We start from the raw sequence: 72,089 nt of genomic DNA on the forward strand, positions 1-72,089 counted from the left end.
CCTTCTCCAGGGGATCTTCCCAACTCAGGGATTGAACCCCGATCTCCCACATTGCAGGCAGATTCTTTACCAGCCGAGCCACCAGGGAAGCCCAAGAATACTGCAGTGGGCAGCCTATCCCTTCTCCAGTGGATGTTCCTGACCCACAAATGGAACCAGGGTCTCCTGCAGCTCAGTGAAGCAGGATCTTATTCCAGTCCTCTCCTTTTGCTTCCATTAGTTTACTGGAAACCCTTGTGACTCCTTGGCTTGTAGAAGCGTCACCTTGATCTCTGTCTTCATCTTCACTTGGCATTCTCCCCGTGTGTATGTGTGTGTATCTGTGTCCATATTTCCCTTTTTAATACAGACACCAATCAAATGGGAGTAGCACCCACCATACAGACTTCATCTTCACTAATTATATCTGCCAAGATCCTATTTCCAAATCAGGTCACATTTTGAGGTACTGGGGGTTAGGATTTCAACATAAGAATGGGGGTGCATACTTCAGCCCATGGGCCTCCCAAGTGGTGTTGGTGGTAAAGAACCCATCTGCCAATGCAGGAGATGCAAGAGACATGGGTTTAATCCCTGGGTTGGGAAGATCCCCTGGAGAAGGAAATGGCAACCCACTGCACTATTCTTGCCTGGGAAATCCCACGGACAGAAGAGCCTGGTGGGCTACAGTGCATGGGGTCTCAAGTGTCAGGCACGACTGAGCGCACACAGCACAGTGGCAGCAATTCAGCACATGACAGGAATTATCTGTGGGAGGGGATGGTGAGACACTCTCAGAAGCGGCAGCCCCCACATGTCTTCTTTACACTTTCTCTTTACTGTCCGAGGTGAAGGGAACTAGGGTTTGGAGGGACTTCTTGACTCTGGGCACAGGGCTTTGCACGGTGGCCTCAGTCACGTCACAGCAAAGCCCTGCAGAGGGTGGGGAGGGGCGCTTACTTGACCTCTCCCAGACAAGAGGTCACTTGGTAGGAGTCAGGCAGTACCTCTTCTCTTTCCCTTCTCACCACCTGTCTCTCTTATCAATGGTGGCCGTAGGGGAGGGAGGGAAGTGTGCCTCATCTCAGAAGAGCATAAGGAAACAAAGTCACTAAACTCAGTGGCTAAGGACACTTCCAGTATGCAGAGGGGAGAAAGCTCTAAGAGTCACGGGAATCTCTGCAGAATAGGGATCTCTGAGAATATGTATTCAGATCGTTACAGGTATGATAAGAGTCCCCTAACAGGAACAGGAGACTATTATAGTTAGTGGTATTTTGAAAAGTCCTGGAGAGTTTGTGCTGACCCTGGTGGTGACCTAATCCAGACCTCTGCCACAGTGAGCATGTAAAGGTACTGCTGCCCGCTCCCTGGTGAGAGGTGAGAATCTCGACTCTCATCCAGCCCCTTCACCGTACATAGAAGGACGCCAAGTGACACTAAGCAAAGATTCTAGGAGGACTCAGACACACCCTTCCCAGTGCCTAAACCAGTATTCTTTTCAGTAAAATCACTGCCATGATTTTCTATTTCTAAACCTGAGTGCAGCCACTAAATGATTGTCTTCTTCCTATGTCTTCCTATATGGCATCACTTCTTCATTGTGGCCTGAAGGGAGTGAAACTTGAGCCAAGATTTATAAAGAGGAGGAACTCAATTGGATTGAATGAAGGATTTTCACATAGATGTTTAAGGATGGGATGGGCTTTGAGGTGGCTTCTGGGCTCACTTCTGAGGTGATGAAGCAGAAAATGCACAGTGAGGTGGCAGTAACTGTGACTTGTGTGGAGAGTTGAACTAAATCACTCTAAGATCCCGTTCAAGCTTGAGATTTTTCTAAGATCCCATCCCATTGAGAAACTGGTTCTGATCACGGAAAGAGTCAAGAGCATGGGTCTGTTTATGAATCTCAAAAGAGAAAAGAGCACGACCATATGAGTCTGGGGCTATTTTGTGTAGGATGAACAGCTTCTGTACCCCTGAACTGAGCTGCACTCTAGGGGTGGCCTGTGTCCCTCCTTTTTTCTTGGGGGTTCACACACAGCATTTCTTGAGAGTGGGACTACACCTCATCTCCTGCTATTCCTACCTGGAGCTCCCTATCTTTTAGTGTCATGGAGAAATGCATCGTTTTCCCAACATATCAGTCTTCAGTGTCCTTGTATATATCACAGCCTCTGCTTAGCATGTCTTCTTTTTTTCTTCTACTTTCCCTCACCCTGGGAACTCTTTAAAGACCATACATTCATGAATTTTCTTAGCCTGGAAAACCGTGAGCATCTGTATAGCTTTCTGGAATGGCAGACTGAAAGAGTGAGTATGTGATTAAGTGTTCCAGTTGGTTTTTTAGCTCTTCTGGCCCCCAGATTACGAGGCAGTTCTATTAGTGCAGTCTAGCAAATAGCCACAAGGTGGCAGGGTAGACCAAGCCGTGAAGGCCACAGGTGCCACTGGTTCCAGAGAAAGACAGTGTAAATGAGTATCTCAGTGGCAAGTCTTGTTCACCTCTCTGCGACCTCATGGACTGTAGCCTGCCGGGTGCCTGTGTCCATGGAATTTTTCAGGCAGGAATACTGGAGTGGGTTGCCATTTCCTACTCCAGGGGATCTTCCCAGAGATCAAGAGATCTTCCCAGAGACAACCATGTCTCTTGGATCTCCTGCTTTGACTGGTGGATTCTTTACCACTGTGGTACCTGGGAAGCCCCAAGATGTAAATGAGCCTGTGCAGTTTTTTTCTAATTGGCCTCTTATGCTTTGTGCTTCTTCCCTTTCTATGACCCTCCTTCCTCAGCAAAGTTATGCAACAGAATTGGCTGGTGGCCCGTGGGATGTGACTCGAGGTCCTTTGGCCCTCAAATCGCTCCTTCGGAGACCTACTTGGGAGTGTAAATTTCCACTCAGGAAGTCATTCCTTTGAGTTTAGCTTTTGCAGTTCTCCCTGGAAAGGAGGGGGGCGGGTCATAGGAGATGACACTAATAAGAATAACTAACTTTAGAGATCACCAGGAGCTCTCATTTCCAAGAGCTCACTTAATCTTCAATGCCATCTTGCCAGTCAAGAAAGAATCCATTTGGCAGATGAAGAATCTGAGGCTCAGAAAGGAGAACACATGAAGAGTAAGCGGTGGGCTGGGAGTGGAAACTTTGCCTTCCAGCTTGCAGTCGGTGGTTGCTCACATAGACAGTACCTTTGTGCTGGGTGGTGAGGTAAAGATAAATTCTGCATCATCGTGCTATCTTCATGAGCCCTAGTGCATGGCTTCTCGGTACAACACAGGCTTGGAAGAGAGTTCAGGATCTCAGAACTAGAATTCTTTTCCATTTAAAATAAAAATTTTTAAGGAAGACGGAGAGGAAACGGAGAGGCATGGCATGGAACACAGCATGACACTGCAACAGCAGCCTCATGTCACAGTGTGGCCCTGAACTTCGGGGGCCTGGCGTCAGGGGTGGACTGGCTGCCTTACTGCTCCCTTTCCATGTGGAGGTCCTGGTGAGGCACCATAAACTGTGCTCTCCTAGTCATATTCAGTGACCCTGGGTAGAGGTGTGTGTGTGTTGGTGTGGGTGTGACATCAGCCAATCCCTGCTGATGTGGACTTCACACAGTGCTATCCCAGGCAAACAAGTGCTATCCTTGGCCTTTACTCAAGGTCTTTGTTCTTGGTCAGGAAGCTTCTTCTGGTCTTCAGGTTCTGGCTCTAATTGAAAAGACAGTCCAGGATTGTCTCCCAAGCCCCTTCAAGAAACCATGACTCTGGCTTTTCCAGCCTATGTAACTGGGAGATGGGAGACAGCGGTGGGTAATTTCTCTCGCTGGGGGCGTCCTGGGACTAGAATTCAGGCATCCAGACCCCAGAGTTCTAATTGCTGGAGGCTGGTCCCTTCTCATCTGCTGCATCCAGGAGACCAACACTTACACACCCAGGCTTTGGGGCTTCCCTGCTCAAGCCTTCTTTTACTGTCACAGTTCAAGAGGGGCTTACAAAAACTCTACTTAACAGTTCCCATGGGGCTTCAAGTTCATACATAATTACAATTCATAACTGCTAAGGCATAATCTTTCTTTTAAAAATAACTTATTCCTATGTGTTTAATTTTGAAATTAATACAAGTGAAGTGCAGCAAAATTTGGAAAACAGTGATGACAATAATAATGATACTAAATAACATTTAATGAATATTCACAATATTCTAGGATCATTAAAAAAATTTTTTTTACTTTTAAATAATTATAGATTAATGGTAAAGAATCTGCCTGCAATTTGGAAAACCTGGGTTTGATCCCTGGATTGGGAAGATCCCCTGGAGAAGGGAATGGCTACCCACTCCAGTATTCTTGCCTGGAGAACTCCATGGGACAGAGGAGCCTGGTGGGCTACAGTCCATGGGGTCTCAGAGTCGGACATGACTGAGTGACTTTCACTTTCACTTCTAGGATCTTTAAAAAAAATTTTTTTTAATTTTTAAATAATTATAGATTCATAGGAAGTCACAAAAGTCGTACATAGAGGTCCTTTGTAGCCTTCTTCCAGTTTCCCCCAGTGGTAAAGTATTATGTTTCTATAAAGGTGTTAGTCTCTCAGTTGTGTTGTGACCACATGGACTGTAGCCCACCAGCCTCCTCTGTCCATGGAATTCTCTGGGCAAGAATACTGGAGTGGATAGCCATTCCCTTCTCCAGGGGATCTTTCTGACCCAGGGGCTGAATCTGGGTCTCCTGAATTGCAGGCAGATTCTTTACTGTCTGAGCCACCAGGCCTAATATCAAAGTCAGGACAGTAATTCAGCTGGTGTAATCATAGATCTTATTCATATCTTGCCAGTTTTACATGAATTGGTGCATGCACGTGTGTGTGTGTGTGGATAGCCCTGTGCAATGTTATCTCCTGTATAGATTTGTGGCCACCACAATCAAGACACACAACTGTGCCATCACCACAAAGCTCCCTCGTGCTACCCCTTCAGTTATCCTCTTTCTCTCCTCATCCCTAATCCCTGACAACTACTAATCTGTTCTCCATCTGTATAAATTCATCATTTTCAGAATGTTTCATAAATGGAACATACTAATAGTAATAAAATAGAGTGAAATAGTAATAATAAATGCCAGCTGTGGAGCATTCACCATGTGCCAGGGGCATTCACCATGTGCTTTTAGCTTTGTATAAGTATGAACTCATTGATCCTCTCAATACCATTGCAAAGTGTCCATTACTATCCCTACTTTATGGACATGGAGACAGATAATCACCCAATTGTATGCTGCCAGTAACAGGCAGAACTGAAATTAAATACAGATATGGCTCTAGAATTTGAGGTTTTAACTGTAATATTATACCATCTCTCAAAATATATTCAATACAAAATTTAAAAGCCTAAGTACAGAAAAGTACAATAAAGAAAGGGCAACAGCAGCCTCAGAAAATGTCAAAGGTTTGGTACCGTTACAGACTGCATTCTCTCAGAACAATGCAATTAAGTTAACAATCAATAACAAAATGAGAACTGGAAAAATCCCATTTATCTGTAAAAAAAAAAAATCAACAAAACCCTAAAACAATTCATGGGGCAGAGAAGAAGAGAAGGAGCTTATTCTAGCAAGAGGGCCACAGGTTCATGGATAGAATGTCATCGCAGTGAAGGTACGATTGTTTCCGGACCACAAAGGCAACTCTATGCTGCCTCAGGCTGAGTCTAGAAGGGCAGGGACTGGGTTTTGTTCACCCCAATAGCCTCAGAGCTTCACTCTGCATTGACAGGGAGTCAATCAATAACTGTCTATTTATGAATTAAAAAATAGATCTCACGGTGGACAATACCTATAGTCCCTTGAATTCATAAGACAAAGCTGGAGGAAGCTACGCTACCAGAAGCAAAAGCACACTGAAACACAGACAGAGGTCGGTAGAAACAGTGAAATTAAGGACCGGACATCTGTATTAGGGTTGGTGAGAGCACTTCGCCTTTCATGGTGCCTCTAGACACCAAAATCTCATCAGTGAACAGAGCTGGGGAGGTGAGCACTTCTGACATTTGGAAATAGAAGATAATAATGAAAGTGATCCATCTGAGGTTATCACCAATTTGAGATAAGTATCCAGGTCTCTGTCTACCCATGGAAAGATTTATGCCAAGAGTAGACCCTTCACATTGCCGGAGACTATTTGCCTGAACTTTCAAGAATCCCAAAGTCGAAAACTCAAGAAATGTATACAAAAGCTTACTGCCTTTTACTGGAATCACAGATTGCCAAAGCGTGACCTCATGTCACAAATTAACCACTTTTTTCAGCTTTTGATAGTCTATTTTTACACAGAGGCAGTATCGTAATGATGTCACAAGGTACCGTGTGGGCAGCAGCACGTGCGAGGCTCAAGGAGACGCTGCAGCTGAGGGGTTGATGGCTGGGGCCAGATGGGGTGCCTGAACACAGGCTCGGGAATAAGGCTCTGTGTTTCATCAGTCATTATATACCAAACTAGAAATATGTCAGTGCTATACAACACTTAAAACCGTTACACTCCCTTTTTAATTTAAACACACTTTATAGTCAAATAAAGTAAAATTTTTACCAATAATAACTGGACAAAATAGTGAAGGGCAGGGAGAGGTAGGGATAAGAGAATGTAGAACTTTGGCCTATTCTTTAATACATTGTTGTACTGCTTGACATTTTATAGTGAGTTTATTACTTTTAATAAATCTGGACCTAGGGACAAGCTTAAAGGATAAAATGTACATATTGGTAAGCCAGATTGTTTGGGTCCAAATCTTGGAACTGTCACTGATTAACCAAGTGCATGAGTACAAGCTCAGTCGCTACTGTCGTGTCCAACTCTTTGTGAGCCTATGGAGTAAAGCCCACCAGGCTCCTCTGCCCATGGGATTCTCCAAGCAAGAATACTGGAGTGGGTTGCCATGTCCTCCTCTAGGGGATCTTCCTAACCTAGGGATCGAACCTGAGTCTCCTGCGTCTCCTGCATTCCAGGCTGATTCTTTACAGCCGAGCCGCTGGGGAAGCCCATTAACTAAGTGACTTCCAGTATATAACCTAGACTTCTGATACTCCAATTTCCTCATATGTAATATGGGGATAATAATTAGATTATCAACCTCATAGAATTCTTGTGTGTTTAAATTAATTAACATATGTAAAGTACTGAGAAAAACTCATGATGCAAAGTAAGCACTCTGTCACTATTAACTTTTACTATAACTAAGGCTAATCAGGATTTTCCTTCCAACTAGATTTTAAGGTGAAGAAATAATCTGCTTGTTTTCTTGTTTCATTGTTTCCTTAGCTGTTTCCTGATGTCTCAATAACTGGTTTGTGACTTCTGCTGTTTCTTATATCATATAAAGTCTCTTGGAAGAATGACTTGGACTCCCATATGGAAACTGAAGCTACCCATGAGTTTGGTGTTGTACTCTGACCAGTTTACATCAATAGGTCCCCTTGGACATTGAAGCCATTCTGGATTGAAGCTTAGAGTTCCCTCACCCTCTTGGATTTGACTTAATTGTGCAGAGAGCAACACAGGTTAAATAATTATAATGCATTTTGCACCTTTGGCTACTTTATTATCACAGAACTTACTCTCCAGTATAAATTATTTTTCAAACTCTTTTTTTCCCATCCTTACTGGCGTCAGTTCACATTAAGATTTTCCTGTCCTTCTATGCGTGATGCGTGCTCAATCATGTCTGATTCTTTGCAACCCCCAAAACTGTAACCCGCCAGGCTCTTCTGTCCATGGGATTACCCCAGCAAGAATACTTGAGTGAGTTGCCATTTCCTTCTCCAGGGGAACTTCCTGATCCAGAAATCGAATCCACATCTCCTGAGACTCCTGCTTTGGCATGTGCATTTTTACCATTGAGCCACCTGGGAAGCTTTCCTGTCCTTCTATATTATCTTTTAAAAACTAAGTAGTGGACATTTCTCTCCTTCTGACATGGCCCACACTTGTCTGTGGAGTGTGTTTCCTTCTAAATAAATCTACTCCTTACCTATCACTTTGTCTCTTACGTAATTTTTTCTGTGATGAGACATCAAGAACCTGAGCTTCATAAAGTAAGACCACACACCCTAACACCACACAAAAATAAGCTCAAAATGGATTAAAGACCCAAATGTAAGGCCAAACACTGTAAAACTCTTAGAAGAAAACAGAGGCAGAACACTCTGACATAAATTTCAGTAAGACTTTTAAATCCACCTCCTGGAGTAATGAAAAAAAAAAAAAGAAAACAAATGGGCCCTAATTAAACTTAAAACCTTTTGCACAGCAAAGGAAACCATAAACAAAATGAAAACACAACCCTCCAGAATAGGAGAAAATATTTGCAAATGAAGTAACTAACAAGGGATTAATCTCCAAAATACACAAACAGCTCATGCAGCTCAATATAAAAAAAAAATCAAAAAATGTTCAGAATATCTAAATAGACATCATATGTCATTTCTCCAAAAATGACATATGATGGTTTAAAAGTACAATATCATTAATTATTAGGAAAATGCAAATCAGCTATAATAAGGTATCACTGCACACTGATCAGAATGGCCATCCTCAAAAACTCTACAAACAATAAATGGGGCAGAGGGTGTGCAGAGAAGGGAACCCTCCTACACTGTTGGTGGGAATGTAAACTAATACAGCCACTGTGGAGAACAATATACAGGTTCCTTAAAAAACTAAAAATAGAGCTACATATGATCCAGCAATCCCACTCCTAGGCGTGTAACTGAAGAAAGCCATAATTTGAAAAGATAGATGCACACCAATGTTCTCTGCAGCACAATTTACAATAGCCAAGACATGGAAATAGTCTAGATGTCCATCGTGGCAGAGGAATGAATAAAGAAGATGTATATACAATGAAATACTATTCAGCCATAAAAAAGAATGAAATTTTGCCATTTACAGCAGCATGGATGGACCTAAAGACTGTCATACTGAATGAAGTAAGTCATACAGAGAAAGAGAAATATCATGATATTGCTTATATGCAGAATCTAAAAACAGAAATAGAGTTACAGATGTAAAAAATAACCTTATGAACCCTGTAAGTCTCAATAGTTGGTTCAGATCAGTAATGGCAGTCTTTGGAAATGCTACTAAAAGAGATATTTCTTTCTAAATCGATTGTCAACTTTATTAGTTATGTTATGTTAATAAGGAAGTATAAGTTTTACCCCCCCCAAAAGATCCTGATGTCTTTCATGCTGTTCAGTCTACATGTAAGAGATAGAAAATTTAAAAATTGTCATTTTCCCCCCTCTAGAAGTTACAGTTGGAATAAAACTGAAGTCAAAGTGAAAAAAAGAAAATAAACTTACAATTAACAGTGGGTAAGGCAGGAGGGATAAGTTGGAAGAATGAGATTGACATGTACATACTACTATGTATAAAATGACAACTAGTAAGAATCTATGGCGTAGCACAGGGAACTCTACTCAATACTCTGTAATGGCCTAAATGGGAAAGGAATCAAAGAGAGTGGATATATGTAAATGTGTAACAGATTCACTTTGCTGTACACCTGAAACTAACATAATATTGTAGATCAACTCTACTCCAATAAACATTTTTTAAAAAATATGGCCACCATGCAGAGTGAAACTGCCAGTGTGTGATGTGGCCACAGCTGCATTAGTGAGCTCTTACACTGTGGCTCCAGGAGCAACCCAGTGCTCTTTGCAGACAAGTGAGGTTGCAATTGTGAGGTGTAATTTGGTTGTATCACAAGCTATTTCTTCTTGAGAGAAAACAGGACTGTGGTACAGAAGGATGACTTATATTGGTCTCTGCTTAGAGTGCTCCCACTCAAATTAAGTCTTATGCTAAGCCTAAGGGGATTGCATCATTTGAGTAAAAGCAAGCAGGTAAACCCTGACAATCCTGCCCTCTTTTTTGTTTTTTCTTCATTGTCATTTGTTCTGAGAACAATGACACAGTATTTTCAAGAGAGTAACTCCTGGCACATGGCTCTGGGCTGGGCCATGGGCTCCTCAATTCATTCAGTGCCCAGGATTCCCCGGGAACTCCCAGCCTGCCTGCCTGGTAACTGACTGTTAAGAGCACCTCCTTCGAGGAGTGAGCCACCCAGTCCTGAGCCCAGGAATTTCCTTGGCCAAATCTTTTCCATTTCTGGGCAGAAGCTGTTTTAATTCAGCGTCACTAGATTTCAGGTAAGAGATGAGGAGCTCAATGAGGAAATCAGATATTTAAAAATAAAGAGTAGCTGCCCCTCCCCCCCCCCCACAAAAAAATAAAGGGTCCCTCTAGTGCTCTCAGTCAAGGTCTTTAAGTCACAGTTTTGTCTTTCTGAGGTCTTCAGCACACAGCTGGTAGAGGACACGTCCCCCTCTGAGAGGCGTTCCAATGATGTTTCCCATGACCCTACCTGAGGTGAACAGCACTCAGGGCAAAGACCCAAGTCTGGAGTTCAACACTGAAAGCTTTCTTTCTGGCTCCTTTTAGTTCTGCATGCTCTTCACTCTGTGATCCAATTTCCTGGTTGAAGAACTGAAGGATGACTACAGCCAGTGTTCATGTGTGCTAAGTCGCTTCAGTTGTGTCTATTTGTGACCCTATGAACTGTAGCCCACCAGGCTCCGCTGTCCATGGGATTCTCCAGACAAGAATACTGGAGTGGGTTGCCATGCCCTCCTCCAAGGGATCTTCCTGACCCAGGGATCGAACCTGCATCTCTTATGTCTCCTGCATTGACAGGTGGGTTCTTTACCACTAGTTCCACTTGGGAAGCCCAGACTATAGCTGGAAAAACCCTTCTTTCACAGACTGCCCTGTGAGGTGAGAAGACTGAGCTCCACTGTGGGAAATGACAGAATTCTAAGACCATGCTGACCTTGGGGCAGAGCTGGAGTCAGCTGCCAAGTCGCCCTATCTTTTCCCTGCTGAGGCTGCCTCTCTCCAGCAACTGTGCCTTCATTTGGATTATGCAAATATGGGGCCAAGTTCCCTGCTAGTCTCAAAAGTATTTAAATTGGGCATCAGGGAGCTGTGGGTACCCTATTGCCTGCCTCTTTCAGCAGCAGCGGAGGCAGCAGTAGCCATCAGCACAGAACCAGCTTGCTCCCCCAGCAGCTGCCTGGGATTAGAAACCGAATACAAGCTCAACAATTCTATGAATTTCTGAATCTGCAATGTTATCACCATGCTTCTCACAGCATGTGAAGTTATATTCTGTCTCACCAACTGGTCTGTGAGCTCCCCAACCAAAGGAACCACAGGTCACCTCTTTTTCAATGTGTCACTTCCCTTATGTGTCAGGAGTGCAATAGTACTGCAATAAAGACCCCGATGCTGAGAAAGATTGAGAGCAGGAGGAGAAGGGGGCAACAGAGGATCAGATGGTTGGATCGCATCACTGATTCAATGGACATGAGTTTGAGCAAACTCTGGGAGACAGTTAAGGACAGGGAAGCCTGCCATGCTGCAGTTCATGAGGTCACAGAGTCCGACATGACTTAGTGACCAAACAGCAACAAAATGAACATATAGGTTTGGGTTTGGTGGAGCTGAATCTGGCTCATGGATGAGCCACTTGGAGGTGTATAAACCTCAGACTCCTGATCTGGGTGAAGCGGCGGGGGTAATCCCTGCCTTGGCCAGAGCACAGGTCAAGCAGCTAGTGCTTGGCACATGGTAAATGATGGTTCCAGCACATCAGGGGATGTGGGTGCCGTAGGCGCTGCATTTCCCAGTCCCTCGTTTCTCTGTGGTCCCCTAGGGTGTCCCAGTCACCATAGTACATGAAGTGGAGAATGCCTGGAAGACTGGTAGGGGTGAAACAGAACCACCAAATCATCCTTGCCTCCTGGAGACCTGGGAAGCCTGGGTGAGTGTGGTCTGGGGCTCAGCCCCTACCCTGCTCACTGCCCTTGCATCACTGCCCAGCCCTGCATCCCCAGCCTAGCTCAGGGCCCTGGGACTCCCCTTTGGGACTTCCCTCTTCCCCAGCCCCGGCCTCAGCTGCCATGGCAACAGGTACCAGGGTGACAAAGGAGGTTGCTGGGTCCTGCTTCCTTCTGGTCCTGACAAGGAAGCTTTTCAGGCCTCAGAGATTGCACTGCTCTGCACCCACCTGGCTGTTTTCTGCGTTCTCACTCAGGTTGAGCTCAAACTCCCAGCCCTGCCAACAGGACCATGTGTACCAGCCTGACCACTTGTGAATGGAAGAAAGTCTTCTATGAGAAGATGGAGGTGGCCAAGCCAGCTGACAGCTGGGAGCTCATCATAGACCCCAACCTCAAGCCCAACGAGCTGGCTCCTGGCTGGAAGCAGTATCTGGAGCAGCATGCCTCAGGCAGGTAAGAGGTGGGGTGTGAAGGGCTGTGGGGAGCCCTGTGGCACAGCCCTGGGGGCACCTTCCAAGAGGAGGCAGACATGCATGGAGCCCCATTCTAGGGTCAACTCAGGTTAGAGGTTAGAGGACAGAGAAGGAACTGCCAGGTGGGTCGAACCAGCTTTGATTCTAATCCCAGCTATACCACTAACTCCCTGAATGCTCCTAGCAAGTTGTATTCTGTCTCTAGGTCTGCATTTTCCATAGTAAAGAGCTGTGATTCTTCAATGCTCCTGCAGTCTCTGACATTTTAAATGTTTTCACATGTTCCTGATTTCTTAAAGATTGGTAGGAACAAAGCGGAGGCAGCCATGTGGTCCATTGGGGAAAGCCTTAGCTCTTTCTGGTCCTAGGTCTGTGCAGTCAACTCAATGAAATCAGATATGAATACAAAAGCATTTATTGTTCACCTGCTAAGCTCTAGAAACTGGCTTTGAAGCTAACAACTGTGAATTTGGGCAAATCCTTTTCCCTGTGTAGTTTCCGTTTTCACATTTGCAAAACCAGAGAGTGGGCCTGAAGTGATCAATCAAATCTCTTCCAGCTCTTTTACCTACGAGTCTATGACAAAAAGATCTTTGGGCAGGAGTTCAGTAGGTCCTCAGTGACTTCCCTGGTGGCTCAGATGGTAAAGCATCTGTCTACAATGCGGGAGACCCAGGTTCCATCCCGGGGTTGGGAAGATCTGCTGGAGAAGGAAATGGCAATCCACTCCAGTACTATTGCCTGGAAAATCCCATGGACAGAGGAGCCTGGTAGGCTACAGTCCATGGGGTCACAAAGAGTTGGACATGACTGAGTGAATTCACTTCACTTCACTTCACTTCAGTAGGTCCTCAGGGCACAGCATCGCATACGGTATAGGAGCTTCATGTCTTTCATACAGCAAGGGGTCCTTGGGTCAAGAGGACACATGCATCTGAAGTCCACTTGCCTCTCCCTCTTCTAGATCACGGTTGGGGTTGGGGCCAACAGAATGCCCTGCCCAAACTGCCTCAAGCTCATCTCCAGGGTTGATGTGGGACTCTTCCCTGGGTGGTGGCTGTGTTCTGGGGGTGTAAACAGAACCTGGACACACAGCCTGGGCTGTTCACACATGCTTGCTTGCCTGTGGAGTTCCTTGTGGCACTGGGGGTGGGACAGAAGGAGGCAGGCTATGGGTGGAGAGCTTACACTTGAACTCCTTCCCCCAAACCTGCAAATATTAGCATGATCCTGACTAGGACCAAAGACAGAGAGGCAGGGGTTGATTGGCTCATTTCAACTTAAACCCCCGCAAGACACATCTGATGGGCACCTGTTATCGGCTGCGCCCCAGCTCCATCTCTGACTAGCTGTGTGTGTGCAGAGGGCTCTCTTTCTGTGAAATGAAAGGCTGACTAGATGATCCAAAGTTTCCCTCCTCCTGGCTCCAGTACTTTGAGATATAAGACCTGAGGTCTGGCTTGAGGGAGGGGAAAGATCTCCGGATTGGCTTGATTTTAAAAGGTGCAGAAGGAGGAGACTGACAATGTGAAGCTCTGAGTTGGCAAGTGGGAGGGGTGGAAGGGCTGGAAACTCAGGTGCAGGGGCCCAGCAGGTTGGAGGCTGAGCCCCACAGGCTTGTGGCTCCTCTCACCTCAGGGCTCAGCTGGTCCTACTCCTGGCTTCCAGTTGGCCTCAGGCGGTGTTGGAGAAGCATCACCCTTGTGCATATTCTGCACAGAGACTTGCCCTACCTATAAGTGTTGGGACTCAGTAACCCTGCTGCCAAGCAGCTCTGGCCTAGCACGGGGAGGCAGGATGGAGGCGGACACTCCCTGCTGGCTCAGGGCCAATGAGGACACTCTGGCCTGCCAACCGTGCCTCAGGCTGCACTGGATCCTGTGCTGCGCTTGTGCTGTCTGTGGGCCCTAGGGTTTGGGGCCATGCTTGGCTTCATTTCCATTCCACAGTCTGGGCTGCGTGGTGCTTGGCATCACAGTAGGTGCTGTGCAGGACCTGTTGGACTGAACTGAGTTCTTCATCAGAGGTCCTTCAGGGCTATTTACAGGGGTCTTGGAGAGGGTCAGCAGTGAGGGCAGACACAACTCAGTGGACCCAAGACTGCCATACCGCCTCAGGGACAGGGCCCTGGAAGAGCTCTATCTCAGGGATGGAAGGAATTGCCACTGGTGGTAATGAGTTCTCTGTCATTGAAGGTGTGCAAGCATTGGGGAGAGCTGAGATGAAGCCTAAGCCATATGAGTCCCAGGCCACTTCCCTTGTATTTCCTGAGGCCAAAACCCAAAGGGGCCTGGTTAGACAAAGCAGCCAGTGTGTATATAAATGTGATGTGTATATGTGTGTGGAGGGCCTGTGTGTACATAAATATGCATGTGTGTATATGTGTGTGGAGGGGTATGCAAACCAGGATACACCTTCCAACCTCTGCTGCAGCCCTGGATTGGGATCTAAGGATGATCTGTCAAGGGACAGGAGAGTGCGCTTTGTGAAGGTGCATGGACCAAATCTATAGTCTTCCACCTGCTGGCTCATCTCACCCATCCGCCTGCCTGTCCTGTGAATTCTCTGTGTTCTGTGTTTGAGACAGCTAGAGGCAAGTCTTTGCCCCACAGCAGACAGGATGCATGAGTGAGATGTGTGGTCATCCCCTTTATCAGAGTCATGAGAGGGATGAGCAGAAGGATTCTTATTGGACACAATTATCCTGCATTTCACAGATGAAAACATAAGGTCCAGGCTGGCAAGAGTGACCCTGGGCAGCATCCAGACCCATGTCAGGCCAAGGGAGGGTACACAGGAGGTAGGCTGGAGAACAATGCTGGAGGCCAAATGGCTCCAGTGTCTGGCTTATGAGGATGCTGTCCTAGGCCCAGGAGTTCTCCAAGAGGAGGCGGAGACGCAGGCTCAGGCACTAATGTACCCAGGGGACTGTAAACACTCCACCTTGACTTCCAGGCCCAGGCACCCAGTGCCCTTCCTTTCCAGTCTCCTCCAGGAGGGCTGTCTGGAAGGGAGGCCCACCTTGTCCATCCCTGTCTCTCTTCCCCGCAGGTTCCACTGCACCTGGTGCTGGCACACCTGGCAGTCAGCCAACGTGGTTATCCTCTACCACATGTACCTGGACCGCGCCCAGCGGGCGGGCTCAGTGCGCATGCGCGTCTTCAAGCAGCTGTGCTACGAGTGCGGCACGGCGCGGCTGGACGAGTCGAGCATGCTGGAGGAGAACATCGAGAACCTGGTGGACAACCTCATCACCAGCCTGCGCGAGCAGTGCTACGACGAGGACGGCGGCCAGTACCGCATCCACGTGGCCAGCCGCCCGGATAGTGGGCCGCACCGCAGCGAGTTCTGTGAGGCCTGCCAGGAGGGCATTGTGCACTGGAAGCCCAGCGAGAAGCTGCTGGAGGAGGAGGCAACCTTCTCCGGTGCCTCCAAGTCAAGGGCCCAGGGGGGATCCGGCTACAACTTCTTCTCCCTTCGCTGGTGCCTCTTCTGGGCCTCCCTCTGTCTGCTCATTGTCTATCTGCAGTTCTCCTTCCGAAGATCGACCTTCCTTTAGTGCAGCTGGTTGAGGGTGGGGGAGGGCTCGTGGGGGTGAGAGTGGGGATGCAGGGGGTGCAGTTCTGTTCCTGCTTGTGCTACAGATTCAGTTTATGACGCTGGACAGCCCAGTTACCTCTCTGGACCTCAGTTTATTACCCTGCAGAATGAAAGTTGCTCCAGGAGGTATTTAATAATCCTTCCATTAAAACTCACAGTGATGGGGGCATGGGGAGAAGGGTCTAAGGTGGATTTAGAACTCTCTCCAGGTCTGGTGTTAGTACTTATCTCACAGGGGGCAGCCCCTCCCTCCACCTCCATCTCTACCCCTAATTCTGCTTCATTTCCATATTCCATATCCCCTTAGGACCCCCTTAGGTCCAGTCTTGTCCCTGCCTGATTCTCAAGGTCATCTTCAGTTGCTTCTGAGCATCCTACCATGGTTCCCTTTGGGGCGGGCTGTGGCTCCACCTGACGCATCTTCAATCAATATTCAATGTGTCTTCACCCTGTCCCTCTCCTGGAGAGCCAGTTCCCACCATTCTGAAAGACACCATTTTTTTTTTTTTTAAACTCTGATGCTAGAGCCTGCTTGGCTGGAATTATTTAGAACTGCACTGTTCAATACTGTTAGTCATTAGCCATACGTAGCTAAGGTTAAATTAATTAAAATAAAATGAAAAATTCAGTTCCTCAGTTGTACCAGCCATATATCAAGGACTTAGTGGCTAGTGGTACTGTGCAGATATAGAACATGTTCACAGAAACTTCTACTGAATAGTATTTGTCTAGAATTTGGAATTCGCATGTCAGTGTATGTGGTCTCATAAAATAAGAGGTGGGTACAGGTTTAAAGTATCTGCAGTCTGAAGCCTTCTGGGGACAGGGACAGGTGGTGGGGTACAGATACACAAATAAATATGTATCTTCTGCGCTCTGTCAGTTGACTGGAATTCTTGAATCCCAGTGTTCCCTAAATTTATTTCCTGGGAAGGAGGCCTTGTAAACGTTCACCGCAAGTGATGGCTCTGTGTGTGTGTGTGTGTGTGTGTGTGTGTTGGTTTGGACTTGGGAGAATGTATTCCTGTGCTCTGTAGTATGTGAGCTGTGGCACCGCTGTTTACATGTGATGCAGTATGATGTGTGATATTGTCATCCTGTATGGAAATACCTTGTAGAAGAGTCTATAGCTGTTCTAAATGCTGGGGACGCTGAGGGAAAGGGCAGGTGAGGCAGATCTGGGGATGTGACTCCTCCAGGTGACAGTGGGGCTGTGTACCTCCATTTAGGGCAGGCAATGACCAGGGGACACACGAACAGTGGAGACAGCACCTGTCTGCCGGCCTCTCCCCCTTGCCCAGTCCACGAGATTGCCCCCTGAGGGTGAACGCATTTGCTTTATCTGTCCTCTCAGGCATAGCTGTGACTTGGATGATTTGATTCATGATCTGGTATCAGATAACCCTCTGCTTATTATTATCTGGAATAGGAAAAGAAACACTCTGAGTAGTTTCGTGACAGTCACACCTTTCTATAGCTCACCTTTAGAGCTTCTGCCCCAAGTGGGGCCTGCAAACTGAAGATGGGAGTTCAAGGTAGGGTGTTTGTCTGGACGTGATTCCAGAGATGGGCTGCTGTGGACACAGTTGTCACCTGTACACTTATGTGCAGGCTGGCTTTACCCTTCTCTGGCTCTGGCAGAGGGCTTCCAGTGACTTGTCCAGATTCCTGCATGGACCTGCAGGAGCAGAGAGCCAGGCTGTCTGGGGAAATCGACATGTCTTCAACTGGGTGCAGTAGAGGCACAGGAAAAGTTCAGGCTGGTGCATTTGTAAACTAGCGGGCATGTGGGGTTGTATTCACCTCTTCCAGTCACAGAGGAGGCTCAGCTGGGCCTGGGCCTCTGCAGAGCATGTGCCTCAGGGGTGTTGCTCAATCGCAGACACGAGGTGGCTTCTGGGAAGATGAACATGGCAGTCCAGGAATCATGAGGTTTCCTGAGGTCTCCAACTGTTCCCAGCTCGATAAAGCAGCACCAGCAGCATCTATTACTGAAACTGTGGTGTGTGAGGTTAGGGCTAGACTGCTGAGATTGTGTCAGGGGGAATGTCAGGCCTCAGGTGGATCAACAAAGGTAGAGCCTCTGAGGTGGGCCTGGGGACTGAAGAGCCACTAAAAATGGAGTGGGGATGAGGGGAATAGAGCAGGTGGAATGAGACGAGATCTGGGGAAAATTCGAGGAGGTGAACGTCTTCTCCTTTAGCAATCCCTTCTTTTCAGTATTGTAAGTACACCTGTATCTTCTTCATATTTAACTCAAATGAAACTTCCCCAACTTCACATCCCCTCTAACTACTACCAGGTATTTTAAAAAATTCCCTCAAAGACATGTTTCTCAAAGAGTAGATTATATTTGTCCTCCTTAATTCTTGGGAGTCTCATTTCCATGTCCTTAAAACTGTCACCCTGCACCCCATTGCCAAACCATCTCTGTCTCACTGCTGCCTTTTGCTCTCCCTCCTTGAAGGTTCCAGGTCAGCATTTGCTCCTTAGTCTCCTATCTCTGTTTCCATGGCATTCTTTCTCTCAGCATCCCTTACATTCCCCGGGATTCTCTCGCTCTGCTGATTTTCTATTATATACAACCCCCATGATTTAGGTTTTCACTACATATGAACTTCTGGCTCTTATCGATTCTCTAACAATTTCTACTGAACTCCAGATCTCCAGATGAATTGACCTTTCCACCAGGAGTTGCCTCAGCATGACCAAAGCTGATCTCATCATTCTGCCATCCAAATTTGCTCCTCCTATTTTAGAAATCTGGTATTTATCTCCTGACCTCTTGTACCACCCTTCCCCACCCTGGACAAATTGGTCACCATGCCCTGTTGATTGCTCTTCCCAAGTACCTCCAGGGTTGATCTTCTTGCTTTTCTTCCTGTTTACTGCTACCTGAACTCATCATTTGTATGCCTTGCCTCTGTAGTCTCCTTCATTATCATCATGACTGGAGCCTCCCCCACAGCCCATAGCCCACCCTCCACACTACCACTATCTGGGGTAACTTTCTAATAATCTACATGGTTGAGTCATTCCCTTGCTTACCCTCTTTCCTGCTAATGGATGAAACTCTCATTAGCCAGCCACACCTCATTTCCAGATACTCATAACACATATCATTTACTGAGGAGGACTCAAGAAACACTTGCTGTTATAATCATTTGCTGTGTGTGAGGCGCTGTGCTAAGCCCCGGGAGAGGCCAGGACCTCACCCCTTGAAGCCACCTCTGCTACTGCATTTTGCATATTGTCACCATTTGCATGTGTGCCTGTCCCCCACTGTCTCTTGCTTTTCATCCCCAGGACCTGACACAAAGTCACTGCTTAATCAGGATGGTTGACTGACTAAATTCTTGTCTTGTTGCTGCAATATTCTCTACCACACCTTTGTTCCCACCGAGAGCAATCCTGTGCGTTTCATGTATTGTGATACCCCAGCTGGAAGTGAAGGGAATGCAGACTTCATGTCAGCTAGTATTTCTAATCTCCCCTTAGTAACAGCCCGTGAACTAGGCACTATGATTATCCACACTTCCAGGGGGAAAACAGGCTTAGTGAGATGTCTAGTTTGTGAGCTGGTTTGTTTGTTACAGAACCCAGGATTCCAAGAAATAAAGATCTAAATAAGCCCATTTGGCCTCAATATATTATATTTATTATATACATTGAGACTCAGCTCAGATCCTGGACAAAGACCACAGCACTTTGCCAGAGGGCAGAGGCACCCACGAACATTCGGATGACAGCCGGACCTGAAGGTGGCGGAGCGGGGGTAGGGTGGGTGGGGAGTCAGAGTCCGAGTTCTAAAACCTGGAAGCAGAAATGTCTGAAAAATGTGCAAAAATTGACTGCTAGTTTGGCTGACAAGAGGTTTAGGAGAGAACTTTCTCAGATACTTGGTGTGAAATTAACCCTGTGGGCACAGACGTTTGTCCCTGTGACGGGGAGTGGATATTTGTTCCTCATCTCTCATGAAGCCCATGTGGCCTGTCAAAAGAGGCTGTCTTCTTCTTGTTTCTTTATTAATTCTTTTATGCCTGTAACGGCATCTGTGTTATAGGTGTTGCAGGAAGTCCATGCACTATAACCCCTGTGTGTCTCTTTCTGCTATTTTCTCACCACGAAGTCAGTATATCTGGCTTTCATTAATTGCTGGTTGGCAGTTGTTTGCAGAGTATCTGATGAAGAGGACAGTGAGGCATGGAAAAAAATTTGTGCAAAGACTCAGGATCTCTAGGCACTAGTCTAACAGCACAGTGGAGTGAGTCAATGCAGACCCATTACCAACCCAGGAAAGACTGCATGGAGTATATCCTATGATTATACAACTGTTATCCTTCCATTTTCATCCATAAGTCAACATCTGTCTGCTCTGGTCTGTTTCACTCCTGGTAGTCCTAAGTTCTTGGGTCACAAAGATAATTAGACATAGTTGCTAACTTGGAGGGCTCACAACGTGTGCTAGTCAGTGCTAGGAAAGGGACAATTTTAGTCATACCTGGGGATAAGGAGTTAGGGATGGTTTCTTAGACCAGTCATGCAGGGGTATATTTTGTAGAAGTGGTCAGGGAATCAAGGGTGGATCTCAGGGAGCTAAGGGTATCCCATGCTGAGTGAACAAAAAAGAACACCCATGGACTTCCCTGGTTATTCAGTGGTTGACAATCCACCTGCCAGTGCAGGGGACACAAGTTCAATCCCTGCTCCAGGAAGATTCCACATGCCTTTGGGCAACTAAGCCCATGCATCACAACTACAAAGCCTGAACTCTAGAGCCTGTGAGCCACAGCTACTGAAGCCTAAATGCCGTAGAGCTCATGCTCCCTAACAAGAGAAGCCACCTCAGTGAGAAGCCTGCACACTGCAGCTGAAGAGTAGCCGCCACTTGCCGCAGCTAAAGAAAAGCCCGAGCGAGGCAACAAAGACCCAGCACAGCCAAAAATAAGTAAATAAATTATAAAAAGCAAAAGGGAGACCTAGAGACAGAGCTTGGAGAAGGCAATGGCACCCCACTCCAGTAGTCTTGCCTGGAAAATCCCCTGGACAGAGGGGCCTGGTAGGCTGCAGTCCATGGGGTCGCTAAGAGTCAGACACGACTGAGCGACTTCCCTTTCACTTTTCACTTTCATGCATTGGAGAAGCAAATGGCAACCCACTCCAGTGTTCTTGCCTGGAGAATCCCAGGGACGGGGGAGCCTGGTGGGCTGACGTCTCTGAGGTCGCACAGAGTTGGACACGAATGAAGTGACTTAGCAGCAGCAGCAGCAGCAAAGACAGAGCTTATTTTACCCTCAGGAAGAATAAGCAACCAGCTACCAGAAGAGGGCAGGATGGAGCCCAAGAGGAAGCTAGACACCCTGGCTAGAAAGAGGCAGAAAAGCGAGGGTTGGAGTTGGGTAAAGACAGCTCTTTTGGCTCAAGTAAGGAGTGAGAGCAAGGAGCATGAGAGACATTTTATTACCATTTTTAGAACTTGTCTTTAAAAGCAAATATAAAAAAAATAGTGCTAAACCGTAATCCTACCCTTGTGTCTTCTAGAAACATTTGAATGCCTACATATTTTATCTTAGGTGCCTCTATGTATTAAAGTAGCATTCAGTTTTCCTCCTCATTCTGATCTTTCTCCATCCATGTTTTCTTCTCACTCAAGGAGCTAGAATAGCCTCATTTCTTATCTTTAGATACAGCAATAAATGATCTCTTCAGGTGCACTGTAGGTAATGAGAATCTGGGCTGCAAGTCACAAAAGTAACAACTTTGCTCAAACAACACAGAAACCTTTGTTTATTCAATGTTGAAAACAAAGTCAATTAACTAATTTAATTATCAGTGAAAGTAGCAGTTTGTTTCTGGTCCTAATTGTTCATGTTTTTTTAATTCAGTTGAGAACAATGGAGTACAGCTGATTTTCCATTTTGCTTTTTTATTCCTTTCTGTTTGTTTCTACACTGAAGTTGAATTACCTTCTTATGATTTAAATATGCATATATCCACATTCTTTATATGCATTTAGTAGATTCATTAAATAAAAATAAATGTCCCTGATAAAATAAAATATCTAAAACTTTGCATTATGTATGCATATGTGTGTGTTCATATATCAAAGTGTTTGCATAAAAGATGAGTAAGAGAAAAACACCCCTGGGAGCCAGCCTGGCATTCACAGATGGCCCTAGTGCTCTCCTGTTGAGCATAACTCCACAGAGCAGCAGTTTCAGACTAGACTACTCTGGTATGATGCTAGATCAAGGCAAGCATAAGGGGACTTCCCTAATGGTCCAGTGGCCAAGACTTCACGCTTTCAGTGCAGGGGCCCTGGGTTCGATCCCTGGTCAGAAAACTAGATCTTGCATGTCACAACTAAGAGCCTGAACATGGCAACAAAGATTCTACAATAAAGATGCTACAACTAAGACTCAGCATGGTGAAATAAATTAAAACGACAAAAATAGAAGACCCCTCTGTAGTCTCATTTGAATATGAATAAGAGCACAAACATGGTCTAAAACACAAAAATGACTAACAACCTCCTATTCTGGCGAATGTGATATTGGCTGCTATCTTACCAGTCACAACTTCAGCCTTGTTCCTGTCTGTCTTCTCACTGTCTAGATAGGAGCCATTGAGATTTCTAATCATAAAATTTCCTCCACTTTCTGCCAACATCTAAACCAGAGCAAAGTCTTTTACGTGATCCCCCTCAACCTGACACCAGCCCCAGTGCTAGAATGTGTCCTTTGTAAACTGTCTTGCTGAGATGCTTCATGGTTGCCAAGGGCATTCTCACTCTTTGCAATTCAACTTTGTTCAGTGACACATGTGTTTCTGATGGTCTTTTGGCTGAGGAACATCAGCAAAGAGATGATATATCTCTTCTTTATCCATGGGGTAAACAGATATCTCAATGAACTTAAAAAATAAGACAAAACTGTGCAGAAAAAGATTTTTTCCTGTGAGAAACTTAACTGAGAAAATTAAACAGCTCAGTTCTGTCAGTCCAGTTGCTCAGTGGTGTCCCACTTTTTGCGACCCCATGGACTGCAGCACGCCAGGCCTCCCTGTCCATCACCAACTCCCAGAGCTTGCTCAAACTCATGTCCATTGAGTCAGTGATGCCATTGAACCACCTCATCCCCTGTCATCCCATTCTCCTCCCGCCTTCAATCTTTGCCAGCATCAGGGTCTTTTCAGATGAGTTAGCTCTTTGCATCAGGTGGCCAAAGTATTGGAGTTTCAGCTTCAGCATCAATCCTTCCAATGAACATTCAGGACTGATCTCCTTTAGAATGAACTGGTTGGATCTCCTAGCACTCCAACACCACAGTTCAAAAGCATCAATTCTTTGACACTCAACTTTCTTTATAGTCCAACTCTTACATCCATACATGACTACTGGAAAAACCATAGCCTTGACTAGATGGACTTTGTTAGCAAAGTAATATCTCTGCTTTTGAATATGCTGTCTAGGTTGGTCATAGCTTTTCTTCCAGGGAGTAAGCATCTTTCAATTTCATGGCTGCAGTCACCATCTGCAGTGATTTTGGAGCCCCAGAAACTAAAGTCTGCCACTGTTTCCCCATCTATTTGCCATGAGGTGATGGAAGCAGATGTCATGATCTTAGTTTTCTGAATGTTGAATTTTAACCCAATTTTTTCACTCTCCTCTTTCATTTTCATTAAGAGGCTCTTTAGTTCTTCTTCACTTTCTGCCATAAGGGTGGTGTCATCTACATATCTGAGGTTATTGATATTTCTCCCAGCAATCTTGATTCCAGCTTGTGCTTCATCGAGTCCAACATTTCTCATGATGTACCCTGCATATAAGTTAAACAAGCAGGGTGACAACATACAGCCTTGACGTACTCCTTTCCTGATTTGAAACCAGTCTGTTGTTCCATGTCCAGTTTTAACTGTTGCCTCTTGACCTGTATACAGATTTTTCAGGAGGCAGGTCAGGTGGTCTGATATTCCCATCTCTTGAAGAATTTTCCACAGTTTGTTGTGATCCACACAGTCAAAGACTTTGGCACAGACAATAAAACAGAAGGAGATGTATTTCTGGAACTCTCTGCTTTTTTGATGATCCAACAGATATTGCAAACTTGATCTCTGGTTCCTCTGCATTTTCTAAATCCATCTTGAACATTTGGAAGTTCACGGTTCACATATTGCTGAAGCCTGGCTTGGAGAATTTTGAGCATTACTTTACTAGCATGTGAGATGAGTGCAACTGTGCGGTAATTTGAGCATTCTTTGGCATTGCCTTTCTTTGGGATTGGGATGAAAACTGACCTTTTCCAGTCCTGTGGCCACTGCTGAGTTTTCCAAATTTGCTGGTGTATTGAGCACAACACTTTCACAGCATCATCTTTCAGGATTTGAAATAGCTCAACTGGAATTCCATCACCTCCACTAGCTTTGTTTGTAGTGATGCGTTCTAAGGCCCACTTGACTTCACATTCCAGGATGTCTGGCTCTAGGTAGTGACCATTGTGATAATCTGGGTCTTGAAGATCTTTTTTGTATAGTTTTTCTGTGTATTTTTGCTACCTCATGTTAATATCTTCTGCTTCTTTTAGGTCCATACCATTTCTGTCCTTTATTGAGCCCATCTTTGCAAGAAATGTTCCCTCGGTATCTCTAATTTTCTTGAAGAGATCTCTAGTCTTTCTTATTCTATTGTTTTCCTCTATTTCTTTGCAGTGATCACTGAGGAAGGCTTTCTTATCTCTCCTTGCTATTCTTTGGAACTCTGCATTCAAATGGGTATAATCTTTCCTTTTCTCCTTTGCCTTTTGTCTCTCTTCTTTTCACAGCTGTTTGTAAGGACTCCTCAGCAACCATTTTGCACATCTTTTTCTTGGGGATGGTCTTGATTTCTGCCTCCTGTATAATGTCACGAACCTCTGTCCATAGTTCTTCAGATACTCTATCAGATCTAATCCCTTGAATCTATTTGTTACTTCCACTGTATAATCATAAAGGATTTGATTTAGGTCTTACCTTAGTGACCTAGTGGCTTTCCCTACTTTCTTCAATTTAAGTCTGAATTTTGCAATAAGGAGTTCATGATTTGAGCCACAGTCAGCTCCTGGTCTTGTTTTTGCTGACTGTATAGAACTTCTCCATCTTTGGCTGCAAAGAATATAGTCAATCTGATTTTGGTGTTGGCCATCTGGTGATGTCCATGTGTAGAGTCTTCTCTTGTGTTGTTGGAAGAGGGTGTTTGCTATGACCAGTGCGTTCTCTTGGCAAAACTCTATTAGCCTTTGCCCTGCTTCATTCTATACTCCAAGGCCAAATTTGCCTGTTACTCCAGGTATTTGTTGACTTCCTACTTTTGCATTCCAGTCCCCTATAATGAAAAGGACATCTTTTTTGGGTGTTAGTTCTAAAAGGTCTTGTAGGTCTTCACAGAACCATTCAACTTCAGCTTCAGCATTACTGGTTGGGGCATAGACTTGGATTACTGTGATATTGAATGGTTTGCCTTGGAAATGAACAGAGCTAATTCTGTCATTTTTGAGATTGCATCCAAGTACTGCATTCTGGACTCTTGTTGACTATGATGGCTACTCCATTTCTTCTAAGGGATTCCTGCCCACAGTAGTAGACATAATGGTCATCTGAGTTAAATTCACCCATTCCAGTACATTTTAGTTCACTGATTCCTAAAATGTCATTGTTCACTCTTGCTATCTCCTGTTTGACCACTTCCAATTTGCCTTGATTCATGGACCTAGCATTCCAGGTTCCTATGCAATATTGCTCTTACAGCATTGGACTTGACTTCCATCAGCAGTCACATCCACAACTGGGTATTGTTTTTGCTTTGGCTTTGTCTCCTCATTCTTTCCGGAGTTATTTCTCTGCTGATCTCCAGTAGCATATTGGGCACCTACCGACCCAGGGAATTCATCTTTCAGTGTCCTATCTTTTTGCCTTTTCATACTGTTCATGGGGTTCTCAAGGCAAGAATACTCAAGTGGTTTGCCATTTCCTTCTCCAGTGAACCACATAAAATTTGGAAATTGAAAATGGGTGTTTCTAAGTCTTAGAATAAAAATGAAATAGAATATACTTGTAGTTTAGTTAGAAGAGCAAAACTACAAAAAGCATTTGTAGTTTAGGGAGAAACGCATCACATATAAAATATTTGTTTTATCACTTCTTAATTCTTTTTTTGGCATTTAAAAGATTTTCTTATTTAAGGGATAGTTGTTTTGCAGGGGCTTCCTTTGTGGCTCAGCAATACGGAATCCACCTGCTAATGCAGTAGATGAAGGTTCAGTTTTTGGGTCAGGAAAATCCTCTGGAGGAGGAAATAGCAACCCACTCCAGTATTGTTGCCTAGGAAGTCCCATGGACAGAGGAACTTGGTGGGATACAGTCCATGGGATTGCAAAAGAGTCAGACATGACTTAGTGACTAAACAAGAACAGCAGCAATTGCTTTACAATGTTGTGTTAGTTTCTGCTGTACAACATGAATCAGCTGTAAGTCACATATATCCCCTCCTTTTGAGCCTCCCTCCCACTTCTTAATTCTTTAAAAACTTATTTCACAGTACTGTTAAATTTTAAAAAATCATTTTCCCCTAGAAAGTTATACAACAAATGTCTATTCTTCTGAGTATATTTATATTTTTAGGAAATATTACTACATTTTCATCCACATTCTTATATCTATTTCAAGAAAGGTTCATAAGCTCTTATTTCTTTTGGTTGGTGGGGAAGAATTTCACATACCTTCTTTCCTGTTAACTTGGATTTTCAGTTTTGTTAGAATAGTCTAGTATTCTATAGCTAAATTAATAAAATAGTTTATAGCTCATACATTTTCTTTCAAGAATTATGTTAGACAAATGCATTATGTTTCATAATATTAAATGAATAAATGCAGAGTACATCATGAGAAACGCTGGGCTAGATGAAGCACAAACTGGAATCAAGATTGCTGGGAAAAATATCAATAACCTCAGATGCAGATGACACCACCCTTATGGCAGAAAGTGATGAAGAACTAAAGAGCCTCTTGATGAAAGTGAAAGAGGAGAGTGCAAAAGTTGGCTTAAAACTCAACATTCAGAAAACAAAGGTCATGGCATCTGGTCCCATCTCTTCATGGCAAATAGATGGGAAAACAGTGGAAATAGTGGCAGACTTTAGTTTTTTGGGCTCCAAAGTCACTGCAGATGGTGACTGCAGCCATGAAATAAAAAGATGCTTACTCCTTGGAAGGAAAATTATGACCAACCTAGACAGCATATTCAAAAGCAGAGACATTACTTTGCCAACAAAGGTCCATCTAGTTAAGGCTATGGTTTTTCCAGTAGTCATGTATGGATGTGAGAGTTGGACTATAAAGACAGCTGAGTGCCGAAGAATCGATGCTTTTGAACCGTGGTGTTGGAGAAGACTCTTGAGAGTCCCTTGGACTGCAGGGAGCTCCAACCAGTCCATCTTAAAGGAAATCAGTCCTGGTTGTTCATTGGAAAGACTGATATTGAAGCTGAAACTCCAATACTTTGGCCACCTGATGCAAAGAGCTGACTCACATGACAAGACCTTGATGCTGGGAAAGATTAAGGGCAGGAGGAGAAGGGGACGACAGAGGATGAGGTGGTTGGATGGCATCAGTGACTCAATGGACATGAGTTGGGGTAAACTCCAGGAGTTGGTGATGGACAGGGAGGCCTGGCGAGCTGTAGTCCATGGGGTGGCAAAGAGTTGGACACAACGGAGCCACTGAACTGAACTCTTAAATATTATAGATTTACCCCTCCTCACCATCTTTATTCTAGCCCACTGTACTTTTGAATTCTTTATTCTGATTTATTCTCTCCCTTTCTTATGTTTGTGAGTAATATTTTCAGGGAGAGAAAGAGTATGTGATTGACCTTGTATTGCTCTTATCCCCCCTAAATATATAGGTCAAGTTTTAGTTTTTATTATCACAATCTTTTATCTTTTTTTCTCTCAAAACTTGGTATGTATTTTTTCAGTGTCTTCTCGAATTTACTGAGATAGGAAAAAAACCCATTATCAACCTAATTTTCCTTCTTTTTACATTATATTATAATGTAATATAAAAAATTGATTCAATAGCCTTACAAATCTTGTAAAGACTGTAAGTTAAAGAGATTTTGCTGTGTTTATTTTATTGTTTCCTGTAGTAACTTTGTCCATAGGAGAGAGAGAGGCATTTACTCTGATTCTTTGGACTATTTTCATGTATCTCCCCATGTATCAGCCTGAAGCCAAACCCCATTCTCTCCCTATTTCACATTTATTTATGTCAATGAGGAATTTGGAATGTTTGGAAGGTTTGCAAAATAGGGGCATGGGCTGAGTTCACCATCTTGAACCTCAAGTTACTACTTTCTATGTTGCATTTTAAAAGTCTACTCTTGTAAACTACTTTGAATATTCATCAGAACAAGATTGTTGTGTAGTACGGAAGTTGTGTCGGACTCTTTTGTGACCTCATGGGCTGTAGCCTGCCAGGCTCCTCTGTCTGTGGGATACTGGACTGGGTTGACATTTCCTTCTCTAGGAGGTCTTCCTGATCCAGGGATTGAACCTGTGTCTGCATTAGAAGGCGGATTCTTTACACTTAGCCATTAGCGAAGCCTCTTAGAACAAGTTAGTTAGAAATAAATAACTGATATAGATTTGGACGAATATTAAATGATCTTTAAATCATTATGTTTTAATAATAAGTATACTCTTTGGATTTGGGCCCCACACATATAATCCAGAATGATCTCATCTTGACATCAGCAAATTTATTTATAACAGCAAAGACCTCCCCTCCTCCCCCAAATAAAGTCACAGTCACAGGATATGGGGTTAAGACGTGGACATACTTTTGGGGAGCCACCATTCAACCCATCAGTTAGTAAATACTGCTGCTTCTTTAAAAGCAGGGATATAAGTTGCTTAACAAGTATAGGCCCCTGGCTTTAAAATAGCAATGAGACCTTCTAAAACTATAGAAAACAGAAGAGAGAAGTGAACACCAACACCCCAGTGGCAGGGCCTGTGGCTTGTGCCCCACTAGGGTCTCACAGTAGAGGGAGAGATGCAGCCTGGGAATTCCAAGTCCAGGCAGAGGGCAGGCAGGTGGGCCATGGCCCAAGGCAGAGCCTGTCAAACTGGTTTATGTCTCAGTAGTGGGTCACATAGTTAATTTAATGGGTGATAACTGGCATTAAAGAAAAAAAGAATTAGGAAAGAATAGAAAATAGCAGAGTGAAAAGTACTGTTTTGAGAAACCTGTGTTCAGGTATGCACATGCACTACTGCACTGGAATGTGAAATGCATTTCTTACGTAAGATGCAGTCACAAGTTGGAAAGACATGGTGTAAGAGATGCCGGGTTGGCACTTAACAGCATCATGGGGAGAGCAGTGGACACAAGAATCATGTGTCCTTGGTTCTGGGCACAACGTTGCCAACGACCTGGGGACAAGGGAACTCTGTCCAAACACAGCAGCAACAGCGTGAACAGGAGGGAATTTTCAATGCTGGTGAGACCTCCTTGAAGGCCCCTTGCAAAGGGAGTGAGATTTCACTGCTATGAAGATTCAAAAAGTGATAAGGCCTGCTGCTGCTGCTGCTAAGTCGCTTCAGTCATGTCCGACTCTGTGAGACCCCATAGACGGCAGCCTACCAGGCTTCCCCGTCCCTGGGATTCTCCAGGCAAGAACACTGGAGTGGGCTGCCATTTCCTTCTCCAATGCAGGAAAGTGAAAAGTGAAAGTGAAGTCTCTCAGTTGTGTTCGACTCTTAGCGACCCCATGGACTGCAGCCTACCAGGCTCCTCCGTCCATGGGATTTTCCAGTCAAGAGTACTGGAGTGGGGTGCCATTGCCTTCTCCGACCATCTGTAAACTGACATCAATTATGAGTACAGGTTCATGAGATTGGAGGACATTCAGGTTATATGTTAAGAGGACAGTTTGTATTAGAAACTACAGTTTTCAAACTTTCAGCTCAGTTCAGTTCAGTTCAGTCACTCAGTCGTGTCCGACTCTTTGTGACCCCATGAATTGCAGCACGCCAGCCCTCCCTGTCCATCACCAACTCCCAGAGTTTACTCAAACTCATGTCCATTGAGTCAGTGATTCCATCCAGCCATCTCATCCTATGTCGTCCCCTTTTCCTCCTGCCTGCAATCCCTCCCAGCATCAGAGTCTTTTCCAATGAGTCAACTCTTCGCATGAGGTGGCCAAAGTATCGGAGTTTCAGCTTTAGCATCATTCCTTCCAAAGAACACCCAGGGCTGATCTCCTTTAGAATGGACTGGTTGGATCTCCTTGCAGTCCAAGGGACTCTCAAGAGTCTTCTCCAACACCACATTCAAAAGCATCAATTCTTCGGCGCTCAGCTTTCTTCACATCAAACTTTGCTTCTGCCTTAAACTTTCTGTTTCTATGAAACTTTGTTGCAGAATGCTGTTCAATGAAATAAAATTCCTGCCCCATGCCCTCTCCCACTACTTCCGGAGTCCCTGTGCCTGTGTATGGGTAGCCTAATTAGGTGTATCTAATTTGGGAAGTGGCTTGCCATTCCCTTCTCCAGTGGACCACATTCTGTCAGACCTCTCCACCATGACCAGCCTGTCGTGAGTGGCCCCACATGGCATGGCTTAGTTTCATTGAGTTAGACAAGGCTGTGGTCCCTGTGATCAGATTGGCATTTTCTGTGATTATGGTTTCAGTGTGTCTGCCCTCTGATGCCCTCTGGCAACACCTACCGTCTTACATGGGTTTCTCTTACCTTGGACGTGGGGTATCTCTTCACGGCTGCTCCTTAACTTGTATGAGTCGCCCCTTCTGACCTCGAACGTGGAGTAGCTTCTCTCGGCCCTCCTGCGCCCGCGCAGCTGCCACTCCTTAGACGTGGGGTAGCTCCTGTCGGCCGCGGCCCCTGACCTCGGATATGAGATAGCTCCTCTCGGCCATTCCTGCGCCTTCACAGCCTGGCACTCTCGGTTGCCCCTGACGCTTACTCCTTGGAAGGAAAGTTATGACCAACCTAGACAGCATATTCAAAAGCAGAGACATTACTTTGCCAACAAAGGTCCGTCTAGTCAAGGCTATAGTTTTTCCAGTGGTCACGTATGGATGTGAGAGTTGGACTATAAAGACAGCTGAGTGCCGAAGAATCGATGCTTTTGAACCGTGGTGTTGGAGAAGATGCTTGAGAGTCCCTTGGACTGCAAGGAGATCCAACCAGTCCATCCTAAAGGAGATCAGTCCTGGGTGTTCATTGGAAGGACTGATGCTGAAGCTGAAACTCCAGTACTTTGGCCACCTCATGTGAAGACTCATTGGAAAAGACCCTGATGCTGGGAGGGATTGGGGGCAGGAGAAGGGGATGACAGAGGATGAGACGGCTGGATGGCATTACTGACTCGATGGACATGAGTTTGAGTAACCTCCAGGAGTTGGTGATGGACAGGGAGGCCTGGCTGCTGCAGTCCATGGGGTCACAAAGAGTCGGACATAACTGAGCAACTGAACTGAACTGGACTGAATTTGGGAAGCCTACAGGATTAACATGGTTTGTAAAGGGTCTGGAGTTCCCTCTAGTGCTAATTGTTTGATTCTAGGTCTTAGACAATAATCTGAATAATTTACAAGATTGCAACCTCTTTTCAAAGCCAAACAATGAGTTTTGGTCATCTGAATCAGTAGCACAGTGCCTATCGCAGAGTGAGGGTTCAGGATGGGGAACACATGTATACCTGTGGCGGATTCATTTTGATATTTGGCAAAACTAATACAGTTATGTAAAGTTTAAAAATAAAATAAAATTAAAAAAAAAAAAAAAAAACAAAGAGATTCTTCTCTGAGTGCTTCTTTACAATCCTAGCACCAAGCAGAGTGTTCTCTGAATCGTGGGTGCTTTAAAAAGTTAGTGAAGGAAATAAATGAAGGAATGAATATAAAATTTTAGATAAAGTTGCCTTCTACCAGTTGAGCCAGCAGAGGGCAGGCGAGCTCAGTTTAACAACAGCTTCCTGTGCCAGAGCTGAAGCCACACTCTTCCATGGCCTTGAGGAGCAGGTTGGATCATATCATGAGATTAGGAAATGCACAATCAGAAAAGGATGGAGACACAAAGCATGAAGGCCCAACGCATTAATCCACAAAGCTTCCTCTCTAGGATAATACTCCTGACTGGAAATAACGCTTTGCTTCAGGCTGTCAGGAAGCTACATAGATAACAAGACAGGAACTGCTGGTGCAGCACGATTTTGACTGCTTGGGTGGAAGGGATTCAAAAAACTTCACAGAAAAAAACACAGAACTAAGAGAATCAGAGGATCTGACTCTAATAGTAGTTATGTGGTTTTGTGAGAGACCTTTCCTTTCTCTGGACTTCAGTTTTCCAATGTGTGAACACTGGGGAGGCACCAGATGCTTCTGAAGTCCTGCTCTGTGAACGGGTCCACTTCTGGCTCCAGTCCTGCAGTTGCCCTCAATTCTTGGGGCTGTGTCAGGAAAGTCAATGAAATAGGTGTGTTGTTCCTGATGTGGTCAAGCCAAGCCCATTGTGCTTGTGTGTCCCCAGGTCAAAGGTGGGGAAGAGGAGAAAGAAAGAACAGGACAGAATGAGATGAGTGGGGAGCAGTGGTGGGCAGCAGTTGGTGACTCCATCATTTTCTCCATCATTCTGGTTGCAGACCACAATTCAGCTCTTAAAAGATATAGGCCTAGGAGTCAGAATTTTGCAGTTGAATCCTAGGCATCTATCTGTGCTTTTAAAATGTTTTCCAGACAATCGTGGTATGAAGCCAGGGCTAAGATGAATACTAGCCACTAGTCTAGATGAATACTCATAGCTTGAGTGGGGGAAATTGGACCAGTCTGTAGGAATGCTTTCACTCCATGGGAGCATTTCTGTGTTCATATGCCCCTGTCATGCCGTTTCAAGGTGGGGATGGGGGTTATCTCAGCATCACACTGAAGAGGAACTTCACCATCTATTGTATACTGTTCCAGGGACAGGGCAACTGGTTTCTGGTCTCTCATTTCTCAGACCCAGCTTGTCAAGACATATCCTCCCCTGATGATGACACTGGGAATGCTCATGGATGATCTGAAATTTAGCACCTTGTTTTTAGGAGGAAGATAGGTAAAAAGAACTGGGAGACGTCCTCTGGGTGGCATGGCTGGGGGCAGAGCACAGCCCAGTTTCATTTCATTGGGGAGCCTTGCGCAGAAGTCATAGATGAGCAAGAGGGATGCCTCTGGGGACACTGCTGCTGCTACTGCTGCTGAGTCGCTCAGTCGTGTCTGACTCTGTGCGACCCCATAGATGGCAGTCCACCAGGCTCCCCGGTCCCTGGGATTCTCCAGGCAAGAGTACTGGAGTGGGGTGCCATTGCCTTCTCTGACTGGGGACCCTAGGGACTCACAAAAAGAAAGGAATCTGGGAGCATAATTAGGGGCAATGTGTCCTTCTTTCTCTCTCTCAAAGTGAAAGGAAATGTTGGGGTGGCAGAAAGGGCTCTGCATCAGCCCAGCCATGCATTGACTATGTAACCTGAGGCCTCCATGCCCTTATTTGGTTGATATTAACACACAATCAAACGTTAACAATAAGCAGAGGTGAGTCAGCTGTGCTACTCTCTTCTATTGTGTGCTGGGCACTTATTTCCTCTGTGATTAGTGGATGAGTCCTCTCTAAGCCTTCCAGTGAAGTCCTATGTCTTTCCAATGAGTATATTAGCACATTCATACGACAACTTCAGTTAGTTCTAAGTAGATAGGAAAAGTTACATTGAACAGCAATTAGGGTTTTTTCTTTGCTGAAGCTCAGAGATGACTAAGAAATCAATGGATATGTGTTCCTGAAAGTATTAGCTACCTAGGGTTGGGGGTCAAGTGAGATAGTCTTCAGTTACCTGAGGTTCACCTGAGGTTCGTTCCAGCTACAAAATTCACAGAGACCTCACATATAAGAAGAAGAAATCTGTCTCCCACTTAATCAACATTTTTCAGCAACTACTCTGTGCTTCACATTTTTATGGTCTCTGAGGAAAATGCAAATATGACCAAACCAGATTTCTGCCCCTGGTGAATCTCTAGGCTCATGGATGAGACATACAGACTCTCAGGGATCAGAAATACAGTGATCTAGCATGGTCTCTACTAGAGGAGAGGCACAAAAGATACACCCTTGGGTGCAGGAGGGGGCCATGTTGATTCTAAGTGAGACATTCTTGTCTTAAGCCACACGATGTTAACAGTCAGAGATGGATCCAAGGTATTCCAAGTGGTGGAGGAGCATGCGCACAGTAGTGGGTGGAGGCGACAATAGCGGGTGTACAGGGAAGAGCAGGTAGCTGGGGGCAATGGGAAGGGTGGGAGTTGAGGAGTGGCGAGGAGGGAGACTGACCGGAACAGTTAGGGTCTGAGGAAACATGACCGTAAGGCTGATGTGTTTGCATTTGAACTAATTGGCACTGGGGAATCACTGAGGGCTTCTGAGCTGGAAAGGGATGGGATAGAGACCAGATAGGAGAGTACTACAGGAGACCAGACCTGAGCTGTCACCACTCACCCACCCCTGGGTGAAATTATTTTCACCCCTGTGTGAAAAAATTTACCCTTGGGCTTCAATTAGTGACCCCTTCACTCTTCTTGTCTAATGCAATCACTTTAGGCAAGACGGTGGAAGTGTTAGTCCCTCAGTCATGTCAGAGTCTTTGCAACCCCCTGGACTGTAACCTGCCAGATTCCTCTCCAGGCAAGATACTGGAGTGGGTAGTCATTCCCTCCTCCAGGGAATCTTCCTGACCCAGGGATCAAACCCAGGTTTCCTGCATTACACTTTCTTTACCTTATGAGCTACCAGGGATGCTCCTTGTGGAAGTTCGTGAAAGCCAACTTGGCAGAAAAATCTGGCACTTCTACCACGAGCAATTTCAGGGGCACGAGCTGGGACTCTTCCAGCTGAAATCCAGCTTCACAGAAAGAGAATCACAAGTTCTCATTTTCATGCCCCATGGTGGTGAGATTGGTCTAGAAGGAAAGGTCCTTAGGGTATTCTCACCCAAACACACTTGCCCTTGGGCAAAAGGAGTCTCTGTGGTCCCTATAGCCTGCCTGCATCCCCAACAACACTTCCCAATAAGTCTGCCCTCTACAAGATGGATCATCCACTCCAAGTTGATCTCCCAGCTTTAAGTCAAAACTGTCCTTTAGGCAGCTCTAAGCAAGAAAATAATTCAACATATAAATTCACATTAAAGTGTTAATAACTGTGAAGTTTTAAGGTGCTATATCTTCAAGGAAAAGTACATGAGAGAAGAGACTATTTTCTCAGAGTCTGATACTCATAGACTAATTCTAATAGATGGATTTCAGCACCAGTCTGTTGCATTTCTTGAGAGATCTTTCTGGACCATCAGATGGGTGTCCTCAGAGGAAGGCCTGACTGTCTAGCCAGGTCAGAGCATCAGTGAGAACACTCCAGCTTTCAGAGGTTGACTTATTGAATATCACCCCTTGGCGCTGGCTGACGGCCTCCCTCTGGGCAGCAACAAAAAAACCAGGACTTTATTTTTTCATTGTGTTTTATGGATAACTAAGCACTGTCACTTACACTGTCTGACCTGGGTCTCAAATCATGTTTTAGCAAAAGCAAGGATTATCAGCCCATTTTAAGCAAGAGAAAATTGAGGACTTAAGTCTCAGACCTCAGACATCCAGGCCAGGACTTTTCCACTAGTCCATCTTGCTTCTCCCCACCACCTGTAATTCTCACTCTCTTCTGACAGAAATAAAATGGTTTTTCACTTATAAAATGCCCAAGAGGAGATTTTGTCAGAAATCCATTTCCTGTACTCTCAGGAATTTGTGGAACTTGAAAACATTTTAGGGAATGTCTGGATCACTTGTTACCAATTGTTCTCATTTCCTTAACTGGAGATGCAAACAAACCATCAATCAGCATGTCTTGTCAACTCTACTTCAAAATAAACTTCAAACCTAACCAGTGCTCAGCTCCTTCATAGCTGTCACTCTCACCCCTAACTCTTGCCTGAACTAGTCTGGGGAGTAAGGTCCCCCAAACAAGCACAAACCATCTTCCCTTCTGTGGAAAGAAGCCCTGGGAGTCGGCTACAGAAGGTTCATGTTGGAGGTATGAAATGACTTTATGCCAGGATAACTGGCTTGGGTATTTAAGAGAGAATGTGTCCCTTCCATCTTGGCTCCTCTTTTCTCTTAAATGGTTCTTAGACTCCTAAGTCATCTCCCCGACTCTGCTGTTCTATAGTTAATTCTTTACTTCAGCAGAAGGAATTACTTTAAAAAAATTCAAATTAGGTCAATCCCTTACTCAAAATCCTCCAATGGTTTTCTTACCATGATCTTCAAGGCTCTACGTGATCTGACCCCTGTCTGTCTTGTTTTAATTCTAATCAATTTGAACATATATTAATTAATTGATAAGTTTGCTGTTTGTTTTTCTCACTAGGACTTTGTCTATATAGTTCACTACTATAGTACTATACAACCTCTCAAGCAGAGCAGATTCTTGGCACTTATTTGTAGAAATAATTGGAGTGAATCAATTTTCCAGATGGAGAAACTGAGGTGCAGGTGGGAAGGGGCAGGTCAGTAGCAGAAGCAAGATGCAAGAGCTAATTTTCCTTCTTATAGGCAGTGAAATGCCCACTGCATCTGGCTTCCCCCCTCATATTACATAAAAGACAGCTGCTTTTCCAATATGAAGTTCTCAACTTGAGAAAGAAACAGCATGTTACAGTATGCTCTCGTTTGCCTCTTACTTTTCTCAGACTCAAGCTTGTTGATAGTCAGGGCTGGAAAGACTCACAAAAATTACCTAGCAACCCTTCTGTTTTGCAAATGAGGAAACTAAGGCCCAGAGAAGAAGCCCACAGCTGGACAGCAGCAGAACCGGAACCCAGGTCTCTGGACTCCAAGTACAGTAACTCTGCCTCTCTGCACTGCTTAATAATGAACATCTGAATGCTCACAGATTGTATTGTCTCTTATTAAAATGAGTTTTGCTTCTCATATTGACAGGTAGTCTCCCCCTGATTTCATTTCACAGGGAAGTGAGAAATCAGATCCTGGCTGGAGAGTAGCACATGAAAGAGGCCTGGATGCTTCCCTCAAGGTAGTTGCATCCTGGCTGCAAACTGCTCAGCCAAGTGACTCTGGCATTTCTGAGTCAGGGGAGAAGGGAATCTGTTAGAGCCATTCAACAGCCTCCCTCGACTTTGCCACTTCTTGCCTCTGTGCCTGTTTGCGAGGCACTTGTGCTCCCAGGGACTCAGTTTCCTCCTCTGTGAGATGGGGCTAGCATGCCCTGACATAATGAGTGAGAAAGTACTTTGTGAACAACAGAAGGCTGAATAAGGATGAGAGGAATCATTTCTGGTGATCAAGGAAGTGGGGTCCTCAGTACAAACACAAACAGCCTCCCTCTCCCAGCCTTTGGAACCCGAGAGTGAGGCCTTTGGGAATTTGGCTGCAAAGAGCTCAGGTTGGGGAAGTTTCAAGTGTCTTTGTGCTAAATTAAGCTTTATGCAAAATTTGGTCATGAGTGGGGGGCTTAAGGAAGAATTTGCATCTCCTTTTGTCTTGGTTCTTCTTTCTTAAGTGGCTTCTAGACTCTTGATAATTTAAGGATTATAAAACTAATCAAAACAAAAAGCCCAGAAGTCATCTTATCTACAGACTCAACACTTCAGCAAGAATATGAGAAAAGTAACCCAGACTTACTGATCCGAAAGATCATGAACATTTTTTATGAGAAAGTGCTAAGGAAAGAGGGAAAATGGTAAGAGGACCTTAAAAGAGGAAGAGATTAGAGTAATGTCTGACTCTTTGAGACTCCATGGACTGCAGCATGCCAGGCTTCCCTGTCTTTCACTCTCTCCTGGAGTTTGCTCAAACTCATGTCCATTGAGTCAGTGATGCTAACCAATGATTTCATCCTCTGTGGCCCTCTTTTACTTTTACCTTCAATTTTTCCCAGCATCAGGGTCTTTTCCAATGAGTCAGCTCTTTGAATCAGGTAGCCAAAATATTGGAGCTTCAGCTTCAGTATCAGTCCTTCCAATAAATATTCAGGGTTGTAAGAAGGCCAAACACTGCATTCAAAAGCTTATCTCCTTTTGTGAGTGACTTTTTAATGCCTCACTTATGCGCGGACTTGTCTGGACTCACCAAGCCCTGGAAGCTTTGGCACTCCTTCTCTTAGCTTGCAGACACAAAAGGAAAAGCTGACAACTAATCAAGCTATTCAGTACACCTCCCAGTCCCTTCTGCCTCTTAACGCTGTCTTGGTCTAGTATAGAGAATACATATGTGATGCCTGGCTGGAGAAAGGGTTAGTCATGTTCTCTGCTTCACTTGGTTTCTAGAGATACAGTAATTTTTTTCAGCTTTTATGAGCTTGGAGCTTATAAACTGTAAGTCCCAGAAGAGCCTGCAGGGTTCATCTGGCCCTTCCCTGATAAGGAATTATTTCATGGAGGGAAAAAAAAGGAAAAAAGCTGCCAGAACTCTGATCAGGATAGCAGACATCTAACCAGACCACAGCTAGAATTAGACCAGCATTTCTCAAACTTCCTTTTTATTTGTGAGAGGAGCGGGAGAGTACTGTCAATGCTATTTTGCACAGAAACATACAATAATGGTCACATATGTTCAGGGGGTTCCTGGACTTCTGTATGTCCAGACTGGGAGTCCCTGATCCAGAACTGCTACTAGTAGTCAGGAACCTATTAGGAAACTCAAAGTTGAGTGAAAAGAACCCTGGCCTTGAAGTGTGGAGGACTGGTCCTGGCCCCAGCTGTGCACTATGTGAGTCAGAGTATTTCATTGCCCATTTCTAGGCTCAATGACTCAAACTCTGGGGTTTAGTAGATGGTTTCTGAGATTTCTTTCTAGTTCCAAGTTTCAAGGACAAAAATTAAATCAATTTTTCTTTTTTTCCTTTAGCATTTTTTTGCAGGGGAGGGTAACGGTGGAAAGGCAGGTAGACTAAAAGTGTTTCAACTGCTGAAAAAGAGGGATGGTGGGTGAACTTAAGGTACTTCTTCTCCATTATAAGAAGTGAAGTTCTTTCAGAGCCCCATGACTTCTTATCTACAAGACTTTTCACAGAGATAATGGAGAAAGATGATTCAGTCTTTCTAAAATCCACATTCCATTTTCAAATCTGTTCTTAGAGGAACGCTCTGACATGCATTGTCACGAGGAATGCTCGTGACAGTCTCCACTTGTTACACTCTCATACTTTTGCATTGGCTTCTTCTAAAATGTTTGAGTGTGATGCTGGATAGAGTGGTCTGGTATATTTATGGGCATGCAGCTAGGTGTGCTGGTGCATTTGCTTCTGCAGAGGCTGAGTGTTTGAGTGTGTGTCATTGAATGTGCACATGTATGAGTGAGCCTATGGAATGTGTATGTGCATAGCACTGAATGAATATAAAAAATTGTGTAGATGGAGTGACATGTGTGGAATCGCGTGGGCCTGTGCATGTACAGGATTTATTTGTTTTTAATAAGCTACTTTTGATTGTGCAGCCTCCTCTCACTTCTGTGATTGATTTCACGAGGGTAATGGTGCGTAAAAGCGCTGGTGAGATCTGGGGGCGCCTCCTCGTCTGACGTCAGAGAGAGAGTTTAAAAAGGGGGAGACGGAGGAGAGCACACAAGCAGCTTTAGGAGAGGCAAGGTTCGAGCCGTCGCTGCTGCCTGCGATCAGCTCCTCGAGTTTGACCAACCGCACTCTAGCTCGGCTTCGCCGCCGCCGCCGAGATGCTGTCCTGCCGCCTCCAGTGCGCGCTGGCCGCGCTCTCCATCGTCCTGGCTCTTGGCGGTGTCACCGGCGCGCCCTCGGATCCCCGGCTCCGTCAGTTTCTGCAGAAATCCCTGGCTGCTGCCGCTGGCAAGCAGGTAAGGAGACTCCCTTGACGTCTTCTTTCCCCTCACCCGAATCCCCTAACCTTCCCTCGCCTTGCCCTTGCTCCCTTGGGTGAATTTGAGGTGCTCCTAGAGTGCCGGTGCCTTTTTGGGTCCCTTAGCCACCAAAGCTCTCGGGAAAACTTTCAAAGTCCAGAATACCTTTTTACCTTTTTTTTTTTTCTTTTCCGATCAGCGCAGTAGGTCACAGTTCAGGTGAGTTCTGTGGCATTCAAGACAATTCCAAGACCTTTGTTAACTGAGTTCGAAGGGATAATGGCATCTCTCCCGGGTACTGACCGCGGGAGGTGCTGACCCAGGTGCTGAAAGAGCGGACCTCTGAAGCGGCTAGGCAGTACCTCCCTCCCATGCAGCGGGACTAGGGGCTAAAGGGCACTGTACAGCCAGAACACAACATGTTTACGGTTGTGAAAGGTCTCATTCCCTAAAAGGTGGCTTAGTAAAAACGGTAAGAACAATTCTAGTTTGTAGCTCATGATGTGGACATTGAGTTAAACTGTTGGCTTATGTTTCACCTTTGCAAAACTAACGATCTATTTCCTTCTTTGTGTGTGTTTTAAACCTACAGAAGCAGAAAACTTGCAGAAACATTTGAGTTTTTAAAGATTCTTTGTGTAACTTGGTGGCTGTAGCAACAGCCCTTGTTTTTTTACATCCTTAACTGATTTTAAGTGTTACAAAAAGTCCACAGCTGGGAAGATTGGGGTTTGGTTGTGGTTAAACCTGTATTTCAAGCCAAGCTCTTCTGGTTTTTCTTCTTCACCATCCTCATTTTCGTCCTCTTTCCTTCTGTCTTCCTTCCACCCCATGCAGGAACTGGCCAAGTACTTCTTGGCAGAGCTGCTGTCTGAACCCAACCAGACAGAGAACGATGCCCTGGAGCCTGAAGATTTGTCCCAGGCTGCTGAGCAGGATGAAATGAGGCTGGAGCTGCAGAGATCTGCTAACTCAAACCCGGCCATGGCACCCCGAGAACGCAAAGCTGGCTGCAAGAATTTCTTCTGGAAGACTTTCACATCCTGTTAACTTTATTAATGATTGTTGCCCATATAAGACCTCTGATTCCTCTTCTCCAAACCCCTTCTCACCTCCCTAATCCCTCCAATACTCAATAAGACCCTCGTGTTAGAAATTGAAGACTGTAAATACAAAATAAAATTATGGTGAAATTATGAAAAATAAGATTTTGGTTTCTTATTGACTTAAATATTTCTGTTCAATGATATATGACTTAATTTGTGATTTCAGTCAAGTTATTTAATATACATGCTCCAAATCTCACAGATATAGTGTTTAAAATTCCCTGTGGTAATAAAGATTATGTTTTAGTTGGTAACTCTGATAATTTGGGTTATTTAAAACATAAATGATTTCAAATAATTTTATGAATTCTAATTTTAATCCAATGATAATTATTTGGAGCAGCTGCCACAAACATGTATTACATTTTAAATACACTTAAAATTATATGTAGAAATGAGTATTAGTATTAATGGGTAGGCAGGCTGAAATATCCAACTAACCACCATGCTGATATGTAAAATAAATAATATATTAAAATTGAAAGGGAAAAATCACTTAGAAGTTGGAGGAAAGAAGCTGGTTTAGATGGCTAAAATAAAGTTCTGAGCTTTTAAAATGTATTTATAATTTATGAACATTTCTCCAGAGAAAAACATTGCTTTAAAATCTTCTTTGACAATCCTCTTTGTAACTGAACAAGGTTAAATGGCTGCTTCTGTTTTAAAAGTAAGCTCCTAATTTTTTCCTCAAGGGAAATATTAGTTTAATTATAAGATTCCAACATGAAAGCTATGGGTTACAAGAAACACATGTGCTAGGTCACCTCAGTGACTGTTACACTCTTAAAGGTATTGAAGTATAATATCATAATCACAGAATAAGAGGAGAGATCTCAGATCTTCTTTTGATTTTATGAAAGTGAAAGTCAAATAAAAATGCAAATAATAAAAAATATTCCATATACACTAGCTATTATTATCAGCACTATAATAACAAACTAAGCGGGGCTTCCCGGGTGGCATAATAGCAAGGAATCTGCCTGCCAGTGCAGGAGATGCAGGTTTGATCTCTGGGTTGGGAAGATCCCCTGGGGGAGGAAATGACAACCCACTCCAGTATTCTTGCTTGGGAAATCCTATGGACAGGGGAGCCTGGTGGCCTACAGTTCATGGGGTCACAAGTATTCGGACACAACTGAGCAACTGAGCACACAACATACTAAGTGGTATTGCTCAAGACAGATAAAAACATGGCTAATTTAACTCACAGAGACCTTAAAAAGGTGTCCCTTTGAGGATGTGTGTTTTAACTACCAACTGTATTTCAAAATAACTGCTAAAATAAGAAACTAAATATAAACACATAAAGTGTAATAGTTGCTCAGTCATGTCCTGCTCTTTGTAACCCATGGACTGTAGTTTGCCTGGCTCCTCTATTCATGGAATTATCTTGGCAAGAATACTGGAGTGGATAGCCATTCCCATCTCCAGGGGATCTTCCCTACCTAGGGACTGAACTTGGGTCTCTTGCATTGCAGGCAGATTATTTACCGAAGCTCAATAAACACATAAAATCAATATAAGTCTCTGGAGTACAAACTTACTAGTGGGAGCATATAAATATCTAAGAGGAATTTCTTATTTTATAGAAAATATTTATGTTAGATAATACACATTTTTAATGTATTAATGAACATGACTTAGTGGAAGTTAATTCCTAAACAGCTGACCAAACAAGAGAAATCTAATCTAACTAGTCTCTGTGAAAACAGAACATCCTTTCAGGTACTGGTGTACCTTTTATTTACAAGACCTTGAGGAGGGAATTAAGGTGTCCACTTGGGGGGGTGGAATCTGTCTGTGTTAAATACATTATGTACGTTTGGTTACCAACCAACTCAGTTCAGTTGCTCAGTCATGTTTGACTCTTTGTGACTCCATGGACCGCAGTATGCCAGGCTTCCCTGTCCATCACCAACTCCCAGAGCTTACTCAAACTCATGTCCATCATGTCAGTGATGCCATCCAATCATCTCATCCTCTGTTGTCCCCTTCTCCTCCTGCCTTCAACCTTTCCCAGCATCAGGGTCTTTTTCAATGAGTCAGTTCTTCACATCAGGTGGCCAAAGTATTGGAATTTTAGCTTCAGCATCAGTCTTTCCAATGAATATTCAGGACTGATTTCCTTTAGGATTGATTGGGTCTCCTTGCAGTCCAAGAGATTCTCAAGAATCTTCTCCAACACCACAGTTTAAAAGCATTAATTCTTTGGCACTCAGCTTTCTTTATAGTCCAACTCTCATATTCATACATGACTACTGAAAAAACCATAGCTTTGACTAAATGAACCTTTGTTGGCAAAGTAATGTCTCTGCTTTTGAATATGCTGTCTAGGTTGGTCATAACTTTTCTTCCAAGGAGCAAGTGTCTTTTAATTTCATGGCTGCAGTCACCATCTCCAGTGATTTTAAAGTCCAAGAAGATAAAGTCTCTCACTCTTTCCACTGTTACCCCATCTATTTGCTACGAAGTGATGAGACCAGATGCCATGATATTAGTTTTCTGAAGGTTGAGTTTTAAGCCAGCTTTTTCACTCTCCTCTTTCACCTTCATCAAGAGGCTCTTTAGTTCTTCTTCACTTTCTGCCATAAGTGTGGTGTCATCTGCATATCTGAAGTTATTGATATTTCTCCCAGCAATCTTGATTCCAGCTTGTGCTTCATCCAGCCTGGCATTTCATATGTACTCTGCATATAAGTCAAATAAGCAGGGTGACAACATACAGCCTTGACGTACTCCTTTCCTGACTTGGAACCAGTCTGTTGTTCCATGTCCAGTTCTAACTGTTGCTTCTTGACCTACATACAGATTTCTCAGGAGGCAGGTCAGGTGGTCTGGTATTTCCATCTCTTTCAGAATTTTCCACAGTTTGTTGTGATCCACACAAAGGCTTTGGCATAGTCAATAAAGCAGAAGTAGATGCTTTTCTCAAACTCTCTTCCTTTTCCAATGATCCAATAGATGTTGGCAATTTGATCTCCGGTTACTCTGCCTTTTCTAAATCCAGCTTGAACATCTGGAAGTTCACGGTTCACAACTCAGTAGAGTGATATAATCACATTACTATGATTAAAGCCCAGAAGAGAATACAATTTAAGTGTTTTTTGAGCAGTGCATAGATTCTATGAGTGCCAGGAGATTTTAAGTTTTTAGTATCATCTTTAGTTGTCCGTTCCCAACAATAGTATGAAAATAATTGGCAGTAATTATATAGCTATGTGCCCACATATCTCTATTTATTCTTTATTTAAAGATTAAATTGAATAAACATTTAATCAGAGTTAGGTGTCTTTCAGTCTCAGTTTTGTCACCTGCAAAAGCAGAAAGTAGTAGGTACTTCCCTGGTGTTCTAGTGGTTGAGAATCCATCTTGCAGTGTGGGAGGCATGGATTTGATCCCTGGGCTGGGAACTAGGATCCCCTATTCCCTGAAACAACTGGGCCAGTGTGCTGCAGCCAGCGAGTCCATGCATTGTAATGAAAGATCTCACATGACACAGTGAAGACCCCACATGCCACAGCCAAACAAATAAACAAATTCTTCTTTTTTTTTTTTTAAGTAGAAGGTCATACTGGCAAAGGTACTCATATCCTTTCCAGATGTGCCTGACTTTTTGTGCTTTGATATTGACAAAAGAGTTAAGGGAGTACTGATTTTTGGTCATTTTAATCAAGATATGGAGCATAGTTTGTTTGTTTGTTTAATATATAGAAGGCTTTACATTTTACTTCCCACTTAGTTCATTGGTGTTCCTCTTAAGTTTTATTCACTGGAAAGGTCTAATATTCTAGCCTGTTTATCATCTAGCCACAATGAATCATTCAGATTATATTTTTCTTCTTCTTAACACAGCCACAGGCTTCAGCAGTCCTAAGCTATCTACTATTTCTTTTAATGGGAGAGCTTGGGCAAGGTGCTCTTGTTTTCTGGGCCTCAAGTTTCCCCATTTGAAAACAGGAATACTAATAAAACCAATCCCTTAGAGTCATGAGGATTCAGCAAGACCGTGTGTTTATAGGTCTTAGCATGTAGTAAATGCTTGGTAAGTTAGACGTCACATTGGGTGTTATTTTTATTATCACATGTGCTGTATTTTCTAGCCTCTCTTCCTTTGCTTTTGCTATTTCCTGTCATTTCTGCAGGCCTGAATCTAAGCCAGCCTTTAAGACTTGTTTTATATGCTTCTTGTTCCATAAAAGTCTTGCTTTGAGCCCTCAATTGGGATATTTCCCTTCTCTATTAATCTGCATATCTTCCAAGGTGCTTACTTATCACTTTAACGCATTGGTTATATTAATAGTTACATGAGTATATGTTAGAAAGCATTTGTGTATGACCATCCAATGACTAAATATATGTCAGATACGTATGTAAGGTGAAAGCAGTACCTCAGGCATTGCACACAGCAGGTTCTTAGCGTTCACTGAAGAATAAATGAGTGATCCAGGAGCTTGTCTCCTGTAAAACAAATCTCTATTACTAGGCAATGAAAGTTTTTCTCAAGAATGGCACAGGAAAATGGCATTTGTGGTTACTCTTTATGATGCTGGTGTGACTCCAGAAAGACACAGCACATGGTTATAATTGTGATAACCACTGAAGTATGTGACTTGCAGACTCACTCATTTTGCATGCTGAAATTAGTCCAGTTTTCTTTAACCATTTTACAGAGTTCCTCAAATAGGGTCTGCTTAACTGTCCACCAGCTATGGACTTACAGTTATAGAGAATCAGATTCATTAGCACTTTTATAACATTCACTTATTTTAGGATTATGCAAATTCACACTTGGTCCTAATACAGGACCAGTTTTTTGGCCTTGGCTCAAACTGTTCTCCAATATAGAGATAATTCTGTTTTATGATGATATAAAAATATACCTTTAATTCTGAATAGTAGACATAAGAAGAGCCCCGAGATCATCTCTTTCCCAGCATTCATTTTACTGGAGGCTGACATATGGAGATACTGCCCAGGATATGCAGTAAGTTGATGTAGAGTCTGAACAAAGTCAAAGTTCCCCCTCTTATACCTCAGGGTTATTTTGATGATTTTCCTACACTGTCGCTCAAGGAATCTGACCTTCTAGATAATTGTTATGTTCCATTAATCGTTGTGTTCCATTAGTGAATGTTGATTTTGTCCCTGGAACTTCTTCACCTTCCCCCAAATAACTGGTCTGCATCTGAGAAAAAGTGAGACAGTTGATACAAAATAGCTTCCCGTAGTTATAGAAAAAATGTTAGGAAGAAATGGAAAAGATATGGATGAAGAAAAAGGAAATTCATGGGAGACAATCTTTGACTAAATTAGACCCAAGAAACAAAGACAGACAGACCCAAGAAGCAAAGGACTTAGACAAAGTCCTTCCCCAGCAAGTGGTAGATGGAATCATAGCCAGAAGACAAGGCTGTGCCTGGGAAGGTGGTCTTCAAAGACATTATGATACACATTCATGGGACCAGGAGGAGACACCTCAGTGACCTCCTCTGCTTCTGCAGTAAGTGAGAATGAGTGCCTTAATTCCAGGTGTTCAGTTTCTTGTTACCTAGAATGTGCCTCAGGGTCAAGGACTTGCTGGACACTGGGAAAAAAGTTTGTATGGTATGCTTTCAGGGAACCGAGTCTAAGAGATAAGACATATTCCTTATAAATGAGCAAATGCTATAATGGAGGTTTGTCTAGACTGTTGGGGTTCCCTGGTGGCTCAGACAGTAAAGAATCTGCCTGCAATGTAGGAGACCCAAATTCAATCCCTAGGTCAGAAAGATCCCCCTGGAGAAGGAAATGGCAACCCACTGCAGTATTCTTGCCTGGAGAATCCCAAGGACCGAGAAGCATGTCCCGAGGAGCATGCAGTCCATGGTGCTGCAAAGAGCTGGACACGACTGAGCATGCACAAACCATCTAGAGTGTTAGGGGTAAAAAGAGGCGCCAGTAGCTTCCTCACTTTTTTCTCTATAAATTATTCTCCTCATTAGTTTTAAATTATGGTTTGAAAGTCAAAGTGATTCTACCCTTGGTGGAATGAATAAATTATAGGTATATAATGATATAATACACACTTTTGCAGTATAATCTAGGTAAGCTTGAAAAGTGTTTATATTCCTTTTATATATGAAGAGCCTGAGGAAAAGAGAGATTATATAGCTTGTCCAAGATGTCAGTAACTGGTGAGTGATGGAACTGGAAATAGGTGTCTGATTTCCAATCCAGGGCACTTTCCAGAGTATTTTAGGGGAAAGAGGTGAATTAAAGGGAACCTGTAACTTGCTGGGCAAATTAAGAGCAGATCAGCTTCAGATCATCTTAATTTGCCCTTCTATATGTACACAAATGGGCATTACTACTCTATTATTGTCAGAGGAAAAATGGATTTAGTCTCTGGGATTGGGGTTTCATTCTGTTACTTCATTAGGAGCACTATTTCCAAGGAACTCCCTGTAATCTGTTTTTCCACACGTTCCATATCATAGTCTTAGTCTTGCTAAAGGAATGAATAAACAAACAAATAAAATTAATAGCTCTAGGCTTTAAGCACATCTTTTTCCCACTCAGTCTCACACACACAAGTTTTAGTACTACCCGGGCTGTGGGCATTTTTTGCTTGAAGTAATTACAAATCCATCAGTCCTTCTTTAGTTTACAGGTCATGACATCTGCCTCACTTAACCCTGGGTAGTGACTGTACATTCTTTCCTCTGGCCTTGCAGGTATATCCTGCGAAAAGCTGGCCTGAAAGCTGGGATGTAGAGACCTGAAAATTTTCATTGAGACTTATAAATGAGACAAGCTGTTACTAAGTAGCCTTTTATACCACTGAAGCTGATACATCCCTCAAGGTCTCAGATAAATATTCTAGGTCATGTGGGTGGCCACCTCATTTCTATTAGCTTCACAGGTCTCTGGAATATGGCCCATTAAGATGGTGAAATTGTTATCTAGAGATTAAATAGTTCATTAAAATTAATAATATTTCAAGAAATTCAAGCTTTTAAAATAAGGTTCAAATAGTTAAGAAAGATAATGTGTTCCCAGTTAATGGGTGTTTAATTCTATCTTTCCTGTATAAAAAAATGTGTAAAAGTACATTTTCATTTCCAATGCTACATTGAGGTCAAATGGCACACTCTATGAAAAAAACATTAAGCTACCCTAGAATTGCTATCCCCTGGTAAGGATTTATTTGACTACAAAAGGCATATTATGAGACTCAAGATTTATGAATTTAACTAGGACTTTCTTCCTAGATCTTCTTCATTTTTCAGTCTACAATCTCCCCAAACACAAGGATGAAAGGTGATGATTTTACCAAACTAATCACCAACATCTTCATCATTCTCATTTTTATTTGTTATTATACATGTGTTAGCATGATGGACTCATAAGTAAGAGAACTCAAGTTCTGTAGCCTTCAAGAAATCTTCTGGAATCTCCTGGCTCTCATGCTCTTTTTCTTATATGATTTACAAAAACACTTATTCATGGCTCTCCTATTGTAGATGGTTTCAATGGACAGATTTCTGGTGTTGCTTCTGCCTTCTTATTCCTCCTCTTCTCAGTTCTTCTCTAACACTCATTCTTCTCTTGGAGAGCAGCACCCCGAGTTACTTTTGTAATCCACCTTCTGTGCATGCTCAGCCATGTGGAAATGGGAATGACTCCACTTCTAGTCCAGGATGGAGACTAGAATGGATTAAGCCATTCACAATATATCATCCCCTGATCGTAGCGATGGGTTGATGACTTGGGCACATGACCAATCACAGTGAAACTTAAGACTGTTTGAGGGATCATCTGGGATAAGACATTCTTATGCATACTATGTTTTGAGAATCATTATTATGTGACAATAAAGGAAAAAGCTTGGGTGGTAACAGGAAAGTGACCATGGTGAATAAGATGTTTAATTTTCAAATTTTTATATTTCATACCAAAATATTTCTCAAATAAATTCACAAATAAAGTAGAAGTCTTCTTTGATCTCATCATCAGGTATGTTCTTATTCCTCTCTCTTCTGTTAGAGCCAAGCACTCTTATGAATTTATTGTGTTTTCTTCCTGTCCATGATTTTATACTTTTACTATATATGCATGTGTATACTCAGTTGCTCAGTCATGTCCAACTCTTTGGGGCCCCATGGACTATAGCCCGCCAGCCTCCTCTGTTCATGGGGTTATCCAGGCAAGACTACTAGAGTGGGCTGCAATTTCCATGATCATAAATAATATATAGTATTGCTTTGTACTTTAACAGTCTTTATACATTGTAGCTTAGTTATAATCTTTAGTTACAATCTTAGTTATAATCTTTCATATGTTTCAGTCATTTTAATTTCTGCATAATATTTCATTATACAAATATATCCAAATTATTTATGTGTTTCTTTATTGACAAACATTTGATTTTTTTCAAATTTGTTTGGGAGAGAAGCTGTTGATGTCTTTAGAACTTCCTCAGTACTATGAGACTGAATGATCTGTCTTTACCAAAGAAGAAATCTAAAATCAAAATAATTCTGCTGGTCTCATAGTCCCTTTCTGTCAGCCAAAAGAGTTTCTTTCATGTTTCAAGGTAACTTTTGCACTGTAGCTTGCTACACTTGAAAATCCATATAATTAAGCTCATCTACTTATTGCCTCTCTGTCCTTATTCATCTCATCAAGATTTGGCCTCACTAAAATTGCTTCTTTGGAAATGGTCTATAAAGAGAATACTCTGAATCTCAGCAGGTATTTCTAAATTCCCTTTATCCCAGTTAGCATAAATTCCCATCATGTGGTTCTAAGGGAGACTGGGAGCTGAACCAATCAGACACTAGATTGAAAAACTGAAACCTGCTATTTCAATCTCTATCCGGAAGGAGCTGAATCAAGACTAACCTGGGGGCTAAGTAATATTTCATTGTATATATGTACCACCTTTTCTTTATCCCATATTGCATAGCACAGTGGAGAAGGAAATGGCACCCCACTCCAGTACTCTTGCCTCGAAAATCCCCAGGACGGAGGAGCCTGGTAGGCTGTAGTCCATGGGTTGCGAAGAGTCGGACACGACCAAGTGACTTCACTTTCACTTTTCACTTTCATGCATTAGAGAAGGAAATGGCAACCCACTCCAGTGTTCTTGCCTGGAGAATCCGAGGGACAGGGGATCCTGGTGGGCTGCCGTCTATGGGGTTGCACAGAGTTGGACACAACTGAAGCAACTTAGCAGCAGCAGCAGCATAGCACAGGGAACTCTACCTAAGGCACTGTGGTGACCTGAATGAGAAGGAATTTCAAAAAGGGGGTATGGATGATTCATTTTGCTGTACAGTAGAAACTAACACAACATTGTATAGCAACTATACTCTAATAAAATTAATTTTTTAAAAATTCAAAAAAATAAAAGAAAGACAATCAGGAAAAAAAAAAAAAAGACTAACCTGGGGGTTAACTGGCAAGGGCTTTATCTGCCTGGGTGGATCAAATCACAAAGAAAATCAATTGTTCATTGGGGCCAGGCCAGGGGCCATTACAGCCTAAAGCTGTTTAACCTGCTATAAGACTCTTTAGGAATCTGGTAAATTTGTATTTGGCGAATTTCATTACTGTAACAGTTCTGTCCAGCTCCCCCACTCAGAGGTTTGCCAATACCCTTCTGATCCAGGCCTGAGCAACATATGGTTGGACCTAAGAGAAAGAATCATAGTATTTCCTGGCTATCCGCTAACCCATGGCTCAGAACTTGAACCTGTCCCTGATACTGTGTTCTAATCCCCTATTCGATTCCTATACTTGCTGTACCGTATCCTTATCCAGGTATCTGTCACCCAGACTTAAATTTCTCTAGTGGTGGAGGACTCATTCCCTCCTGAGGTACTTTGCAGCTAGACAAAGTTTAATCACTCCTTCAGGGGAAGTCCTCCAAATATATGCAGAGAGCACCCATGCTTTGGCCCCTGACTGCCCCTACATGTTCTCTTCTTCCTCCTAGCCATCCCCAATTCTATTATTTTGCAAATGACACATATTTCAATTCTTTCACCCATTTCTGCTTGCCGTTGAGTATGTGTTCTATCTTTTGTTTTTGTCTCCTGAGAATTAAAAAAAAAAAAGAGATATATTCTAAAGGTTCAAGAAAGAAAGATTTCTAAGAAAAGGGTTATATCTACCAACTTTTCTTTTTTGGTGGACTCTGCCTCATGGTACCTTGGCTATATTGATTACATATTAGTTGAAAGCTAATTTGTGCTGGCTTTTTAATTTTGTTACTGTCACCAAACCACGGGAAAATATTTTCTCAAATACGGAGAACTCCTTTTTTGATATAGATGACAAAGGTGAGGATTAGGTAGGAAAAGTATTGTATTCAATGTTACATTCAGGGTAAAACTTAGCTCTCATAATTTTTTTTACCAATGCTCTTTATATCATCTTCCCCAAGACACTTGTAGGTATCAACTGGACATAAGTTGCTGTTGTTGCGACTCCATGGAGCACGCCAGGCTCCTGTCCTCCACTGTCTCCTGGAGTTTGTTCAAATTCATGTCCATTGAGTTGGTGGTGCTATCTAACCATCACATAAGTTAATGGTAGAATTTAAGACAATATGGTGCTTGGGGAGGTAGAGTTAGGAAGTGGTGCTTAGGAAGGTTGTGTGGTCAATTTCTACTAACCTAAGACACAATGAGTAGAACTGGGTAACTGGATTTCCCAATTCTAGCTGGGCTTAATTTTGAAACAAGTGCAGTGTCATGCAGTCTTCAAGAAGGACTGGTGAATAACATTTTCTTTCTATTTAGTTACACGAAGTACTGTTGAGTGCTGAGGCACCAACCAGATGCTATGAGTATTCAGAGACTCAGACCTTGACCTTGAGGAGCCCAGTACAGGGTGGAAGGTTGACAAGCTCAAGGGTGAGTGTAGGAAGTTCTATAGGTAAAGTGTGAAGCAGTTGTTGCCTGAGAGCAGCCAAGAGGAAAAAACGTTCCCATGCAGGGAAACTGGAAGAGCTGAGCTTTTATAGTTGGTGGACAGCTGATGCGTGTGACTGTTACTCCATACTGAGGGGACAAAGGCAAACATACAGAGTGGGAAAATGCAGGGAGCATTTCAAGAACGAAGAATTAGGTTTTTTTTAGACATTAGAAAATTATTTGTTTATTTGGCTGAGTGGGGTCTTAGTTGTGGCACATGGGATCTTTCACTGTGGCACAGAGACTGCACTCTCTGGTTGCAGTGTGAGGGCTTAGTTGCTCTGCTCTGAGGCATGTGGGACCTTAATTCCCCAACCAGGAATTGAACATGCATCCCCTACATTGTAAGGCAGATTCTTAACTACTGGATCACCAGATAAGTCCCAAGAATGATGGATCAGCTTTGAGGTGTATTACTCTGATCTAGATTTTCCTTGGCCCTCAAACAACAGTTTGAGCTGTTGCTTGTTCATAGTTGATGCAGAGTCAAGTCTTTCCCTGAGATGGATGGGGGAAGAATGAATCTCTTTTGAGATGGGGTGTGAATATTTTTCATTGTCTTTCAGAAACTAAAATGTATTTGCAGGAGTCAAAACAAAGAGGTTTTGCTATACTCTGCAGCCCCAGAACAAAAACAAAATGTTAAAATAGGTGGTCAAAATATTTTTTGACAATTCAACCTTAAAGTGACTTTAAATAAAAGATGGAGAGGCATTTTGAAGGTTGATCCATTTTCATATAGCTTTCTGTTTCTCTAAATTGGTAGCAACTTCAATATCTGGTTTTCCTCTTGTGTTTGTCTTTTTATGAAAAGTTTGTAACTTGATAATATCAATAATACATTTATATTCAGGACAAAGGATTAATCAGAATTTTAGGACAGAGGGAATCATCTAGTGATTAGAGAATAAAACCTTTGTTTTATACATGAAGATTATTGCTTTCTTTAAAAAAATTGCATCTAATGATGTGTTGCCCTTAATAGTTTTCTGAGCACTTCTAGAAGTATCAACTCATTCACTCAAGATAAATGTACTGAGTGTCTCCTGTGTGTGAAGCTCTCCTCTAGTGCTGGAACAGTAATTATGGCCTCATCTCTGCCCTGAAGGAGCTTATAGTCTCCTGGGAAAATCTGTCTTGTAAACAAAGTCATGATTAAGTATGATAGCAAATGCAATTGCAGTTCATAGGTAGGAGTAAGTGAATGTGTCTGCAGAGGAGGCCATGCTTGAGATAGGTCCTGAGGATGACTAGAAGATGAAAAGGGTTGAAGATAATTCAGTCAGAGGAAAAGCAGATACTAAGCACATTGACTTGTGACTCAGACTCATTTGTAGGCAAGTATAAGAAACCCATTTCATACTTGCTTGAATATGAATAGGAATGCATGATTGGGAACCATGGGCATGCCATAGACCCCAAGGGCAAGGTAATGTCAGGCCACATAATGGGGCTGAACAAGAACAGAAAAGGAATTCCCAGAACCATAGGTGTTTAGTTTATAGCTCTCAGTGTACATTTTTGGTAGTTGGCTCAGTTTGGGTCCAGAATCTACTCCAGCCCTACCAATAAAATGAGATTGGGAAGATCAGGTAGTACAAGCATGGTGTTCAAAGCTCTCCACTATGGGTGAAAGCTTAAAAGAAGGGATCCTGAAAGCTGAAAGGATAATCCAAAAGTTATCTGCTATAAGTAGATAGCAGTAGTTATCTGCTATAAGTAGATGTTTTTCATAAGAATTGAGAATGGTAGTAGTGCCAAAGGGTGCAGTGGTAGTGGTGGTAGTGATGGTGTGTGTGTGTGTGTGTGTGTGTGTGTTTCCACACGCATGTTAATGGAGGTAAGGTAATAGATGAAATTGGAGGGTTAGCATGAAGGACATTGTGAAAGAGTTTTACTTTTGTTTTTCAGATAATTCGGGACTTTTAAATACACTGAGAGTAAAATGATCAGAACTGTGTTTTGGGTAGTTAACTAAGATGGTGATGTGGAAAATAAATTGGAAAGGAATAAACCAGAAAATGAGAAGATAGGTTAGGGGTAGTTGACATAGTCTAGATAAGAGACAAATAGAGCCTTAACTAGACAATGAGGGTGGGTAAAATGGGATGAAATGGAAAAAAAGACTTCAGGAGAAAGACATAATTGAATATTATAGCATATACAATGTGGCTGGGCATTTAGGTGGAAACTCTTGGTTTCTACTGTTTTTTTAATTGAAGTATAGTTGATTTACAATGTTTCAGGTGTACATAAAAACTATTCATCATATATATATATATATATGTATGTATATTCTGTTTCCAGATTCTTTTCCATTATAGGTTATTACAAGATGTTGAATATAGTTTTCGGTGCTATACAGTACGTCCCTGTCATTTAGTTCCACTTCCTAAATGTAAGCGACAGAGTAGCATGGAGGGCCATTCTCCAAGACAATAGAGGAAGAGAAGGCTTAGGTGTATGGCTAGTATGTTGACTTTAGGTACCGAGGACCACCAAGGGGAATGGTGAAGAGAGACGTTACAGGAGTGAGGTCTGGGCTGAAGATGAGATTTGGGAATCATAATTCATGGATGGTAATTGAAGCTGAGGGGTGAAATTTTCCAGGAGTAGTATGCAGAGTCAATGGAGAAATGGAGGGAAGATGGAACTCTGAGGGGAGCCCCTAGTGGGAGGCAGTAGAAGAGAATAACATCAGAGAGGAGGTTGAATGGACTGGACCAGAAGAGAAAGGTGTGCTGGAAGCAAAGGATGAAGAAATTTAAAAAATGGGAAAGTTGTTAATCATCATCCTGTGCTGTAGGTCAGGTAGATATTATTTCCATTCATGGGGAGAAAATGGAAATTTGGAGACTTAAATGACTCATTCAATAATATAGGATTGATTAGTGTCAAAGGTGACTAGAACTGGGGTGTTTTGACTTTCAGCCCTAGGATCTTTCAACTCCAGAACATGACCACAGTGCCTGGGAAAAGAAATGGGGGAGCACCACCCAGCTGTCCTGGGGAGAAGGGATGGGAGTTGGGGAAGTGATGGAAGGGAAGAGCGGGTCCTGTAGTTGCTGCCTTGTTGCATCCTTCAGAGACCAGTTCAGAGCAGGTGGGTGGCCTGGTGCAAGCACCAGCCTGGAGGCCAGCGTGGTCTTTAACTGAGGCAGTGATTTCAACCAGGCTGGACTTCAGTTTCCTTCCCTATAGAATTGGAGAAACATTAAAATATAGTCTCCCACCTCTAATTCTATGAGTCATTTTTTATGATACAGCTTATTGGGTTTTTCCTCATTATGAGGGAACATATCCTCATAAACTTTTAATTCTGTTTCTATGTATGAGGGTGAGAGGGCTATGGGAGGTGGTGAGAAAGAACCACAGACATCTATCTCTATACACAGAGATAATTCAGAATTTTACCAGTTTCTATAAGACCCTGGGTGAATATGATGGGGAGTACAGAAGAGTTAGGTGATGAAGAGGCAGAGACTGATGGAGTGTGAAGATTGAAAATAAGTCAACTAGAATGATAACTAAAAAAAAAGAAAAGAAAAAACAAAAACTTAAAACCACACTAATTAAAAATAGCTGAAGCCCCAGAGATGCATTTAAAGACAATCATACTGGATTGTTCATATTAAGAATGATAAAGAAATGGCTATGCCAATTCACTTCGTATTTGGAGTGCCTTTAAAAAATAGTAATAAACTGGTATTAGAAAAAAGCTTTTTTCCTCTTGCAAATTCTCCCGTTTCAGAAAGGAAAAAAAAAAAACCAGAAAACTCTCACATCATTTTCCTTGAGTCTTTGCATGCTGAAAGGAAAGTAAAATGAAATTAAATTCTCTTTAAATGTTTTCCTTCCAGGCTGTAAAGCTGCTGGCATCATTTATCCCAGCCCTGGCACTTATATAATCTGGGTGCCACGGGAGCTCTTGCAAGTCATTAAATAAAAAGAAGACATCAAATAATAGGAAAAGAAGGCAATTAAAATGCTGGACCCAATAAGATAGTCAGAAGACTTGATTTAAATACAAGTCCAAGACCCAGAATATTGGACATTCAGGAGTGAGAGGATTCAACTGGGAAGGATAAAGGGAGTTAAAAGAGCACCTTTAGAAGTAGAAAGGGGGCCATGGCTCATTGATGTCCAGGTCATCTTTCTTTGTATAGAGTAAGAATGGACAAGTCAACCCATGAACTCTGGTATTTCTAAGACTCCCTGAAGCTTGGAAGGGAACTGGGTATTGGGCAGGGTGAATACAGAGGGTATAGATCTCTAATGTGCAGATTCATTGGGATGGGATCTGTTACATACGAGGAAGACATCTTAGTCTGGGACCTAAGACTTAGAGGTTTGCCTTCCTTTGTTTCTTTTCTGTCTGTCTCTGGGAATGAGCCCTGGGGTCTTGTGACTAAGGCTTTCTACTGGAAGGTGCACTAATTCAGACAAATGGCTCTGCAGGCCCCAGGATCCCAGATTGAGGCTTTTCCAGCCCAGATAGGGTCTGAAGTTACCCTGGGAAGCACAGGATTCCCAGACACATTTTCCAGAATGTCATCTACATGGCCCCAGCACTGAGATAGTGCACACTTATTTCAGAATCTCATGAAGCCTCTGGAACCACCTGTCACTCTGGTATCTGATCTTGGTTGATCCTGAGACATTGGCTCAAAACTGGGTGCAGGAGTGGAGGGTCCGGCATGTGTTACACCATGCTTGTTCTTTCCCATTTCCCACTCTTTCCAGGGCAGGGGCTGAAATTGTCACTGGACTTAGGATGGGCTTGAAAATCTAGCCAGAGTCTTCCAGGAAGATCATAAACCCTTATAAAATGAAGGTGAGTGGCCCTAGTGCACAGACCTTCAGGGTACCACAGAGAGGATAACAGGAAGGAAGGCAGAGGTCCCCTAGTGTCAGGAGGAAGTAATCTGCAAGTGGCAGACTTTATTTTTTTCCTCCCTTCTCTGTTGATGAAACCAGTTCTGCAACCTTTTTTTCTTTTCTCAAACCTTGGGCTGATAATGGCTCAACAAACCAATATTCATGTCAATTGTTTTATGGCCAGGGATGACACATCTTGTGCCATCCTATCTCAAAAATGCACATTGTGGGAGAGGGGCCTGGTGAAACTCCCTCAGCCTTGAGGTGTTTCTCTTATCTGATTAGAAGCTCACCAACAGACATAAAATGCTTTGCTAAAAACCAGCAAGGGACACTTTTTCTGTTCCCTTATGACGTCTATGTCAGAAGCTTTCCCTCTATCTGTTATACTTTAACAGAACTTTGCTACACAAAAGGCTCCAAGTAGCCAAGCCTCATCTCTGACCTCAGATCAAAATCCTCTCTTCCGGAGGTCACCAATTCCAGAGTAACACACGGCTCGCAGCAGCAACCTTTTACCACCACCTGCTCGAGGTCATGGCTCAAGGAATGCATTTGTCTGCCAACATGCCATTCTGGATCTCCATCTGAGTCTTGCTCCTACTGGAATAACCTTTGGAGATGTTACAAGAGATTGTGTCTGCAAACTTCCTGACCTTGAGTCATACTGCTGAGCCCTCAGGTTAATTTTACTTTGGGAGGTGTCAGATTCACCACTTTTTCTTGCTTCCTTGGATCCTCCACCCAATTCCACATCTGACAAAGTCAAGGGCACTTGTGATAGGTTGAATGAGGCCTCCTAAAGAGACCCACATCCTAACTCTTGGAATCTGTGAACGTTACCTCGTATGGCAAAAGGGACTTTGCAGATGTGATTAAGGACCTTGAGATTGAAAGGTTATCCTGAATAGTCTGCGTGGACCCTAACTGTATTCACAAGCATCCTTATATAAGAGAGAGGCAGAGAACGATTTGAGACAGAATAAGGTAAGGAGCTAAGTAAGACACGAAGATGCTGGAGGAAGGAGGTTTAGCCAAGGAATGCAGCTCTAGACACTGGAAAAGGCCAGGACCCAGATTCTCCCCTAGACCTTCTGAAAGGAGTACTCACTTTCTGAGGTCTGGGCTCTGACCCAGTGAAATTGATCTTGGACTTCTCACCTCCAGAACTGTAAGAGAATAAATGCATGTTGTTTTAAAATTCTGAGTTTGTGATAATTTGGAACAGCAGATCTAGGAACAGGATAGACAGAAAAGAATTCTTTTTAGTCCTGGGAGTTAGGCATGCAGCTTTGATTGTCTCAGTTTTTGTTCTATCATAACTTATGGCAGACACACTGTTCCTCTTTGCTTAAATACAGGTTAACATATTCCCTGACTTCCATACCAGCTTGACTCGGGATGAATTTCATTGTAATAATGTCCTGGTGCTTTTCATTAGCCTCAATGATAGCATTAAAGAGGAAGGCCTGTCATGAACCCTTCTCTTCTTCCTGCCCATGGCTCCCATTCTCTGAGCTCACATGGGCTGTCAGTTCCTTTGGTTGTCTGTATCTTCTCCTGGGAGGACCAGAGTTCTGGAGGTCAGGAAGGCTAGATTCTACTTTAAACTTTAAAAAATGAGTTCCAGGGATTCTTATGTCATTAAGCACATCTTGTCAACAAGGGAAGGAAGTGGACACTAAAGGGAAGATCACTGTCTGGACAGGAAACAAACCTTCAACCTGAGCACTTCCTGTAATTTGGTAGGAATTCTAGCCTCTAGGCATTCTGGGAGGCTTTGGCTTATAGCCTCTCATTTCAAGTAGGCAGACTGGCCCAAAGTTGGAGAGAGCCAGGATGCCTGCCTGAAACTTGATGCCTTGGCATTTGAAAGACATCCTAGATCTTGGAACTTTCCAGAGCTAATCCTTCTTATGAGGCAACACTGAGTGCAGAGTTTCTGAATTCTATGAGGCCGGTGCTCATGGAAGATAGACATCATGGTTGGTAGTGTTGACTTAGAGCAGCTCTAAGATAACCAGGTAGACTTAGAGCAGCTCTAAGATAAGTTAGTTATTATCTTTATTATCCTTACTAATAAGATGTATCCTTCAATTTTTTGAAGTTTTCAACTCTAAGCTAAACTCTCTTTCTCCCTTTCCTTCTCTCCTTGCCTCCCTTGTTCCTTTTCTTTTTCTTTCTCATAGTTCTTGCAGCATTGGAAACCTGGAGAAGATAAAATAGAAGAACATGTTGGGTGGAGGGTCTTAGGTCCTATCGCTTACACACAGATCTTGAAAGTGAGGTCAAAGCTCAGTTAGTTACAGAATCAACTGCTCAGACTTTAGAGTAAAATAATCTTTCTTTTGTACTATGTGGTGACCCACTGCAGATATTACCACTGAAGAGACTTGTATTTTGTCATCAAAATGACCCTTTTGTGCTCCAAGAATTTGCTGGTATGGAAATCACTGGCTGGTCTGGTTTGCTCTCATTCAGCTCACAGAATAACCACCCATGCTTTGGTTCTGTTTACTCTAGCACCGCATGGGGGCAGAACAAGATATCTGATTGGCTCTAGGGTGGGCTGCTGTCCATAGGGTCGCACAGAGTTGGACACGACTGAAACAACTTAGCATGCATGCATGCTAGGGTAATCAGTAAGGAATTAATGTCTCCTGAGTCTGAGAGGCCCTTTGCCTCAGTTGCTTGGGTAAATTTGAGAGTCCTGAGAGGTTTCATTGCTGCTTATTTTTCTATTTGAGAACCCACATGACTGAGTTAAGAGAGCCCTGGACTTCACACAATGACGGTAGCACTCACATTTAACCCTTCCAATCCAGGGAAATAAGTGTTACTGTTGTCCCTACTCTGGAGGGAGGCTTAGGAAGGAGGTGACAGAGCCAGCCTGCAACCTTGCTGTGGTTCTCACGTTAGATAAGTGTCATAACCCCTGGGCATCTCCTCCTGTTAGACCTGGGCGGGTCTAGGAGTGAGATCCAATACAGGCAACTTTTTGGAAGGTCTTGTTGGATAGGATCTGTAGGATATCAACCCAATTGGCATAATAATTAAATAAATAGTGAAAAGTAAAATGTTAGGTGGAGAACAGATTGCAAGCCAGTTGGATACAGTGGACTTGGCATAGAAATCTGTGTCAGCTCTTCAAGGGTCATGGATAGAGGTGTAAGTGCCTAGATTTGGGGCCAGGCAAAGGTCAGTAGACAGAGAGACCACTTTTGAAGTCCATCCTGGCATTCACTGGTTGAATTCAATATTACTTGGTCGCAGGGAGATCCAATATGATTATCAGATGGTGTGGGAGCTGGAGGGCTGACCCAGTGAGGGAATAAAGAGACATTTTGGAAGAAAAAAACATGACAGAATTTGATGACCAATTAGACATAAGACCTTAAAGACAGTAATGAGTCAAGATTGACTCTACAATTTCTCATTGAAAAAAGTGAATACACACAGATTTATTTTACATCTCAAAACCGTACTAAGACAAGGAGTCTTCAGGAACCAAGTAGGGCATAGCTCAAGGATTTGAGGAGAATGTCAGAAAATACTGTTCTCAGGAGTGGAATTTAACAGAAATGTATGACATCCATCAAGTATGGAATGCTTCCAGGAGATAACTCACTTGGAGATGACTTCAGAATGTTGTTAGTGAAACTATAGCTTTTTTCCCCCAAAATATTAAAAGATACCAATTTCAGATGTAATTAATTAATACAAGAGGTGTGTTAATTCTGAGGCTTCCAATCGATCTTGTCTATCAGGAAAATGGTAGGCTGCAGTAAATGGGGTCGCTAGGAGTTGGACACGACTGAGCAACTTCACTTTCATTTTTCACTTTCATGCACTGGAGAAGAAAATGGAAACCCACTCCAGTATTCTTGCCTGGAGGATCCCAGGGATGGTGGAGCCTGGTGGGCTGCCATCTATGGGGTCACATAGAGTCGGGCACGACTAAAGCGACTTAGCCTTAGCCTAGCCTATCAGGAAAATATGTTTAGGTGTGCCCTGATTCATACAAGATGAAAGGTGTTTTTATGACTTGTTAGAGCAAATAATAAGGGAAAACCAGAGAGAGAAAACTACCTAATGATTATAGGCCTTCCTGTGAGAGAGAATCTGTGCTTCAGATTGAGCAGCAGGAGCATCTAGTAACAGACCAGGGATAATTTATATTTGATAAAAATATCTGAAAAGAGAGTATAATTTCCTCCACTCTGATTTTTGTACTACTAAGCAAATATAATTTTCATTCTTAGGTATCCTGATCCTAGAAATGGGGTACCCTGGATAAAACAATGTTGATAATTATTAAAATTAGTGTCCATTTGGGTTCTTAGACTTTTGTGAATTTGGGTAGCTTGAGTCAGTCCCTACCCCTAGGTGAACTCATCCAATTCAATTCAGGCTTAAATTTATTCTATTATTACTAGTGTTTTACCTTCCTACTGTTATGGTAACAAATTAGCACAATGCATTGGCTAAAAGGTAGTGCTAGTGATAAAGAATCCACCTGCCAATGCAGGAGATGCAAGAGATGCAGGTTTAATCCCTGGGTTGGGAAGATCCCCTGGAGTAGGAAGTGGCAGCCCACTCCAGTATTCTTGCCTGGATAGAGGAGCCTGGCAAGCTACAGTCCACTGGGTCACAAAAGAGTTGGACAAGACTGAGCACACATGGGCTTTTTATTCTATTGGCTAAAAGTAACACAAATTTATTATCTTATAGTTTTGAAAGTCAAAAGCCTGAAGTCAGTCTCATGTTGTCAATAGGGCTGTGTTCCCTCTAGAAGCTTTTGGGGAGAATCCATTTCCTTGACTTTTTTCAGCTTTTAAAGACTTGCCACATTCCTTGGTTCATGACCCCATGTCACTTCAACTTCCTCTTCCATTGTCACATCTCCTTGTCCTTCATGCCTTTCTCTTACAAGGACCCTTGTCTTTGGGTCCATCTGGATAATCTCCATACAAGATCCTTAACACAATCGCATCAGGAAAGCCCCCTTTGCCACATCACGTAACACATTCATAGGTTCAGTAATTAGAACATAAATTTATTTGAGGAGAGCTGTTATTCTGCCAACCACAAATACTATTTCACATTTTACACAAAAGACTAAGGGCCAATCCTCAGTTGTATAATGTTCTTAATCAAGTTGTAGGTATAGATTCCATGGTCTGTCTCTCTGAGATGGAAATTGGCCAAGCAGATGGAGGATGATCTTAAGATGGGTCACCGGAAATTCATTGTTTATGGCCAAATAGGAACCATGAATATAAATAAGACTGCATCCAAAGAAAGGTAAGCAGAGTGGTGACATGTTTTGGATATTTGTCACACGATGAGCACTTGAAAGATGTTGACTTCCAGCCTTTGGATCCATTCAAGCCAAGGCTGAACTATTACTTGATAAGGACATATTAAAAGGAGGTTTAAATGATGGCAGGACTCAATGACCTTTGTGATTCTTCTAATCTTGAACATCTATTGGTTTATTAAATTAATTGGATGAGGAAGTTCCATTTTGTTCAGGAACCACTGTTCCTTAGTAGTCATTACCTAATGTATATTTATATTGAGTCAAATAAAGCTCCCAAATTCACCAAACAAGAAGCAAAAGTCCCAGAGGACAAAATGGACTTCAGGCCCACAGCTTCCATTAAAGTTAATGAAAAGTTAATCATGTCAGTTGAAGTGACATAGAAGAATCTTAAGAAACTTGGGCCACAGAAGGGCTCCAAATGGTATTGGCTGAATGCTAATTCAGATAACTCAACTACATGGAGTGGGGAGGATGAAGGACAGTGAGAGATTGTGTTACTGCTTTGCAAAACACTTCATTTCTAGCTGCAGCAACATTGCCTCTTAGCTTGAAGTGTTTGTCCCGATAAACCACTTCATTAGAAAGGAGTGGTTTGAGCTACTTAATAACTTCACCATCAAGTCATGAAGGCCCTGAAAAAGGTGGCCTTGCCATTAAATTGTTCTCATCCTGTCTGCAGAAATGCCTGGCCTCTGACCTCAATCACTTTCTTTGCTTTTTGTACTTTTAACCCTTTACTAATATTTTCACTTTGGGGTGAGTTCTTGTCATTTTGTTGTTTGAATAATTTCTGCTTGTGTCTAAATGAAGGAGTACCAGGGGTTGGAAATGTGTGTGAGCAGGCAGTTGGTGGAGGGAGGGTTGGTTCAGAGAGGGGAGTACCCTGGCTTTTGGCAAAGTCTTAGACTCCAAGAATGCCAAAACTGGAAGGGTTTTTGGAGATTACCTACCCCCAATCTCTTATGTTGTAGCTGAGGCAAATGGGCCCAGAGAAGGACAGGGAATCACCCACAGTATCACCAGGACTAGTGAAAGACGAACTGGGGGGCGGGGGGGAACTTCATTCCCTTTCACCCTGTTTGGCTTGTTCTTTCTACTGATGACATACTCCATCTTCTGGTGGTAGCCCATGGCTTCCCCACCCCTCTTGGTCTTGGGGAGTACTTCCTGGCACCATTCATCATTGTAAACTTAAGAAGAGCTATTCTTACACCCACTGCATGTGTGTGCTCAGTCGCTCAGTGATGTACCAAGAAATGTGATGTCTCGAAATGCTGAAAAAAGTCAAGGAATTGGATTTTCCCTGAGAGCTTCTACAAGGAACACAGCCCTGTTGATACCATGCGACTGACTTCAGGCTTTTAACTTTGAGAACGTAAGATAATAAATTTGTGTTACTTTTAGCCAACAGAATAGAAGGTCCACGTGTGCTCAGTCATGTCTGGCACTTTGTGACCTCATGGGCTGTAACCTACCAGGCTCCTCTGTTCATGGGCTTTTTAAGCAAGAGTACTGGAATGGGTTCCCATTTCCTACTCTAGGGCATCTTCCCGACTCAGGGATCAAACCCGAGTCTCTTGCATTGGCAGGTGGATTCTCTACCATTGAGCTATCTGAGAAGCCCACTCCCCACTTTCACCCCTCAAATTGACTTCTCTCTCCCTACTTGATGTTAAAAGTCCATTGACTAGCACTTTGCGTTACTTCTCTTGGTGGGAACCCTTCACTCTTTCCTTCTGTGCACGTGCTTCCCTCCACATAGCATGTCCTCTCACTCTGGAAAACTTCCCTTGTTTTCCCTGTTGGAAAGTGATCTCATTCCCTCTGAATCTTTATAGCTTTTATTTTGTTTCTCTGTAAGGTTCTTACTGTTCACGAAATTGTGTTTGCTATTTGTGCAAAAGTCTTAATGCACATGGTTCATGAATTCCCTGAGGACAAGGCCTGAATCTGAGTCACCTTTATATTCCCCATAATGAGATTTGGCACACAGAGAAAACAATGATCATAGTAATAAGCAAATACCAACAAAGCACTTATGCCAGAAGCTGTTTAAGCCATTTTACATTTATTCAATCATTTATTCTCACAACAACTACACTGAGGTCATTTTTTTTAATCTCTATGTGTGAGGAAACTGAGGTATAGGAGGTTTAGGTATATTGTTTAAGGCTTCCCAGTAGTAAGTAATCTACTTACTAGTTAATCCCAGAATCAGAACCAGGGAATCTAGTGCCAGAGGCCAATCCTTAACTGCTACACAAAATAGCCTACATGTGTTTGTTGAAATATCTATTCACCTATATCTACGTCTATGCTTACATCTGTGTCTGTCTATCTATCTACTTATAGCTATACCTGCATATACATCTATAACTATAAAAGTGTTGGAGATTGGGACTGATATGTATATATATACTACTATATATAAAAGAGATAACGAATAAGAACCTGCTGTATATATGTGTGTGTATGTATATATATGTACATGTATATATACATATTTTTGTATATATATGTATGTACGTATGTCTATAGCACAGGGAACTCTATTCAATACTCTGTAATGACCTACACAGGAGAAGAATCTAAAACAAAGTGGATATATGTATGTGTAAAACTGATTCACTTTGCTATGCACCTGAAACTAACACAGCATTGTAAATCAATAATACTCCAATAGAAACGTTAAAAAATATGTAACTGTAAAGGTGTTAAGAAATGGCATTCACTCAGATGACCACCCATTTAGTCATTTAAAGCTTGCATTTTTATTGTGAACCAAAGCAGTGAGTATTGTGGTTGTTGAGGCATCAGAGCAGGCTGAGAAAGACTAGTACAGGGTCAAGAGCAGGGTCTTTCTCTTCAAATCATCTTAACTAAGATATTAATATGTCTCGGATATACATCTCGGGAGTGAAAGTGAGAATAGTATTTGGTTTTTAATTACCTTTAGCTGCTCCTGGATTTTCTATTTACCTTGGCAGAATCAAGAACAAATACTAAAAGGTGCAGGTACATGTAGGCTATAACCAAGCTGTGTTTTCAGATGAATAAATATTAACATTATCTTGTTTTCCTGTCACCCCATCAAGACAGGTTCTGGGAGCTTTAATAATTAATCAAATTAGGACCTAAAAAATCATTCCCCTTTTAGGAAGTTTGTTTCTGTTAGCTATCAATTAACATTGATGACTTCAGCTCTCCTCTCAGCATGGTTCACAAAACGGGAAATGGAAAAGCGCCACAGTATGTTAATGGAGACGTAATATACATCGCCTAATGAAGCATGAAGGCCTTGTTTATTCTGAACGCCGTAATTATTTAAGAGCTTTTAAGTCCAACGTCAAACTTTGATTCTCGCCTACCTCTTTCTCACAACTGGAGTGATGCACTTAAGGTTTTATCTCAACTCGGTGCAGGTAATCTGAAAATAAACAGCTAATTAAACGTTTGTATTTGCCTAATTCTTTCATTACCATGAAAAGCTTTTGCCAGTCTGGGCTCTGTCACTGAGAGATGCTTCTCAGCAACATTCAGAGCTGTGATTTACTGAGGGCCTACTATGTACAGGGCCTCGCAGGACGTGTCCTGCATCTTTTACCCTGTCCATTCTCCCCGTCATCCCATGCATCACAGATGCGTCCTAGCTGTGTCTGAGGACGCATGTGTGTGTGCGTGTGCTCAGTCGCTTCACTTGTGTCCAACTCTGCGACCCCATGGACTGCAGCCAGCAGGGCTCCTCTGTCCATGGGATTCTCTAGGCAACACTGGAGTGGGTTGCCATACTTTCCTCCAGGGATCTTCCCAATCCAAAGATCAAAGCCACATCTTCTGTGTCTCCCACACTGCAGGTGGATTCTTTACCACTGAGTCACCAGGGAAGCCCCTGAGGACACATAGGAATCAGCAGTAGGACCTATTGCCTTTTGAGCCAGCAAAGCAGAGTGTCTATATGTGTGGGTCTGAGTTGGACTCTCTGGATTCAAATCCTGGCTGTGTGACCTTGGGCAAGTTACTGAACCTCTCTGTGACTCGTTTATCATGTATAAAATGAAGGTGATGACAAACATGAACCTCACCCACAGGCTTATTGCTTGGACCAAATGATATGCCTGTGCCAGGCACATTCAGAACTATGCCAGGCACGCAGTAAGGGTTCTGGAAATGTTAGCTATTGTTATGACTTACCTCTTTGTACTGCAGTATGTGGTCTCTGAAAAATGTTAACACTCACTGTGTATGTGGAAGAAGTTGAGGCTAAATAGTGGTGGAGAAGAAAGATCAGCGAGCCCGGAACAGGGATTTTATCGTCTGTCTTGTGTCTGCACTTACCTTGCTGGCTGGTGTGCATGTGTGTCTGCTTAGTCGCTAAGATGTGCCTGACTCTTTGCGACCCCATGGACTGTAGTCTGCTAGGGTACTCTGTCCATGGGATTCCATGGACTGTAGCCCACCAGTCTCCTTTGTCTTTGGGATTTCCTAGGCAAGAATACTGGAGTGGGTTGCCATTTGCTTCTCCAAGGGGTCTTCCCGACCCAGGGATTGAACCCACATTTTATGCCTTGAAAGGCAGGTTCTTTACCACTGAACCACCAGGGAAGCCCATTCCCTGGCTGGCATCTGTGAGCATATGTGTTCTCTCTGGGGACTTTAGAGCCCTCATCTGTACAAGGAGGTGGGCCGGCTATTGCTCCAGCTTGGAAGATTACAAACCATGTCAGCATGACAGAGAGAGTTGAAAGTTGCTGGTGCATGGTATCCTGGTGGCAGGGAGTAAGTGCTCATGTGTGTTCTAGGAGGTGACAGCCAAATAAGACTTGTCCCTGTCCTCAAAGAACTTGTGACCTAGTGGAGGATCCAGGCACATAGAATACCTCCTAGATAGGCACCAGGAGGTAAGCAAGCAGGACAGGCAGAGTCATTTGAGGTCAGCAGGAGGGTTTCCTGCACTAAGTCATACTGGGGCCTCCAAGGATCTCTACCTGAGAGATCCTGACAAGTAGAGAGTAAGTGTGCCAGGGGAAGATGATAGCATTAATAAAGGCACAGAGTGGGTGACAAACAGGACGTGCACATTTGAGAAATGGTGTGTTGCACAGTGTGGTTCAAAACCAGGAACTATCTAGAAAAAAATGTCATCTAGTGCAAAAGATTTGGCTTTGGTTTGAATCTCAGCTTTACCTTAATGATCATGAGATTCATAGACAAGCCACTTGCCTTTCTCAAACTCATTTTCCACATAAGAAAGTAGGAATCAGAGTCCTACCCAATTTACACTTATAAGGATCGATACATGCAGGCCTGTGAAACACTGAGAACAGTGCCTGGCCCATATTAAGTGTGTGTTTATCACCAGGAGACAAAAATAAAGATAGATTGGGACCAATCTGTGTAGGAGTTGGTCTATTCAAATGAGAAATATGGATTTTACTCTGCAAGTGATAGGGAGCCACAGGTCTTTCATGAGCAGGCCATTGACATGAGCTCTGCTCAGAGGCAGGGAAGGTGTCCCCCAAAGCTGCCTAGATGGGCAGGCATAAGGGCTCACTGGTGGGTGAGCAGCACCTCCAGTTACATGGCACTTTCCCACTGTGAGACGGAGAAGAAAGGCATCATTTTCATTTCACATATAAGCAAATGAAGCTTAGAGACTCCAAATAATTTGCCTAAATTTGAATAGTCTATTAATGACAGAAATGGGATTGTAATCCAAGTATTTCTGGTCCAGAGCTCTGTGTTCAAATGGGATATGTGATAAGCTGGGGGAGCAGCGAAAGATCCCATATCAAAGAGGGGTTTTTTGGCCTTTGTTAGCGCCTAAAAGGAGCTACTCCCAAGCATTTAATCTTCGTCAAAATGCAAATACATGCAGGGTGTGGAGGAAGGGTCATTTTAGCCATACATCAGAGTACATGGAGGAAAGAGCCTGAAGACTCTGCCACCCAACACGGTTTGAAGTGGCCGGTGGGCAAGCAGGCGTGGAGAGAAAGTCAACTGTGTGCAGTTTGCTTGGGGTCCCCTGTGCTCTGCAGGATTCTCACCTTCATGTTGTCATCAGGACAGTGAGATTTTTCTGTTCAGGATCTTGGATTCAGTGTTCCTCCTGTCCTCCTCAGGAAGGACGTTGGCAGACCGCACCCTAGTGGGTTTAAAAAGCCTGTCACAGCCTGTGCTGGATGCCCAAGGGAAGGGCTGAGGCCTCCACAAGTGCGACACAGAACATCCCTGGAGGCAGATTCCTTCTGCTGCCCTGACTTCCAGCCCAGACTCTCTGAGTGCTCTGAAGGTCCTGACACTCACAGGCTCAAACACCGTCAAGCCCCTGGCCGGGGATCCAGGCAGTGAGAACAGAGAGCTAGACTGCCTTTTGGTTCCTTGAAGCCTGTTGGGACAACGAAATTCCACCAGGTGATGTTTCTGTCTTGTAAACAAGTGCTCTAGATAGATCCCCAGGTTGAAGAGGTTTACACAGCACCTCCTGACAGGCCCCTCTGGATCTCTCCATACTATGAGCACAACTTCACAGGGCTTCGCTCAGCTGCGGGGAGAGGAATGTGATGACTTTTCAGAAAATATTTTATTGTGCCTTGAATTGTATAATTCTTGTCTTTTTTTTTTTTTTTTTTTTCATCTGAAACTTAGAGCTGACTGCTAAAATTTGGGGCTGTCTGTCAGTGTCCGAAGTAAATTCCGAGATTTATTTGTTGCTGCTGCCTGTCCTTCCTGCACCCTTGGGGTCACTTCTCATCCTCTCAAGTGCAACTGGTGATTCTTCATTGTTTCCAAGGCCTCAAGCCCCTTCACTTTGTGGCCTCGATCTTTCTCCTGCTGCCTCTCATATTCTTGTCCCCAGCATGCCTTAAGCTTCATATATATACGCTCAGTCTCATTTTCACAGCCCATCAGCCTTGTCTACCTCTTTGCCTTTCTCTCACCTCCTCTGCCTGGTAAGCCCTTTGGCAACGTTGGCTACCTATGAAAATCTCCCTCACCAAAACTGCATCCTCCTTGAAGTTTCTCAGATCACTCTCCAATTAAAATGATGCTCCATGCTCTCAGAGCCAGTACTTTGCACTCAGGCTATTGGCTTTTAAAAAAATTCATTTATTTAATCAGTCATTCTATTTTCCCCAAAGCTACTATATTTAGAGCTCTGTGTTGGCCCTTGTGGCTTCCCTGGTAGCTTGGATGGTAAAGTGTCTGCCTACAACGTGGGAGACCTGGGCTCAATCCCTGGGTCAGGAAGATCCCCTGTGGTAATAAATATTAAAGAGAGGCAGGCAAAATGTCAAGAGAGAAGAGTGTGATGATACAGTAGCTAATTGCACAAAGGGTCATACTTCTTTCAGCAGATGGTGTATTAGAGTAGTATAAAGAAAAAGTGCTTGGTCACTGTTCAAAAAAATCTGGATATTATTCACACTAACTAGCTTTGGAATTGAACTTCAGGTTCTTCTTCTATAAACGGGGGTAATACTATCTCCTGGGAAGCATGTTGTGGGATTGAATTGAACAGTAAGTACAATGTGCTTAGCTCACGGCATGAGCTCAGGTAACCAACCTTCATGCCTAACTGCTAAATGGCAAATGTTTGAGTAATAAGAATTTAGTCTACAGAAAAATATCAGACGTTGTCTGTGAATCTGAAATTAAGATGATAAAAATCCACTCACAGTGAGAATACAGGCAAGAAAAGCATCATGGAGAAGATGAATTTTTCAGGGGATAGTCTTGATCATTATTATTTACTACTGTCTAAAAGATGTTATCTCTTTGCATTGATCGCTGAGGAAGGCTTTCTTATCTCTTCTTGCTATTCTTTGGAACTCTGCATTCAGATGCTTATATCTTTCCTTTTCTCCTTTGCTTTTCACTTTTCTTCTTTTCACTCATCTCACATGCTAGTAAAGTAATGCCAGGCTTCGGCAATATGTGAACCATGAACTTCTAGATGTTCAAGCTGGTTTTAGAAAAGGCAGAGGAACCAGACATCAAATTGCCAACATCCGCTGGATCATGGAAAAAGCAAAAGAGTTCCAGAAAAACATCTATTTCTGCTTCATTGGCTATGCCAAAGCCTTTGACTGTGTGGATCACAATAAACTGTGGAAAATTCTGAAAGAGATGGGAATACCAGGCCACCTGACCTGCCTCTTGAGAAACCTATATGCAGGTCAGGAAGCAACAGTTAGAACTGGACATGGAACAACAGACTGGTTCCAAATAGGAAAAGGAGTATGTCAAGGCTGTATATTGTCACTCTGCTTATTTAACTTATATGCAGAGTACATCATGAGAAATGCTGGGCTGGAAGAAGCACAAGCTGGAATCAAGATTGCTGGGAGAAATATCAATAACCTCAGACATGCAGATGACACCACCCTTGTGGCAGAAAGTGAAGAGGAACTAAAAAGCCTGTTGATGAAAGTGAAAGAGGAGAGTGAAAAAGTTGGCTTAAAGCTCAACATTCAGAAAACAAAGATCATGGCATCTGGCCCCATCACTTCATGGGAAATAGATGGGGAAACAGTGGAAACAGTGTCAGACTTCATTTTTTGGGCTCCAAAATCACTGCAGATGGTGACTGCAGCCATGAAATTAAAAGATGCTTACTCCTTGGAAGAAAAGGTATGACCAACCTAGACAGCATATTGAAAAGCAGAGACTACTTTGCCAACAAAGGTCCGTCTAGTCAAGGCTATGGTTTTTCCAGTGGTCATGTATGGATGTGAGAGCTGGACTGTGAAGAAAGCTGAGCGCCGAAGAATTGATGCTTTTGAACTGTGGTGTTGGAGAAGACTCTTGAGAGTCCCTTGGACTGCAAGGAGATCCAACCAGTCCATTCTGAAGGACATCAGCCCTGGGATTTCTTTGGAAGGAATGATCTAAAGCTGAAACTCCAGTACTTTGGCCACCTGATGTGAAGGGTTGACTCATTGGAAAAGACTCTGATGATGGGAGGGATTGGGGACAGGAGGAGAAGGGGACAACAGAGGATGAGATGGCTAGATGGCATCACTGACTTGATGGACGTGAGTCTGAATGCACTCCAGGAGTTGGTGATGGACAGGGAGGCCTGGTGTGCTGTGATTCATGGGGTCGCAAAGAGTCGGACATGACTGAGCGACTGAGCTGAACTGAACTGAAAAAGTGTTAACCAACCAGTATTTACTAGCCTATCCTGTGACTAAGCTGGGCACAAATAAAAAAAAATACATAAAGTTAAAATAGTCTGAAAGGAAGAAATATTGACCTAGAAAAGCAGGTTCTGGGGATAGAAGGGAATTGGATTTCTAAGATGAAAAAACAAGGTGAGTATGGATTGGTAGGAAATTATTAAAGAAAAGAGTAAACAAACATTTAAGATGAAAAATATGACAAAACTTAAGCCAAACAGAGAAAGACAAATACAGCTTGGTATCACTTTTATGTGGAATTAAAAAAAAAAATCCAACTCAGAGAATCATAAAGTAGAAAGAAAGTGGTTGCTGGGGCTGCAGGTTGGTTGCAGATACAAAACTTTCAGTTATACAATGAATAAGATTTGAAGATCTAATGTCAAACAGTTGATAGCATTGTACTGTATAATTGAATATTGCTAAGAATATAGAGCTTAAATGCTCTCACCAAAATGGATGCGCTAATAACTAGATGGTGGGAATTCTTCCACAATGTGTAAGCATATAAAATCACCAGGATATACACTTTAAATGTCTTGCAATTTTGTCAATTATACCTCAATAAAGCTGAAAAAGTACAACAAAACTCTCCACCTTAGTTCCTTTGATCATCAACATTTAGAGGATAGTACTTAAGGGGAAGAGGCCCAACACAAGGTGGCCACCACTTCCTTCACCCCATAAGTGGGGGAAGTGACATCCTAGTATTTCTGCTCTAGAGTCTATTACT

At 43.1% G+C, this 72,089-nt stretch overlaps 2 protein-coding genes across 2 annotated transcripts; both read left to right on the plus strand.

Annotated features, from left to right (window-relative positions):
* Positions 1–12,160: 12,160 nt before the first annotated feature.
* Positions 12,161–15,903, plus strand: RTP2 (receptor transporter protein 2). The gene is made up of 2 exons (XM_006068970.3): positions 12,161–12,324; positions 15,396–15,903. The coding sequence occupies exons 1-2, from the start codon at positions 12,161–12,163 to the stop codon at positions 15,901–15,903; spliced, it is 672 nt and encodes a 223-aa protein (XP_006069032.3).
* A 23,674-nt stretch (positions 15,904–39,577) lies between these two features.
* On the plus strand, positions 39,578–41,112 carry SST (somatostatin). Its single transcript, XM_006068971.4, has 2 exons — positions 39,578–39,903; positions 40,744–41,112. The coding sequence occupies exons 1-2, from the start codon at positions 39,766–39,768 to the stop codon at positions 40,954–40,956; spliced, it is 351 nt and encodes a 116-aa protein (XP_006069033.1). The 5' UTR covers positions 39,578–39,765; the 3' UTR covers positions 40,957–41,112.
* The last annotated feature ends 30,977 nt before the right edge of the window (positions 41,113–72,089 follow it).

The sequence above is a fragment of the Bubalus bubalis genome, chromosome 1, assembly GCF_019923935.1.
Source record: "Bubalus bubalis isolate 160015118507 breed Murrah chromosome 1, NDDB_SH_1, whole genome shotgun sequence".
NCBI classification, from domain to species: domain Eukaryota; kingdom Metazoa; phylum Chordata; class Mammalia; order Artiodactyla; family Bovidae; genus Bubalus; species Bubalus bubalis.

Excerpts from the sequence above, each read along its gene's own strand:
- SST (XM_006068971.4), top strand. The coding sequence starts at position 39,766 with ATGCTGTCCTGCCGCCTCCAGTGCGCGCTGGCCGCGCTCTCCATCGTC. Across the intron at positions 39,904-40,743 it reads CTGCTGCCGCTGGCAAGCAG|GAACTGGCCAAGTACTTCTT; the intron begins GTAAGGAGACTC and ends CACCCCATGCAG.
- RTP2 (XM_006068970.3), top strand. The coding sequence starts at position 12,161 with ATGTGTACCAGCCTGACCACTTGTGAATGGAAGAAAGTCTTCTATGAG. Across the intron at positions 12,325-15,395 it reads GAGCAGCATGCCTCAGGCAG|GTTCCACTGCACCTGGTGCT; the intron begins GTAAGAGGTGGG and ends TCTTCCCCGCAG.